The 72089-nt window shown below is 42.6% G+C and overlaps 1 protein-coding gene across 1 annotated transcript; it reads left to right on the forward strand.

The window, feature by feature from the left end:
• Positions 1-7611: 7611 nt before the first annotated feature.
• LOC124795992 lies at positions 7612-25150 on the forward strand. Its single transcript, XM_047260073.1, has 5 exons — positions 7612-7647; positions 9368-9487; positions 16192-16484; positions 20685-20867; positions 24929-25150. The coding sequence occupies exons 1-5, from the start codon at positions 7612-7614 to the stop codon at positions 24951-24953; spliced, it is 657 nt and encodes a 218-aa protein (XP_047116029.1). The 3' UTR covers positions 24954-25150.
• Positions 25151-72089: the final 46939 nt, after the last annotated feature.

Here is a 72089-nt window from a genome sequence, read left to right on the forward strand (position 1 = left end):
TTCTGCAATACATATTTACTTGCTAACAATTTTCTTTCGTGAAGATAGACTTTAATAACGACTAGAAACTTATACACACACATTTTTTTACACTAACACTAACAGAGGAATGAAATACCAAAAAGGAATCCATATACAACATTTTTTATGGCAGTTGTTAAAAAAATACCGTTATAGAGATTTTCTTTGGTACAGTTATCATTCTTTTAAATAGAAACTTTCTTTATTTAGCGTGCAGTTAACTGACACACACACACACACACACACACACACACACACACACACTCATGTAAAATGTGTGAATTTTTCCATACTGCTCTGCCTAAACTTGTGCACACGTACGCTATTTAGAAATAAGTACCCATCCACTGTTTTCATCACCCGAGAATAGTGTGTGTACAGGAGAGTTTTGATTTCGTCCTCACAAATGTACCGTGTGTCAACATAGCATGACTGACTGACTTTCAGATGTGACACAGCGTGTATCACGTGGTCTTGAAACTAGGTGCTTACTTGCTGTACTATCTATGGGGGATGAGACAGAGAACCACCAACATCATCGAGGTGCCGCATCTCATAATCATGAGTGCCACTGAGGACGCACAACACAATTTCACTTGTATCTGTTTGGTATATGTAAATTTTTCATCTAAGATCCACAAATTCCTTAAAATCTTCATATTCGCCTCGCCTATTTGTTTTGAGGCGTTATACACTCAGGATTATCGACTGTCTACCCAGATGGGCCAAATGAGTTGAGATGGTAATATTATTGCTTCTTATGGATCCCAGCCTTTCACCCAATAGAGGAGGCTGTCTGTATCCATATAAGTAACTTAGGCTATGCAAAACTGGTTTTTGCAGTACAGCCAGTTGGTAGACGAATAACGACAACGTTATTTCAACATGCACTCCTGGAAATGGAAAAAAGAACACATTGACACCGGTGTGTCAGACCCACCATACTTGCTCCGGACACTGCGAGAGGGCTGTACAAGCAATGATCACACGCACGGCACAGCGGACACACCAGGAACCGCGGTGTTGGCCGTCGAATGGCGCTAGCTGCGCAGCATTTGTGCACCGCCGCCGTCAGTGTCAGCCAGTTTACCGTGACATACGGAGCTCCATCGCAGTCTTTAACACTCGTAACATGCCGCGACAGCGTGGACGTGAACCGTATGTGCAGTTGACGGACTTTCAGCGAGGGCGTATAGTGGGCATGCGGGAGGCCGGGTGGACGTACCGCCGAATTGCTCGACACGTGGGGCGTGAGGTCTCCACAGTACATCGATGTTGACGCCAGTGGTCGGCGGAAGGTGCACGTGCCCGTCGACCTGGGACCGGACCGCAGCGACGCACGGATGCACGCCAAGACCGTAGGATCCTACGCAGTGCCGTAGGGGACCGCACCGCCACTTCCCAGCAAATTAGGGACACTGTTGCTCCTGGGGTATCGGCGAGGACCATTCGCAACCGTCTCCATGAAGCTGGGCTACGGTCCCGCACACCGTTAGGCCGTCTTCCGCTCACGCCCCAACATCGTGCAGCCCACCTCCAGTGGTGTCGCGACAGGCGTGAATGGAGGGACGAATGGAGACGTGTCGTCTTCAGCGATGAGAGTCGCTTCTGCCTTGGTGCCAATGATGGTCATATGCGTGTTTGGCGCCGTGCAGGTGAGCGCCACAATCAGGACTGCATACGATCGAGGCACACAGGGCCAACACCCGGCGTCATGGTGTGGGGAGCGATCTCCTACACTGGCCGTACACCACTGGTGATCGTCGAGGGGACACTGAATAGTGCACCGTACATCCAAACCGTCATCGAACCCATCGTTCCACCATTCCTAGACCGGCAAGGGAACTTGCTGTTCCAACAGGACAATGCACGTCCGCATGTATCCCGTGCCACCCAACGTGCTCTAGAAGGTGTAAGTCAACTACCCTGGCCAGCAAGATCTCCGAATCTGTCCCCCATTGAGCATGTTTGGGACTGGATGAAGCGTCGTCTCACGCGGTCTGCACGTCCAGCACGAACGCTGGTCCAACTGAGGCGCCAGGTGGAAATGGCATGGCAAGCCGTTCCACAGGACTACATCCAGCATCTCTACGATCGTCTCCATGGGAGAATAGCAGCCTGCATTGCTGCGAAAGGTGGATATACACTGTACTAGTGCCGACATTGTGCATGCTCTGTTGCCTGTGTCTATGTGCCTGTGGTTCTGTCAGTGTGATCATGTGATGTATCTGACCCCAGGAATGTGTCAATAAAGTTTCCCCTTCCTGGGACAATGAATTCACGGTGTTCTTATTTCAACTTCCAGCAGTGTACATTGGAGAAGATACGAGTAGTAATCTTTTACGGACATGGACGGATAAATGAAAAACAAAAACAGCAGCAATAAGTGGGCTTCGAACACGGGGTGCAAAACTGCAAAGCCGCGACGGTGGTCCCTGTGCCACCTCTCCAGTCAAAAGTGTCCCACCCTGAAAGATACATATAGTACCTCGAAAACCTTGACCGTCATTTTCTCAGAAAAGTTCGAGATCTGCAGATAAGCTGAGACACGTGTTCACTTATTTTGTTACCTCTTTCGCAGAGCGAAATTTCTGGCCTTGTATTAAAGGATTACATACTAATCAATACAATACATTTATTAAAATGCAGAGAAAGTAATGGAAAAGATTGTTGGTGGAGAAATTTAACATTGATTTGCGGATACGTTGACCGGCCTATACTTTCACAACTCTCAACTACCATTCCATTGTCGTCAGTGTTTCAAAAACGCAATGAAACTTTGGGCACCAGGAATAAATAATGTGATCTGAACTTTTCTTAACCGCTTTATTAAGCCCCATCGAATAAAAAAATTAGTACGAAACCAAAATCAAACCGTGTGTTCCATCATCAAAATTATTAATATAATGAAAGATACTAGGATGAAGTACCACATGTATAGCTCCAAACTTAGTTGAGCATAATAATTTCGATGTCATCCATCTTAAACCTAAATCCTCATTTCATAACATCCGTTGCAGTCAGAACTAAGGTTACGTGTTCTTCATTTATCGAGTCAATATCTGGCACTTGTGGCCAAAGAAATTTCATTCGTTTCTTTCGGAGATATTTGACATTATATCTTATAAGTTAATCACTGCCTGAACTACAACAGCTTGTACTTTGAGCAATATATCAGTGAGATCTTCTTTTCTTCGTTGTAAGCTCATGAACATTTACAGACGAGCCATCACCTATGTACCGATAGTTAATATTCGTATTCCTTCGTTGCACACTGTCATTGTCATCAATACTGTTTAATGAACTGTGTATCTGTCCTTCTGGGGTAATAACGGAATAACCTCAATATAGAGAAATGGTAATATACTGGGATATATATATATATATCTTCTGTTTTGAGAATTAATAGAGTAACGTACATGATACAGTTGAATACACCAACGGTTTTGTAGTTCAATTATATTGGTGGATTTTGCACAAACAGATTTTAACACACTTTTTATATAGCATTATCACTTGCAGTTGGTTCACCAACTTCTGGGCAAGAAAATCGGCTCTACATAGCGTCATCTGGGGTATACTTATTGAACTTTACCCACCGACTAGTATATATTAATGAAAAAGTCAAGTTTCTAGATCAAAAATCTAAAAAACCGGGACAGAATTTTCAATCTGAAAAGCCTTGTGGTCCACCACTCTATTAAGATCCCGCCGGTCATTACATCAACCGGTGCTGGGAAACTCTGAGAAAATACGCGTTTCACAGAATATCAGTGCGGTCTCTGAAAAAAGCAAAAGAGCATCAAAACGTGTGTGTCAGAGTTGAACACTTCTGTAAATAGCACCCTGATACTAACATTAACAGTTAACAATCTGGTTTGAATTCAGGCAATGGGCACTCATAACAGAGCAACTCGCAGAAACTGCAGAAAACGACTAGGTCACTTGATGAAATATTGTTCATAAAAAGGAAAAAGTACACGGCTGAACAGCTGGATGCACTCCATTAGTGACATTTCGTTTCGTCTTCGATCGGGAACATTCCCGTTAGATGGCTGCTGTCTCTAGCAACTACGGGCTGAGTACGGTTATTCTTCACGAAAATCAATTTGCAGGAGGTATTACAATTTCGCGACCTCCCAAATTTCGTAATAAATTTGTGACACTTTAAAACTATTTTCCAGACTGCGGTTAAAAAAAGCGATATAGGGATCTCCTGGTCTGTACTCTTCAGTTGCTCTACCTGTGCATGCTTCACCCAGGGACGTACCGCAGTTATAATGATTTTTAGTCTTTAGGCGAGGACCCTAGCCTTTCTGTATATTTTTTATCTGAAAAGTTAGCCCATGGCGCATAAATCTTGTAAGATGGTCCTGTCGTTTTGGGTTTCATATGTTACCGATGTGCTTGTCAGAGAGAGATCAAGTTACGTTACTGTGAAGAAACCTTTGGTCTTGTCGTGGCACATCTTTACCTATGCACAGTCTGATACTTTCTTAGTTGAAGTGTGGTAGGTGATGGACGTATTTAATGCTGTGTCGACTTGTGATTGTATCTGTTAGATTATGAAAGACTGATTGTCAGGGACAGCAAGGATGAATAAAATATATATATTAGAAAGTTAAGAGAAGATATGGTTTGAATAATGTCATTATTTTTGAAAAGAAGTTTGAGGTAAGACTGCAGCACTGCGAACCTAGTTAGACAGAATAATTATTGTAAGCTAGTTAATTTGCTCAGAGCTGAGAGAAAGACCACTCCACCTGCCAAAGTCATGCATTAATTAATTAATTAATTAAGCTGTTTGGTTTTTATAGAAATTCTCTGTCAACATTGCATCCTCTGTAAATCATTGTTCACTTTATTAAGCCTTGAATTATTAAGACGTATGTTATGTGCAGACATCACGCGAAGTTTTACAGTATCTTTTTGAATACATATTTCATTCTAAAATCGTTGTCTCGGAATATCATTTCATAGGGATATTTACTCTCCCCATCCCACTGTTTGTCAGTCTGTAATACCACATGCAACAGTTTGAAATGTTTGCTATTGTACTTTCGAGAAATTTGCAACAATATTGTCAATACGCGAGGTAAGCGGAAATTTTGATTAGGGACAGATAATTGTTTTACTTCAGTTGCGCATTTAAGATAAAGACAAGTTGCATTGTGATTAGTTACAGTTCAGTTCAAATTAGGTTCTCTTTGTTCAAAGATCACCACACGAGTTTTAGTTGGTAACAGTTTGTGGGGATGCGGTTTTGATGACACGTAGACTTTTTTACAGTGGCAGGTAAAGTTGAGCTAAATTTTATACAGAAACAAATATATGTGGTTACAATCTCGAGAGTGATTTGTCGTTTAAATAATCCTAGCTTACCGCATGGAATCAGTCAAATCTTCTTCGGTCTGTCACTATTTCCTCAGCAAAAATAAAGTGTACGTAACTAATGGTATCTGTTTCAGAATAACACTCTTGCGCGCCGGCAGGTTCGAATCCTGCCTTGGGCATGGATGTGTGTGATGTCCTTAGGTTAGTTAGGTTTAAGTAGTTCTAAGTTATAGGGGACTGATGGCCTCAGATGTTAAGTCACATAGTGCTCACAGCCATTTTTGAAGACACTTGCGCAGTTATATATCTTCGAAGACATTTTTTCCAGTCTACATAGCAGTGCAGAAAAGGCTACAGAAGCCCAGTTACTAGATTTCTCCCCTTTGGACGTAACCACTGTGTTAAGATGGCTTTTAATCTCGAGGAGCAAGAAAAAAGTAACACATTTTGAATTCCTCCAAGAAAGGCTATGGATAAACACAGAAATGGTTTTTCTTTCTGAAAAAAAAACTGATGGAAAAGGATATGGAACAGGTGGTATTGATGTGTGTACATCGTCCGATTTGAAGAAAATCAGCGTTTGTCTGATGCTTTCGGGTACTTGTTTTAAAAGAAACCTGATCTGAAAAAAAAGTAGGAAATTTTTTCCGCCAGGCTATTATCGTTCACTCTCAAAATGTGGACACAAAACTTCAATTTTTTTTCTCGAACTCGTCCGAGATTTTCTTCAAATTTTCGGGTAACTATTTAGATTTCCGTCTCATCCTGATACCTTCAACACAAATCTGACAAAAAATTTCCCTCAGTATTTTCCTTTCTTCTTTTTCTATGTCTTTAACCAATCTAATATGGTTACAATGATTATGGCTTCTGTTTTGCCTACTGTGATACGTTTCAATTTTGCGTTAGAAGATACTGAATTTTTATTGTACCTGTTCCTTGTAGTTCTATAAGAATTCCATAAGCTTTTTGTAATTTAATGAATCACTGTTTATTTGCCCCACGATTTAATCGCAAGGATTTGGATGATTTCTCCCAGGAACTTGAATTTGATTACTTGAGATGTTTTAGCATATTGTGTAAACATGGACTGTAAATTTCGGTGACGAAGAGAACCTTCCATGTATTGGGTTCTGTCATAGGAAATTTTCAGTCCGCTCTTAGGTGCTGTTTCATGGCGTTTTCAAGAGAATTAATCGCCTCTTTCCTGTTGTTTGAAATATCGCTAGATCGTCTTAGTTTGCTTATATTTATATTTTTTACTTCTTTTTCCCATGATCTAATTACTTTTTCCAGTACAATATTGAACAGTCCTCTCCCAGTCTTCCTGTTTATATTAAACTCTTCTAATATATTAAATACGTCTACGTTTACCTATAGATCGCATATTTTCTGGTATTTACAGATTTGATCGTCATTCGTCTGTCCTTGGACATTTGTAAGAAACAATGAAAAATAAAATTTTTATTTACATGTATGACGGTAAAAATTAGGCACAAAATTTGCGAGGAATAATGTCCTACTCTGAGAAAAACATGTTTTGCTAACAGCGAATTACAGTTCTAAAAGAGCTTTCAAAATTTATTGTAAATGAAACAGGTGTGCTGACGGAGTAAAATTTATGAAGACAAAGTTCGTTTTCGGCCACGTAACAATCATACATCTGAACTTGGAACAAATAGAAAATAAAATATTGCTTTAGCTTTAGTTTCTAGATGCAAAGCAATGCAGTAGTGTTACGCTGATTGCATTTACCGGGTTTCATTTGATCAGCTACCCAAGGAGTTTATTATGAAGTCAAAATTGATACTGCACGCAAAGAAAACAAATTGTCGTTTGGTAAACAAAGTAAAGTAGTCAATGTAATGAATAATTGAAATAATGGTAATAATAATACTCCCACATAGAGGTGGGTAGTGTTCTGGAGCCTTCGATTTTGCTGTTGTGCAGGAAGCCTACTTGAATCCCAAAAAACCTTACATGTAACTTCAGTGTCCTGCGTACTTAACTGTGTATATTACCATTCTAGAAGCACCTATTCCATATAATCAAATTCCATTTACGAAAATAGGAAGACATTCGTAAATCCTTCCTCATTCTGCATCAAGTGCTTCGATAACAGTTGTAAAAACTTCAAAACTGTTGCGCAAAGATTTTTCTGATATCAACACTATCTCGTAGGTCTCTTGAGAACCCAAGGTTAAACAAAAGTATTTAAATAGCTGGTCCAATACAACGCAAACTATTCAGACTAACATGGAGCTTCCAACAGGTCTTAAGTTTGCCTTTCTGGTAAGTGATATTGATCGGACTCGATCAGACAAAATATGGCTGTGTTTATATTTATCGTTATGTCGCAAACTATGTTAACAATAGGTAATTAGAGCGAGAATAGTTCGAGTCACGCTAACGTAAGGGAAAAATAGTTCCAGAATTTATCAGAACAACAGCGATAGCATTAATCTAACCTGTTGTAGAGGAAAATATGATGAGATGGTAGGGTGGTCCTCTGACTGTTACCGTCATATCTGTCTGCAATAATAATTTAGATACTGCATAATTTGCTACACAAAGCACTAAACAAGGCGAAATAAATCAGTTTCTTCATTAGAAAAGTAAACAGTTCTCATATGTCCACCGCCATCATCGTTCAGAAAGTGAAGTAAGTACTCGGTCGTTATCTAATGGATTGCTCCTGTGAAAAAGTTCTTTGGTTCGGTAAAATAATTTCTCTCATATGAAAAGTTAGTTCGAATATAATGAAATTACTATATGATTGCTTAAAATTTCCTGTTGCTTTTCATACCTACAATTATTATACCTAATACAGCTAAAACTCTTGTTGACAGCCAGAACTAATATTTATTTATAGTGGAATAATACATTACATGGGCAGATAGTTCTGATGACCCAGTACCACCAGAAAGTATGAAAATATTGCATCACTTGGTTTTAGATAGTTTTTAGCAACTGTTGAGATAACTCATTTGCAGCAAGAAGACGAATTACCTCAATCAAGATGGTATGTTAATATGAATTAATGTAAACATCAACACGAAAGTATCCATTTCTTTCTGGACACCTTGATTACCCTAACTATTTGTCCAGAGTCGGTATTCCACAGGTCAGATGCTATTGATTGACATGCATGAAAATGATGTTCCCTTTCATTTTAATTTCGGTAATAAGATCATAGCTATTGTTTATTTGTGCATCTAGAACTACCATTCTGATCTCAACCTGGTTCACTCAATAACTTATAAACCTGGTTCACATGCATGTCCCACTGGCACAATATGAAAGCTTCCCTTTTATATTAAAATTCAGTGGACCGTAATGAACATTGTTACACTATAAATTAATAATACATTAACTAATTATTGTGTACCGAGTAACTTCGTAATTATGACGTATAGATCACGACGCATGCCGCAAAAATTACATATGCATCTGACTGCATGCTTAAGTGATATGAATGTTATGCTGGCAAAATATACTGGGGCCACTGAAGCTCCAACAGAGTGTCAGGGCAATAAACAGAGTATCAGAAGTTGTACATACATTTTAGTCGTTGGTGATACCACCAAAAATAACCTGAAAACCTGGAGAGAAGCTCTTCTAGACGAAACACCGACCGGAAACATTATAAAGACAAGTAATTTGTCCACAAAAGATGTCGATCTCAAAATTTACATTCGACCTCGGGAATACAAGCACTAATAAAATGTAACTACTACGTGTTTTCAATGTGTTCAGTGTTTTGTATTTTCACCGACAAGAAATTTCAGTGCGTCAGAAACGAGAACTTAATTAGTCCCTGTACATTGCTTGTCAAATATATCATAAACAGTAGCCCATATATAGGCTAGGTAATATATTTTTCCAAATGAACAGTGGTATTAAGTTATGGGAACAACACATTATCATTGGAGTGACCGAATCATGAGCCACACTGAAAGTGGTGTGGCTGTTATGAAATACATTGTAGAGCTCATGCCATTCTCTTTTGCAGCTGCTGTGTGCCGCCCATGCCAGCGCGGCTCTCGGCAAGCTGCCATGGTGGCTCAGACACGACCAACGGGGAGTCTGCACAGCGGCTAGCGAGATTATCTGCAGTGACGACTGTTCACAGGTGAGTTTGCTGTTTCAGACGGTGTGGTGATGGGTAAGGCTCACTCTCTTCCAAAGGGGCGGCCACCTCAGTTGCCTGTGGCCTGCTGCTCTGTGTGCTCCACCAGCTACGAGTGGCCACCCCGGTTGTTTATGCGACGACTCTATTGCTTCTGAACGTCTGTATTGTTCAAGTTATTAGATGTAACAACGTAACCCGTTAGTATGATCGTGAGTAGACGAACTAACTGTTGCTAAGTTCTGCAAGATAAGCATTTGTGCGATGGTTTCAGCTGTCGAACTGAGACTACCTTGTCGAGCGATGGTAATGCATCACGGCGCATGGGAAAATTGCAGCAATCGGTCACTGACAGCTGGTCGCATGGAAATTCCAGGCAATCTGACGGACTGCATTCGATTCGTGCACGAAACAGAGCCATACTGCGTGCACGAATCGCATGGCTGTTAGGAGCGGTATGTGGTAATATGGTTACGATGTGTTTTTCCGTTTATCAAGCATGGTTCTGCAGTTTTGTTTCGTCTCGTTTTGCCCCCACTGAGAAAGAAATTTACGTTAGAATTTACAGTTATCAAGGGACCACGACTACTCTGTAAAGCGAAGTGGATGGTGGAGGTCCCATTCATATTGAGAAGTAATAGTAAATACACCCCCGATCATGCAGCGATTAGCATTTTGAAGCTTGTGCTATAGAAGTGAATCGACGTGAAGCTCACAGCTAAGTCGCTATAAACTGGGATTTGTCTTATGATTTTGTGCTATTTAAGAAATAATTATATGCATTATTAAAGTTTTTAATTTCTAAACAGAATGACATACTTACCCACTGTAATTTTAAGATGAAATTTTAATTTAAGTGTTCAGGGCAAATATATTATACAGTTATACTCAAGTCCATCATCATTTCATGTAATCTAATTCTCCTTCACGCAATTTATAACAAGAATTTAAAGTAATCGGTAGTGATGCTATTGACAAATGTCTGTAGACACATTGAGTAAAGTGTGTAAGTTGTAAGTAGGCTGTTTCGGTTTTCTTATTGGTAACGCCACGTAGCGCTCTGCATGAAAATCACTGGCTGTTCTGTGTGCAGTCTGTGGCTAGTTTGCGTTGTTGTCTGCCATTGTAGTGTTGGGCAGCTGGATGTTAACAGCGCGTAGCGTTGCGCAGTTGGAGGTGAGCTGCAAGCAGTGGTGGATGTGGGGAAGTGAGATGGCGGATTTTTGAGAGCGGATGATCTGGACGCGTGTCCATCAGAGACAGTACATTTGTAAGACTGGATGTCATGAACTGATATATAATATGACTTTTGAACAATATTAAGGTAAATACATTGTTTGTTCTCTATCAAAATCTTTCTTTTGCTAACTGTGCCTATCAGTAGTTAGTGCCTTCAGTAGTCTGCATGTTTTATTTAGCTGGCAGTAGTGGCGCTCGCTGTATTGCGGTAGTTCGAGTACCCAAGATTTTTGCGAGGTAAGTGATTTGTGAAACGTATAGGTTAATGTTAGTCAGGGCCATTCTTTTGTAGGGATTTTTGAAAGTCAGATTGCGTTGCGCTAAAAATATTGTGTGTCAGTTTAAGCACAGTCATGTATAATTGTTCAAAGGGGACGTTTGAAAATGCTTCCAGCTAAACCAGGAGACTAACGAATAAAAAAGGAATCGAGGGCCTATAAACGTAAAATGAGTTGTATTGCCACACAGGAAGGATAACACAACCCATTTGGTGGCAGTGAAAAATGTAGCATATTCTGTAAAGCAACCTGCAGTTGCCAAGAAAACCGTTTAAAAACTAGATTAACAAATTACATTTCTCCGTTTTTAATTTAGGTTTTGTAGGCATTCCTAGAGATACACAAATCGACTAAACTGCTACTTAACACTGCAGTTCATTTTCCATAGCAGAACTTCTCAACACATTGACGTTTATAACACTGATTGCTTGAGAAACCACTCGTGTGTTGTGTGCAGAGGCGAGCGACCGACTGCGGGAGATATCGCATGCGAAGGATGGTTACGACCTGTTACTTGCATATCATTAAGATATTGATGTAATTCAACATTCATACGGCTATTTCTGATCAAACAGATTTCCAATTTAGAGCACTGCTTTTTTACGACCCTCGGAACCGTTTACATTCAAAGAAACTGTGACTATTCTTGACATTTTTTTGTTTATTCTTATATGAAGTTCACTGACCTTTTGAAAATGTCAAAGCTACCTCATGTTGTAAATGGAGCTGTTATAGTACGTGACTTTTTTTTTCACCAGTCTTCTGATGGGCTTGATGAGGCCTGCCACGAATTTCTCTCCAGCGCTAACCTCTTCATCTCAGAGTAGCACTTGCAACCTACGTGCTCACTTATTTGCTGGAGGTATTCCAGTCTCTGTCTTCCTCTACGGCTTCTAACCTCCACAGCCCTCTCAAGTACCGTGGTGGTTATTCCCTGCTGCCGTAACACATGTCCTACCATCAGTGTTTCCCCTACGGCCCTTTCCTCGCCGATTCTGCAGAGAATCTCTTCATTCCTTGTCTCATCATCCGATCTAATTTTCAACACTATTCTTTAGCACCATATCTCAAACGCCCCAACTCTCTTCTGTGCTCCAAACATACATTCTCAGAAATATCTTCCTCAAATTAAGGACTATGTTTGACAGCAGTAGACTTCTGTTGGCTAAGAATGTTCTCGTTGCTAGTGTTTGTCTGCTTTTTATGTCGTCCTCGGTTCGTCCTTCATGGGTTGCTTCCAAGGATGGTTGGTTGGTTTGGGGAAGGAGACCAGACAGCGAGGTCATCGGTCTCGTCGGATTAGGGAAGGACGGGGAAGGAAGTCGGCCGTGCCCTTTGAAAGGAACCATCCCGGCATTTGCCTGGAGCGATTTAGGGAAATCACGGAAAACCTAAATCAGGATGGCCGGACGCGGGATTGAATGCTTCCAAGGTAGCAGAACTTCCAAGGTAGCAGAGTGCCTTAGCTTCTTCTACTTCTTGAGTACCGTTTATGATGTTTAGTTTCTCGCTATTCTCATTTGTATACCTCCCAGCTCTTTGTCTTTTTGCTGTTTACTTTCAATCCAGATTCTGTACTGATTAGACTGTTCGTTCCGTTAAACAGATCCTGTAATACATGTTCACTTTCACTGAGGAGAGCAATGTCACCAGTTAATCTTATCATTCATATGCTTTCACCCTGAATTTTAATCCCACTCTTGAACCTTTCTTTTGTCTCCCTCAGTGGTTTTTCAGTGTATAGATTTAACAGTAGCGGCGAAAGACTGCATCTGTGTCTTAGACCCTTTTTAATCGGAACATTTCGTTCTTGTTTCAACCTGTCTCATTGTACCCTCTTGGTTCTTGTACACATTGTATAATGCCTATCTTTCACTGAATCTTACGTCTATTTTCTCCAAATTTCGATCATCTTGAAAGATTTTACATTTTCAAACGCTTTTTCGAGATATACAAATCCTTTGAGCGTATTCTGATTTTACTCCTGTTTTCCTTTCATTATCAAGCGCAACGTCACATCTACCTCTCTGGTGCCTTTATCTTTCCTAAGGCCAAATTGATCGTCATGTAACATATCATCTTTTCCATTGTTCTGTACCTAATTCTTGTCAGCAACTTGGATGCATGAGATGTTAAGCTGTTTGCGCGATAGTTTGCGTACCTGACTGCCCTTGCTATCTTTGGAGTTGTGTGCATAATTTTACAGAACGTCTAGTGGTACGTCGCCACTCTCATAGAATCTACACACCAACTTGAATAGTCGTTTTGTTGCTATTTGTCCCAATGATTAGAAAATCAGGTGGAATGTTATCTATCCATCTGCTTTACTTGATCTCAAGTCTTCAAGAGTTCTTTTAAATTCCGATTGGATTCATTATGTTTACCTTATCGATTCCAGTTTATATTTCTATCAAGTCATCAGACACGTCTTCCCTTCTCGGACGCCTTCGATGTACTCTTTCCACTTGTCAGTTCTCTCCTCTGCGTTTAACAGTGGGATTCTAATTACACTTCTAATGTTACCATCCTTGCCTTTAATTAAAAGGGAAGCTAAATTCTTTTGCATCATTCATAATTTGACCAAACTGGCAAAGACTACGTAAAAAAATTTCGTGTTGGCCGTAGGTCTGTAAGGACAGAAGGTAATCTCTGAAACTCAATACATGTGGGAAGGCATCTGGTCTTCATGTAACACCTGATAAGCTAAGCAGAGTTGTGCTGGCTTGAGCTACCCTTAGAGCATAATGCGGATCACCTGTTGAATCACGCTGTACAACTGAATTTCTTTCAGTAATGTACGAACAAAGCCTTAGGGAATTGTCTTTTGATTTTTAAAAAGTATATATTTCTGCCTAAGGCCACTGAAGTGGTACCATTACTGGTTTAGACTTATTAACAGGCCATCATCCAATGATCTGAATAAGTTACACACTAATTCTTCGACGGAAGAGGTCTGGAGAGGATCGCTGAGGCTAAAATGTGTAGTACCCAAAAATTATCCCAAAATCGTGTGCAGAAACCCTACCTCTCCCGATGCCGCACAGAAATGGGCAACAGTATGATTAGCTTTTCTGTTTTAGTCAGTTCTAAGTCTTGTGATAGTTGTAAAGTGTCTTAAAATTCACCTTTTCTATTTTCTTGTGGTTTTGTATCGTGGTGAAAAATACAGTATAAAAGTCTTTGAACAGATAGATGATATCGTTACTGAAAAAGATTGAGACTTAGCCATCGATAATTATCGATTATACGACGCGAATTTTGAACAAACTTAGCAGTGCCTTTTTTTAAGGAAATATCCCAAAATTCACTTCAAGCGATTTAGGGAATCCAAACAGGAACTGACATGAGAAACTGTAATCAGTTCACACGAATGTACCCAAATTGTATCATTTGTTGGAGGAGGGGGGGGGGGGGGGGGGAGCGGAACAAAAATCTCGGATGGGTTCGTCAATAAGCATAACCGGCGTATTTTGGGGACTGAGAATCCGAATTTCGCGATGGAGAACTCGCTTCACCCTCAATGGGTGACCGTGTGGTGTGCAATGTCCAGTCACGGAATAATAGTTGCGATATTCCTTGATGGTACGGTGGGCGACCAGTGAACGGTACGTGAAAGTTTTGGAACATGATATCGTCTCCATTGTCCAAAGTGACCCTGATTTCGGGGAGGTGTGGTTGATGCAAGCTCGATCCTATCGAAGCAGGAGAATGTTTGATGTCCTGGAGGAACACTTTGGGGACCGTATTGTGGCGCTGGGGTACCCAGAGTCTACTGGTATGAGCCTCGATTGACCGCCATATTCTCCGGATCTGGACACATGCGGCTCTTTTGTGGGGCTATGTTAAAGACAAGGTGTACAGCAATAACCCCAAAACCATGCTGAGCTGAAAACGGTGATTCAGGCGGTCATCGACAGCAAAATGGCTCTAAGCACTTTGGGACTTAACATCGGAGGTCATTAGTTCCCTACACCTTAGAACTACTTAAACCTAACTAACCGAAGGACATCACACACATCCAAGCCCGAGGCAGGATTCGAACCTGCGACCGTAGCAGTCGCGCGGTTCCGGACTGAAGCGCCTAGAACCGCTCGGCCACCACGGCCGGCCATCGACAGCATCGGTGTTTCGACACTTCAGCGGGTGAAGCAGAATATCGCTATTCATCTACGCCGTACCATCGCAAATGATGACAGGCATACCGAACATGTCATAACCCAAATCCGAATTCTGTTGAGACGTGTACATGTTGAATAAAGTGAATGCATGCCGTAGTTTGCAACTAATTTTTTTTCATATAGTTCAATAACTGCCACCCTGCAGACAACTTTGTGGGTGGCGCAACCACAGGTATGATTATCCATCTTGGGAATTAATAACCGCTTCAGCTGTATTTTGTTTTCCTTGCCGTCAATATGACAGAGCACGGGGCCACGTCCCCTGTACGCGGTTCCATACAGATCGCAGAAGCGATCACTATGGCACGAGTTGTTTTGGATCCAGCCACTATATTGGAATCTGGCTGTTTCTAATCCATGACATATCGTCGTCTAGCGAAGTTTTGTTTCGACGAACAACGAATGTTGGGAAAAAAGATTACGAGTTTTTCGGCTCTAATGCCTTCATCATGTGTTCACCTGAAGATGTGCCTCGTAGCGCCACAAAACCGGTAGTAGTAGAGTAATAAAGTACCAAATACAGCTGAAGCTTTTATTAATAACCAACATGAATTGTCACCCTGTTTGTGCGTGTGTGTTTGTTTGTAGTATCAGTGTGCATGCAAACCAGACGCGAACTCTTACGCGAATCAGCGAAATGCCGCAGGAAATGAGGATAATTGGCAAAGGGCCCAACATTAGTTGTGCGTGAATAAGTTGAGAATTTGAGTCTGACGAGCAGCGTTCTAGGGTAGTTCGTGCAGCTAAGATGACAGTTTTGTCTGGATTGCGTAGTGGTCAGCGCATCTACGTACTGAGCAGGAGACCTGTGTTTGAATACCAGCCAACCACAAACTTCTCCCATTGATTTAAATCAACGTCCAGTAGCAGCCAACATCTATAATTCCTTCGTGTCCTGAAGGCAGTTTCGTTGCACAGGTGTTGGAATTTGTGCTTGTATAAAATAAAAAAAATATCTGTTACTTTCTTATCTTTCTACATGTCTTCAAAGTAAGTTTCTCTGTTCGTGCAGGTGCTGGTATGTTTGGGCGATGGTTCAGGCGGGTTCTACGCCACGGTGGTGGCAGTGTGCGACTCCAGCGCGGATCAGAAGTGCAGCGCAGAGCAGGCTGCCTGCGTCGCGTCAGCGGACTCTGAGTGCCACTCTTCCCTGCCCGGCGAGGAGTTCACGTGCCACGGCATCGGATCCTTCCCTGACCCGTACGACTGCCAGACGTACCACATCTGCACTGAGGTCAACGCAGGTTCTCAACCACAAACATGCTCCGGCACTTCAGCGTACAATCCTCTGAAAGCAGACTGCAGGTGAGCATATATTTTACTGTTCCAAGAACACCTCTCCATCCCAGAATAGTTTCCAGGACTCTTTTCATTGTGAGGAAGACATTTTGTATTCTTTGTTGGGGTCTTTAGTCCGAGTATGGGTTTGATGCAACTTTTCCTGCTACTCTCCTTTTCTCTGCAAGTTTCCTCGTCTCTGCATGACTACTGTAGCCTACATCCATTCGAATGTTCTTACTGTAGCTGGTCTCTACTAAAATTTTTATTCCCAGACTTCCGTCCATTATCAATCTGTCGGTTACCTAGCGTTTCAGAGTGTGTTCTATCATCTGTTCCCTTCTTTTAATCAGGTTCAGTACATCCTTTATAATTATGTGATGTACCTATCGAATCTGTGGCACTCTTCTCTAACTTCACATTTCGAAACCTACTATCCTCTTCTTGTTTGAATTGTTTATCGTTGATGCACTCCAGACTAATTCCTTCAGATAGGCTTCCGAAGTCGGGGAAGTGCAGTTGCAAGATGTCTTAGTAAATAAAAGAGATAGGATTATGTGACTGTGCAGCTGTTTGCTTTACTTCTGGGTTATTTCTTTTTGTATGTATAGCCTCTTTATGAACGTAAGCTGTCGCATACCAAAAAATTCCATTCATAGAAAAGAAATATGTGCATAAGCTAACCTCATGTTTACAGTTAAAAACTAAATCTGTGAGACAGAATGGGAAGCAAATCTGACTGCAAGACTGTAAATGAAATATGTCCTGCCAAACTAACTCTGTCCTTTGTCTTTTAAGACACTCTGTACTTTAAAGAGAACAATTAAATTCGACGCTGTTAACTGACCTGTGAGATTGAAAAGTAACATTTCCTTTATCTGGCTGACGCAACTGAAAAAGCCGTACAACTGCTCTTGAAGAGCAAGAAGAAAAGGTGTGCCTCAAATTCTGAGTTAGTACCAACTACAGAGAATCGTGGTAGAGCAATACGATATATGAAACATATGCAGCGCACATTTGTATCTCGTAAAATTTGTCTCACATAAAAAGTAATGTCCATCAGGTAATTGGAACTTCATAATGACATAGGATAATCTGAGTGACTCTCTTGATAAAAATTCTTTTCAAGAAACTGTATTAAAAAAGAAAACAATCTCATCAAAATTTCTTGAAACTATTCCACTCACAAAAGTTCGCCACTGAAGGCTTAGCAAGCTATAAGAAAATATTTCATTACAAGTTACAAAAACGTAATATCAACACTGAAAAAAAAATGCATCTCAACATAAAAATTTATTCTAACACAAGGATCGTCATACTAATGGTTATATTCTTGTTGTCTTTTCAAATCCATTAACACTGTCTGTGAATTAACTTTATAAAATAGAAAGAAATACCTGATGTGTAAGTCTCTGTCGAACCAAGAATGCCTAGCTAAATACTGCCATAATAAAGTAAAATATGTTCATTTGTTACCTTAAATCCCAATCTTCTCAAAATAGTATCTATCTTAGTAAATCCATCTCATTCAATGCGCAGAGGAAAGATTTTCTAACCAGTCTCCAGGCGGCGCAACTTTTCTAGCGAGGCTGCTAGCTCATAACTAAACGACACATATATTACATGCGCATCCTAAGAAATCTACAAATAAGAAAATTGCCTATACAATTATATAAACACACCTGTAACAGTCACTTCAGGTGTTGTATAGCCATCGTACAACCGTCTCACGAAACGGAACCGAGAATGTCATGCCAGCAGTTGTCAAATGTGTGATATTTTACGACGTTATCGCCCTATCAAGTACCGTAAAATAAACTGTTATGCTGCTAGTCGGTAACCATTATCTTCCGAGAAGCCAAGTGTTACATCCGCACTGGTAATGAGGAGTGGGTAGAAAGTGACCAAAGGATCTGTTGCCATAGTAATCTGGACAGGCAAGGAAAAGATTAGTTGACACAAGTTTACTTTTATTACGTATATAGTACTGAACTTGTGGTTGAAGAAATGCTACACTTTTGACAACTTGGGTAGCCGTGGCTAGCTATATCCAGAGGCCCCAATGTGCCGTGTGCCTACCTATGTACACAGAATGTTTGCCGGTAGGGCTAGCTATCAACAACTCGATGTAACGTTCGGCACCAACCAGCGACATGAAAGTAAACTCGACTAGAAATAATCGTGAAGTAGAACATTGGTGCCCAGGTGCCCTCCACACCGTCCTGGATGCCTTCACTGGTCGGTGGCCTGGAGTCTTTTCATTGGTGGTGATGTCCAAATCGCCACACGCGCCGCCCGCAGGAATCAGTATCGATAAATTACGATACTACAAAAACCAACCGATGAACCGCGATACTACACGTACTCACAACCATATGAAAATATTTATATCGTCCTGCACTCTAACATACTTTAAAGCTTCTACGCCATTAGGCTCCATCAAAAGTAGAAACTCAGCAGCAAACATGCTTTGTCAAATATAAAACTCTTCCAAGAACATGTGATATTGGCATCTTATACACTCAAAACAGAGTTGTAAAGTAAAGGCAGCTTGTTTCACCTACCAAAGCACTTAATAACAACGTAACATAGTCCCGAAACAAGTTGTGGTAAAAATGTCGCACATTTGATAACCGGTGGCGTAACATTCTCAGTACCGAAGTACACGCAAGTTTTAGAAAGACGTGTACTGCTGTTCGTTTGAGCTCTTTATTCTGCAGTTCTCGAACTTAGTCTTCCCATTGCAAGATTCTTCTTCTTTGCATAATTATTGCAAACAATACCCATTGGACCGATCAGACATGTCCCCGAAATGTGTCCGCCAGGATCTATGACCGGCAGTACACTCGCGAACTATTCAATCAACTATAATATTGCTTCAGTTATGGGCAGATATTTTCTGTTGCATACATCCTATAAATGAGTCTGCAATTTACTTTTGCATTTCCAGGCGCTATTCTTCTTTTCATTGCACGAAAAGTTTTATAAATCTAATGTGACATTACTAAGAAACATATGAGGTTAAATGCTTATACCAGCACCGAGGTCGTTGAAGTCGATTTACAGCAAAGCGGTGCTGCAAAAGAACCGACAAGGATACGGCTATATACCTCGAATAGCACGGAAACAGTTAAAAAAACACATTATTTAGCTTTGTCAGATCGAAAGACAGGTGATCTGTTGTGTTAAAATGTATGGATAAAAATCCTACGTGAAAATAGCTAAAATTCCTTTATTGGTTATTGTTTTCAGCTCGTTGACGAGGCATCCTTGTTCCAACAAAAATTATTACTTAGTTCATTGTGTTTCAGCCATCAGGCATTACACATCGTCATGATGTATTGAGCTGAATCGCTCTTGTTGTCATTTACACAGCAAAGTAGGTCGACATGCTTATGTAATTTAAAATCTTAGCCATATCCACACATTTTAAAATAAACAAGAGAAATAAAGTTTACAATAATGAAAATAATGGCATGCTAGGTGATGAAAGCAAGACCAATCGATATGAAGAAAGGCGAGAAAAAGGAAAATTATGGTTTAACGTTTCGTGGACGACGATGTTAAAGACGGTGCAGAACGTCGATGTGTGGTAAGATGGAGAAGAAACTCAGCTGTATTCTTTTCAGAGGAAGTTTCCTACCATTGCCTAAAGCGATTTAGAGACACCATGGAAAATCTATAACTGGATGGCTGACGTGGCATTCAAACCCGGTTCTTCCGAATGCGGGTCCACTGTCGTTAATACTGTGCGGCCTCGATTGATATGAAAAAAGGAATACTGCCAGCGGATGATAGTATATCAGTGAAAATTATTAAAAGTGGAAGAATAATAAAACAACACGAGCTTACAAAATTACGGTATGTGTACTGAGCAAGACAATTCACCAAAAATCTCGAACGGCGGCACAAGGAAGAAACGTAGGCTTTTAATCAAAAGAACAGGTTCCATTTAGATGTTGATACAGTTGAGCGATTTTAATAACTTTTGGGACCCTTCAATAAAATTTATGATAAGTGCTATGATTAGATAATGACGTAGCGATTCCTAAACGAATAGCATCAAAATCCCTTCCAGGATGTAAAACTTTTTTTGGTGTTATGGTGTCTTTGTAGCAGCATTCGCCATACCTACAGGAAACTACAGTTTCACAGTCTCTGAATTAATGCTTCTGATGTGATATGGTCCGTCACTCTTTTAAATCAAATCTTTCTTTATGTTGACAGCCTGACGACATCCGACCGAGTCTGCACGGAAGGCCCCATCACGCCTTGTACGCAGCTGGGACAGGTGGGCATTGTCCCAGAGAACCCAGCCATCTACTACATCTGCATACAGAAGGGAGATGGCATGTCTCCGGAAATGTACAGGTGTCCTGGAAGTCAGATCTTCGACGTTGCCACTGCTGCGTAAGTATCCATAGCCTGCAGTGTAACCTCCCCCTCACTTATCGACCTTAATGACAGTGAAAAATTAAACTGCGTGTACCTAATGGAAATTTGGGAAAAGCAATCGTCACCGAAGTTAATCTGTCGGTAAAGAGGGAGGAAAGGGTTACATCTAAATGAAAGGAAAAATACAAATGAAATTGGTAGAAATTAATTTTGAGAAAAGGGTGAAATTAATAAAGAAAGTAAATGTGCGGTCGTCACGTTAACAATTAATTACGCTCATTTATTGGCAAACATCGCGCCATTGTTACAATCAACCTTTTTTCACTTGTTGGCAGAGAGGATTTTAAAGGAGAGTATAAACATGTTTTTGCCTAACCATTTACTGAGGAACCATTCCATAACCATTCAGTAAAGTCACGCGTCAGCTACGCACGGAATTAAAATTGTCCGGAAAGTTTAGTTCGTAATACTGGTTTTGGCCGTTACTGCTCGATATACAATGAGGTGACAAGTCATGGGGTACCTCCTAATATTGGCGTAGCGCAGCAGCTCGACGAGGTATGGACTCAACAAGTAGTTGGAAGTCGCTTTCATAAATATTGAACCTTGCAGTGTCTACAGTATAGCCGTCCATAATTGCGAAAGTAGATTTGGAGCACAAACTGACCACTCGATAATGTCATATAAATGATCGACGGGTGGCCGAACCATTCGCTTGAATTGCCCAGAGTTCTTCAAACCAATCACAGAAAAACTGTGACCTGGTGACATAGCATATTGTCATCCACAAATTCCATCGTTATTTGGGAACATGAAGACCATGAATGGCTGCGGATTGTCTCCAAGTAGCCGTTTCCAATTAATGATCCGTTCAGTTGGACCAGAAGACCCAGTCTATTCTATGTCAACACAGCCCACACCATTATGGAGCCACCACCAGCTTGCACAATGCCATGGCTTCGTGGGGTCTGCGGGACACGCGGACCCTACCATCAGATCTTACCAATTGAAATTGGGACCCATCTGACCAGACCACCGGTTTCCAGTCCTGTGGTGTCCGACAGATATAATCACGAGCCCAAGAAAGGAGTTGCAGGTGATGTGCTGTTAACGAAGGCACTCGCTTTTATCATCTACTGGCGTAGGCCGTTAACGGAAAATTTCGCTGCTTAAATAAGTTCGTCCCACGTCCTACGTTGATTTCTGCGGTTATTTCACTCATTGTTGCTTGTCTGTCAGCACTGTCAACTCCACGCAAACGCTCCTATTCTCGGTCGTTAAGTGAAGGCTCTTGGCCAATGCGTGGTCCGCGGTTAGAGATAAATGTCTGAAATCTGGTATTCTCTCCTCACTCCTGACGCTGTGGATCTCGGAATATTGAATTCCCTGACGATTTCCGAAATGGAATGTCCCATTCGAAGACTCTTACTTGACGCCGCGCGGCTATAATTACATCATAGACCTAATCATATGAACCAATTGAGTACAAATGATGGCCCTTCCAGTGCACTGCCCTTTTATACCTTGTATAAGCGATACTACCGCCATCTGTATACGTGCATATCGCTATGCCATTACTTTTGTTATATCAACGTACACCGTGCGGAAAAAAAACGAAGCACCCAGAATGGAGCGAGATGAAATTAAACTTGACAAGTTCATAGAGTATGTGATATTCTTTCGGTGATTACAAAGTCAGAACTTTACAGTATGACCCCAACTGACCCCAACTTCCCTTCTGGCTTGGATTCATTCAGTGATTCGTTGGGGCACGATGCCGTAAAGCGGCTGTATCCTCTTCTGAGGCAAGCTGACCAACGATCTTGAGATCCTGGGTACTGCCACTGGGACGGACATCGAATTCTTCCCTCAAATATTGTTTGGTGTACAAACCTGGGAATCGTGATGACCAAGAGAATACCTCAACATCACGGAGACAATTGATATAGACATGTACCGAGTATGAACATCTATTGTTCTGTTGACAAATGGCACCCAGATATTGCCGCTTGACAGGTAACACTATAGGTTGCAGGTTGTCCGTGTTGTACTACTGTGTCGTCAGCATTCCCTCAATTACCACCAGTCGTGTTCTCAAGTCATACCCAATGGCCCCCCACAGAACGATGCCAGATGTCCCTCTGCAGTGCCTCTGCAATACTTTGGAAGAGTGAGATCTCTCCTGAGAGTTGGACAGGCTGAAGCACAGTGTAGCAGGAGTCCAGTACCTGTTCACTGATGGCAGGCGCTGATATGAAATGGTTGCGATGTAGTCTGTGCACAATACGGCGATCCTCCCTTCTGGTGATCATATGTGGTCGACCAGATCTTGAAGGCGAGTATCACTGCTCTCGCATATCCATGAAGGTCAAAGTTGGGCCCCTGTCACATATGAATACTTCACAAATCTGGAAGTAACATAATGCAACAAGCCGGCCAACCGGAGATCCTCAATGAGGCCTCTTTGAAACTCTCTCAGGTTATGATAACGCTGTGATAAGATCTCTACAGCATGTACGAGCGATCAAATTAGGCCTTCGTGCTAGGCAATCTCGCCTAGCACCATGTGTGATCGTCGTACAAGTTCAAAGCTGTATGAGGTGATAGAGATTTACAATTCCGACGGTTTCCTGTCATCAGTTAATGTGAGCACCGGGTCGATTGCACTGACAAACCACAATCGATACTGTCTTCCGTTTCTTTTCAGCTGAGGTCGCAGTCCACCTTTAATGATCTCGAACAGCTTAAAGCCAAGATTAGGCGCCCGTCTTCCTTTACCGCTAACGGAATGATTACGTTATCCGACTTCCCACATACATTAGTTTGTAGAATCGAGATGGAGTATAAAACTGTTTAGGTAAAATAATGTTTTATTGTAACTTCTACTAACAAAAAGTTTCTTCATAATTACATTGGAAACTTAATTAGTATTTCAACTGTGTTTATGCTACTGCCTACGTACCGTTTCCATTGATGCAAACTTACACTTCAACACGGCATGGGCCACCTAAGTCAGAAAAGGCATAAACTTTTATTATTAATTCAAGGTGCCGTGCGAGGTTCTAGGCTGGCTGGCTCTGAGCACTATGGGACTTAACTTCTGTGGTCATCAGTCCCCTAGAACTTAGAAGTACTTAAACCTAACTAACCTAAGGACATCACACACATCCATGCCCGAGGCAGGATTCGAACCTGCGACCGTAGCAGTCCCGCGGTTCCGGACTGCGCGCCTAGAGACGTTCTAGGAAAATTATAGCAAGCGATTAGGTGAATGTGTTACTGTGTCGTTAACTCTCAACATTTCTGTACAGAGACATAGAAGCAGCTGTAGTTTCATCATGAGATAAAAATTAGTTAATTACCTACTCATATATTGTAACAATTTTATTTTTATTTCTTGAGAAAGAATGTTTCACCTAATTATTTTAGGCATTTTCAGTAGTGTACAATGGAAATCATTAGTACAATTTTGAGTCGTTAAGTTTATTTATGAAGTCATGCTTTGTAGAAATTCCTTAGAAGCGTTATTTATAACTGTACAATGTAACTTACTTATATTCCTCCTGTCATCTATGTTCGTTCATTGTTATCACTTCTGGACTCAAACCTTCTTTTCTAAGGTTTTCTTTTGTACTCGGTTACACTACTCTTTTAACAGCGAACTTGACAATACTGTATCCACAAAACAGCTCTGGATTAACATTCAGGGAAAGTATATCATGATCTTTCTTTTTTGCGAATCTGTTTATGATATATACCTAGATGTACTTTATAACTAAACTCCTTTCTTGAGCTACTGAATGCTGCAAAAAATACATTTTTGCAGTTAATACAGAATCGTTGCCCCTATTTCAGAAAGCGTCACTTTCATATACTGAATCGCATTTGAAACGTTAGGTGTGTTATAACTCTAGCGTCGATGTAGATAGTACAGAGTTGGCCTTTATGCTGTGTGAAGAGGCAGCAGTTAGTTGAAGCTCGCACTTGTGCAGCGATATGGATGAGCGACGATCAGCATGCCCTGTCATACAGATCTCCAAGTTATCTGTGTAGTCATTAAAGTTTTTCTTTTGCAGCTGTATTGACTCCACCCTCAAGTAGAAGCGACCGTAAACGGTAGTAGAGCCATCAGTAAGCAACCGATAACAGGATTCCAAGCACTCACCATGCTGACGTGATGAAGTACGTCGATCAAGTGGATTTGCACTGCCTGCATTATTGATTTATCTCACATATCATACCCACTGAGAGTATGATTCACTCGTATGAAGCACTTTTGTCTGAACAAGTGCCCTATTTATTTAATTTTTTTTATCTTTCAGTATCTATATTTACTAATTTCAGAAGAGTGTATATTTGAAATCCAGATAATAAAATGTGTCACTATTTTCATATTTTCTTTGGCTGTGTTTATCAAAGTTGCCATAAAATTTAAGAAATCAACACTATTGTGTCACTCTTTATTTTATCCTACCAGAAACTGATTGCGCTTGTGGAAACCGACGCTATCACAAAAAATAGTTAACCAATTTTGGAAATTTAATTTAGGAAGCAGGGATGATTAATCAGAAATTATTCACTGTTGAATGCAAGGAAATGCAACAGACACTTACAAAGTTACACTGCTGTACTTTAAAATTGCATTACCATTGCATACAATACACATCGAAATAGCATAAACTGTTCTACGTCCTTGGATACGAACATGATTAGAGTTTCAGCACGAGCGCGCGAGGTACGTGAGATTTACGTCACATATGTTCTACATACAAAGAAACAGATACAGTGCCTTTATCGTACGCGTTTTAATGTTGGTTGGTTGAGAGGAAATCGTGTTTAACCTCGCATAAGAAGGCGGAACATTTATCAGCGCCATTGGATAGCGCATGGCCTAGCGAGACTATCGTTCCATGATATTGCTATTCAAATAATACAGCCGCTAGCACTGGTGTCACGGCACAAGTGCCACTCGAATAAGGAATCGATGGGTTCAGCAGAACCGTATACAGCTTCATGCAAGACCACAGTAGTAGGGGAGCATGGAGATAACGTGAACTCCTATTTATAACCCTTGTGTAAAGAAACACCACCTGTCTCTTTCGAGGTCACCTGCACCCCTTCCTAGGAGAAAAAGGCCATTGCTCTCCTTATGTGAACAAAATCTACAGCCTCTTGTCCTTATCTCATAATGAAATCACATTACATTTAAGACTGAAATGTAAACAAACTTCTCACTTAGCTGTGGTTCTCTCTAAACAACGACTTCATTTGTCCTTGAATAAGCAAATCACGCATGTATGCCCTTAAGTTACACTTATACAAGTGTAATTTATGACCCTAATGTAAATGAACTCTGCACCAATGCTCTTAGCGTTTACTTATTGACATACCGGAGGATCATCTCACTCCTTTCAAGTTTCCACCTTCTCCCCATCCCGCCCTCCTTCCCCCTGCCCTCACTTCTCAAGGCGATTTGGGTGGTGCACAAATGTTTTTTTTTTTAAACAAAAAAAAATTTCAGACAAGTTGATAGTATACAGTATATGTAAACACGGTGGTGCATCATCCTGTTAGCTGAATTACTATAACTGAATGTTGTCAAGGCTTTCCAACGATATTTCCTGGAATATATGACCACCTTCAGTTCATACTTATAGTTTTGGAGCACTTTTACAATTTTGGGGCTATTTGCTTCCACTATTTTAAATACCCACTTTTCCGTAAAGTCACCCAAAGACATGTATAAATACCACGCTTTAAGAAATTACTGAAACTGGTATTATAAGAAATATATGCTATGCAATATCATTCCTTAGTAGATGTTTGGGGACGTAGAGTTAATACAATGCACAGCAAAGAAAAACGTATGTTGTCTGTCTTATCGATATTACTAAATGTCCAGATATACCTTTTCCTGTCTAAATAGTATGGCATTAAGCTGCTGTTTATAACTCCTTAGTAGTGCTAGATACTTTCGTACTAATAAATGGTACTTTTATTAAGGTGTACCCCAAGTGAGATGAATATCTACACTTTAATATGTATACAATGCTAGATATTTTTATTAAAATCGATATTTATGGCAGAATTTCTTAGCATTTTCGATAATATTCTCAGTTACAGGTAAGTAGAAGGTACTGCTACAATTTTCTCCATACATCTCAGTTAGAATAAAATTGTGGCCATCTACTCTTCTGGCAGTAAAATCTCGGTTTGAAAATCTTAGGAGTATGTATCAGAACATACTGTAAGTTACAATTGTGTGACTGTATGTTGTATGGAGAGTTAATGGCAGTGCTAAACGCATTATCCTTTAAAAATTACCATAGCCCTCTTTCCTTAAAAAATAGGGACATTACTTGTTTTTTAAGCAAAGGAATCAGTGGCAGACTGGCGATGCTCTGAGTAATAAAGCAGGGAATGGAGTACTTCGCTTCTTGGGAAATACCTTCTGCAGTACATGTTTTAAATGAATGCTACATTGTCCTGAACACTGAACTGTGATCCCAAAACTCTAGACAGCATCTCTGCACCCATAACTCATGAATAACTGCACATCAGACACACTTCAGAATTGTGTGGGGGACGCTATGTAAGGTGGAAGCTGGAACAGATGGCTCATTAATCTCTTAGGTGCTAAAGAAAATATTTTAGGTGAATCACCACCGAGTTCATCATCGAGTGTGTTGTCCCCTGTTCATTTTCCCAGCACCACGTAATACCAGGGCGAGGTCATCCTGATGTTGACAGATGCTTGGGTGAGACATGTTTACTTCAGAGTGACATCTCACACTAAAAAGACACCAAATCTGAGACTTTAAGAAATATACAATGCTATTTCCCCCATAAGTGGGTAAAGTTTAATAGTGTGTGGATAGTTCAGACGCTGAATGATTGTCATAATACACATGTATGTATGGTTAAAGATCTCTAATCACAGATCGCAATCACCAAGACGTCTCAAATAGGTTTGGGGTTTATGGTAAGTATTGCTTTATGACATTTTACCTGCAGTACTATCAAAAGCTGACATTACCAAATTATGAGTGGTTCAGACAAACAATGTTATTCCGCAGGTCTTAGAAAAAAGAACCAATGTGTCAAATGGACTTAAATCATTACCTATTAAATATTTCTACTTCAAATGTAGTTAACACGTTAGGTGTACACAAAAGTAAACAGGAGATTGAAGGGAAAATTGAAACTGGACTATACATCGAATAGTACTACCACAATTTAAGACTTTAAACTGCTACTGGAAAAAGAATAGGCAAGTTTATAATTAACGGTAACCCAAAAAGATATTTTGATCATTGCTCTGAAGAACTATTAATTCATCTTTTCCTATGTTTTTGCCATTAACATATGTACTAATATTTACTGGTATTTTGTGAATTTATTTATTGTTTCTTGTCATGAGATATTTTGGGCTATCTCACCATCTGATGACCTGATGAATGAACAGAATTTCCTTTTATTTATGGCAGATTTTTTCTCCTTTATTGTGATTTTATTCCCTACATATGGGCAGGGGAGGGCTGGCAGTGGCACAATCCGCCATTCTTCAGCCAAGGGACATTTAAGCCTTAAAAAAGATCAAATGATACATATATAATATGTGATAAAAAGTGTAACACATGTAATAGGGGGGAAGACAATGGGGGTTGAAGTACACGCTTACACAGATATTTTCATTGGGAGTCACAGTTAGCAAAAGTCAACATAAAGATGAGTGGAGCACAAAGGGGGAGGTGATGAGTGGGATGGGAGCAGGACAGGGAAAGCAAGCCAGGAGAGAGTGCAGAGACGTGGAAGGAGTGGACTGGAAAGGGATGGGGCGTGGGAGCGGGGAAACCGCTCAGGGAAGGGTAAAGAAGGGGAGAGGGAGCCGTGAGGAAGGGGAATGGTGACGTTACAGTTGGTAGGAAGGGTATCAGGGTGAAGCTCATCATCTGGGAGGGATAGGTGCTGGAAGGTACGTTGATAAAGGAGGTGGAGGGTGTGGAGATGGACAGAGGGTGGGACACAATGGTAAAGGCACGGCAATGGGTAGGGGCTAGAGAGGATAGGAGACCCCAGGAGGTAGGGGGGACTGAGTCTGCAGATGATGTACAGGTTTCAGATATGTTTGAGGAAAAGGAGAAGATGTGGGAAGGGGATGAGGTCATGTAGGATCCATGTGGAGGATGGGAGACAGATATGGAAAGTGAGGCAGATGGATGGACTTGGAGGATTTTAAGAGCTTTATAGAATCTGGATGGGGCAGAAATCCAGGCAATGCTGGCATAACAAACGATGGATGGATCACGGATTTGTAGGTGTGAAGGATGCTCTAAGGATGCAGTCCCCATACCTAGCCAGAGAGGAGTTTCAGGAGGTGGAGCCTACTGTGGGCTTTATGTTGGACTGTAAGGACATGGGGAGCCCAGGTGTAGGCCAAAGTGTTTCAGTGTAGGAGTGAGGTGAACAGGATGACCATAAATGGTAAGGTAAATTTGGTGGAGCCATAAGAAAGCGGTGGTACAACCTATGATGATTGCCTGGGTCTTGGAAGGGTTGATGTGAAGGAGCCACTGGTTGCACCAGGCATTGACTGGTTGATGTGGGTTTGAAGGGTAGGTTGGGACTGTTGAAGGGTAGGATAGAGGGTCAGGAAGGCGGTGTCATCAAAATGGAGGAGGTGAACAGGCGAGGGAGGTTTGGGCATACATACATACATACATACAAACAAATATACATACATCAATCCTTGTTCCATAGATCATGAATACAACATTTTGTAATGATGTGGAACGTGTCACTTTGTCACTTTAACATAACATATCTGCAGTATGTAGGAGATAGAGAAGAGGGGAAAGGATGGAGCCTTGGGGCATGCCAATGGTAGGATACGATGTATGGGATTTGGTATTGTGGATAGTTATATAAGAGGGATAACAGGAGTGAAAGGAAGCAATGAGATTTTATTCCCTACATATGGGCAGGGGAGGGCTGGCAGTGGCACAATCCGCCATTCTTCAGCCAAGGGACATTTAAGGCTTAAAAAAGATCAAACGATACATATATAATATGTGATAAAAAGGGGAACACATGTAATAGGGGGGAAGAGAACTTCAAGATTATCTCTTTATTCCTTAGTTCTTCCGTATCCCCCTTATTTGCACATTGATTCTTCCTGACTAGTCTCTCAGACAGGAAGGCTATAGGTCTGGAGTTTTAAGAGGAGCCCAGGATGCCATACATGGTCATAGGAACGAAAGGAGGAGGGAAAGAAGATAGGTGAGGTTAAGGAGCTGGTCATGAGCTGAGAAGGAGCGCCAGAAGCCATGCTGGATAAGAGGAAGGAGGTGGTGCTGGTTAAGGTGGTAATGAATACGTCAAGAAAGGATGAACTTGAAAACTTTACTGAACATAGTTGTGACGCAGATGGGACAATAGGAAGAGGTGTCAGAGGGGAGTTTGTTGGGCTTAGGGAAATGCAGGACATGGAATGTCTTCCACAGCTCAGAGTAGAAGCCACTGGAGAGAATGGTGTTACACAAGGTAGCAAGGATGGTGAGGAAGGAGGGGAGAATCCTTGAGGTGGCAGGAGGTGACACTTTCGTCACCAGAGGTGGTGTTACTTTTGGAGTGGAGTATGAGTTTGATGTTGTGTGCTGTAATGGGAGTGTTTAATTTAAGGGGGAGCGGCAGGACAGAGGTATCAGTGCATTCAGGAACTGTGTGGAAGGGGGAGTAACCAAAGTTAAATGGTTCAAAAGGCTCTGAGCACTATGGAACTTAACATCTGAACTCATCAGTCCCCTTGAACTTAGACCTACTTAAACCTAACTAACCTAAGGACATCACGCACATCCATGTCCGAGGCAGGATTCGAACCTGCGACAGTAGCGGTCGCGCGGTTCCAGACTGAAGCGCCTAGAACCGCTCAGTCACACTGGCCAGCTAACCAAAGTTAATGAAAGTAAATTCACTCTTAATTTTAACATCCTTGCCTTTAATTTCACCAAAGGTTGTTTTGACTTTTCTGTATGCTGAGTCACTCCTTCCTCCAATTACTTCTTTTTCGATCTCTTCACATTTTTCATGAAGCCATTTCGTCTTAGCTTCCTTCCTACTTATTTCGTTCCTCAGCGACTTGTATTTCTAAATTTTCCTGAACATTTTTGTACTTCCTCTTTCATCGATTAACTGAAGTACACTCCTGGAAATGGAAAAAAGAACACATTGACACCGGTGTGTCAGACCCACCATACTTGCTCCGGACACTGCGAGAGGGCTGTACAAGCAATGATCACACGCACGGCACAGCGGACACACCAGGAACTGCGGTGTTGGCCGTCGAATGGCGCTAGCTGCGCAGCATTTGTGCACCGCCGCCGTCAGTGTCAGCCAGTTTGCCGTGGCATACGGAGCTCCATCGCAGTCTTTAACACTGGTAGCATGCCGCGACAGCGTGGACGTGAACCGTATGTGCAGTTGACGGACTTTGAGCGAGGGCGTATAGTGGGCATGCGGGAGGCCGGGTGGACGTACCGCCGAATTGCTCAACACGTGGGGCGTGAGGTCTCCACAGTACATCGATGTTGACGCCAGTGGTCGGCGGAAGGTGCACGTGCCCGTCGACCTGGGACCGGACCGCAGCGACGCACGGATGCACGCCAAGACCGTAGGATCCTACGCAGTGCCGTAGGGGACCGCACCGCCACTTCCCAGCAAATTAGGGACACTGTTGCTCCTGGGGTATCGGCGAGGACCATTCGCAACCGTCTCCATGAAGCTGGGCTACGGTCCCGCACATCGTTAGGCCGTCTTCTGCTCACGCCCCAACATCGTGCAGCCCACCTCCAGTGGTGTCGCGACAGGCGTGAATGGAGGGACGAATGGAGACGTGTCGTCTTCAGCGATGAGAGTCGCTTCTGCCTTGGTGCCAATGATGGTCGTATGCGTGTTTGGCGCCGTGCAGGTGAGCGCCACAATCAGGACTGCATACGACCGAGGCACACAGGGCCAACACCCGGCGTCATGGTGTGGGAGCGATCTCCTACACTGGCCGTACACCACTGGTGATCGTCGAGGGGACACTGAATAGTGCACGGTACATCCAAACTGTCATCGAACCCATCGTTCTACCATTCCTAGACCGGCAAGGGAACTTGCTGTTCCAACAGGACAATGCACGTCCGCATGTATCCCGTGCCACCCAACGTGCTCTAGAAGGTGTAAGTCAACTACCCTGGCCAGCAAGATCTCCGGATCTGTCCCCCATTGAGCATGTTTGGGACTGGATGAAGCGTCGTCTCACGCGGTCTGCACGTCCAGCACGAACGCTGGTGGAAATGGCATGGTAAGCCGTTCCACAGGACTACATCCAGCATCTCTACGATCGTCTCCATGGGGGAACAGCAGCCTGCATTGCTGCGAAAGGTGGATATACACTGTACTAGTGCCGACATTGTGCATGCTCTGTTGCCTGTGTCTATGTGCCTGTGGTTCTGTCAGTGTGATCATGTGATGTATCTGACCCCAGGAATGTGTCAATAAAGTTTCCCCTTCCTGGGACAATGAATTCACGGTGTTCTTATTTCAATTTCCAGGAGTGTATTTCTTCTGTTACTCATGGTTTCTTCGCAGTTACCTTCTTTGTACCTGTGTTTTCCTTTCCAACTTCTGTGATTGCCCTTTTTAGAGATGTCCTTTCCTCTTCAACCAAACTGCCTACTGTGCTATATGTATAGCCTCAGAGAACTTCAAGATTATCTCTTTATTCCTTAGTTCTTCCGTATCCCCCTTATTTGCTCATTGATTCTTCCTGACTAGTCTCTCAGACATCAGTCTATTCTTCATCCCTACTTAACTGTGATCTGAGTTTGTATCTGCCCCTGGGTACTCCTTATATTCCAGTATCTGCTTTCGGAATCTCTGTTTGTCCATGATGTAATCTAACTGAAATATTCCCGTATCTGGCACCCTATTCCAAATATACTTTCTCCTCTTGTGATTCTTGAACAGAGTATTCGCTATTGCTAGCTAAATTTATTACAGAACTCAATTAATCTTTCTCCTCTCTCATTCCTAGTACCAAGCCCATATTCTTCCGTAACTATTTCTTCTATTCATTCCTCTACAACTGCATTCCAGTCCCCCATAACTATTAGATTTTCATCTCTCTTCAGTATCCTCATATACTTTCTCTATCTCTTCATCTTCAGCTTGCAACTTTGGCATGTAAAACTGAACTGTCGATTCTGATGAGAAGAACCCTATCACTCCACTTTTCACAGTAACACACTCTTTGACCTTCCTTCCTATTAATAACGAATTCTACTCCAATTATAAATTTTTCTGTTGCTTACCCTATACTCATCTTACCAGAAATCCTTGTCTTCTTTCTATTTCAATTCCCTGACCCCGTAGACTGAGCCTTTGAATTTCCCTTTTCAGATTTTCTAGCTTCCCTACCATGTTCAGACTTCTGACATTCCACTCTGCGACTCGTAGAACGTTATTCTTTCGTTGGTTATTCAGCCTTTTCCTCTTGTCACCTCCACCTTGCCAAGTAAATTAAGTAAATAGGTCGCTGTAGAAGAACGAATCCAGAACCAGACAACAACACTTTCCGCACTTTTTACCAATAGTACAGAATGGGGTATGACTTGTAGTTGTTGGGGTCTTCAGCCCGAAGGCTATTTTGACACAGTTCTTCATATTGTGCTATCCTGCACAAGCCTCTTCATTTCTACATACGTACTGCAATTGACGTCCATTTGTGTCCGCTCAGTGTAGTGAATCCTTATTCTACCTTCACACTTCCATCAAATACCAGAATTACCACTCATTGATGTGTCGGGATGTGGTGTATCACCCGATCTCTTTTTATAGTTGTCTCCCTTTTAGAAACCCTTTTATTGAATATGCCAGTTTGTATTTTATATCCTCTGGTTATAAAATACAAACTGGCATATTCAATATTCAAAGGATATTTTATATCCTCTGGTTGTTGTATACATGGAAGAACCCTGGAGATACTAAAAGGTATCAGATAGATTATATAATGGTAAGACAGAGATTTAGGAACCAGGTTTTAAATTGTAAGACATTTCCAGGGGCAGATGTGGACTCTGACCACAATCTATTGGTTATGACCTGTAGATTAAAACTGAAGAAACTGCAAAAAGGTGGGAATTTAAGGAGATGGGACCTGGATAAACTAAAAGAACCAGAGGTTGTACAGAGATTCAGGGAGAGCGTAAGGGAGCAATTGACAGGAATGGGGGAAATAAATACAGTAGAAGAAGAATGGGTAGCTTTGAGGGATGAAGTAGTGAAGGCAGCAGAGGATCAAGTAGGTAAAAAGACGAGGGCTAGTAGAAATCCTTGGGTAACAGAAGAAATATTGAATTTAATTGATGAAAGGAGAAAATATAAAAATGCGGTAAGTGAAACAGGCAAAAAGGAATACAAACGTCTCAAAAATGAGATCGACAGGAAGTGCAAAATGGCTAAGCAGGGATGGCTAGAGGACAAATGTAAGGATGTAGAGGCCTATCTCACTAGGGGTAAGATAGATACCGCCTACAGGAAAATTAAAGAGACCTTTGGAGATAAGAGAACGACTTGTATGAATATAAAGAGCACAGATGGAAACCCAGTTCTAAGCAAAGAAGGGAAAGCAGAAAGGTGGAAGGAGTATATAGAGGGTCTATACAAGGGCGATGTACTTGAGGACAATATTATGGAAATGGAAGAGGATGTAGACGAAGATGAAATGGGAGATATGATACTGCGTGAAGAGTTTGACAGAGCACTGAAAGACCTGAGTCGAAACAAGGCCCCCGGAGTAGACAATATTCCATTGGAACTACTGACGGCCGTGGGAGAGCCAGTCCTGACAAAACTCTACCATCTGGTGAGCAAGATGTATGAAACAGGCGAAATACCCTCAGACTTCAAGAAGAATATAATAATTCCAATCCCAAAGAAAGCAGGTGTTGACAGATGTGAAAATTATCGAACTATCAGCTTAATAAGTCACAGCTGCAAAATACTAACACGAATTCTTTACAGACGAATGGAAAAACTAGTAGAAGCCAACCTCGGGGAAGATCAGTTTGGATTCCGTAGAAACACTGGAACACGTGAGGCAATACTGACCTTACGACTTATCTTAGAAGAAAGATTAAGGAAAGGCAAACCTACGTTTCTAGCATTTGTAGACTTAGAGAAAGCTTTTGACAATGTTGACTGGAATACTCTCTTTCAAATTCTAAAGGTGGCAGGGGTAAAATACAGGGAGCGAAAGGCTATTTACAATTTGTACAGAAACCAGATGGCAGTTATAAGAGTCGAGGGACATGAAAGGGAAGCAGTGGTTGGGAAGGGAGTAAGACAGGGTTGTAGCCTCTCCCCAATGTTGTTCAATCTGTATATTGAGCAAGCGGTAAAGGAAACAAAAGAAAAATTCGGAGTAGGTATTAAAATTCATGGAGAAGAAATAAAAACTTTGAGGTTCGCCGATGACATTGTAATTCTGTCAGAGACAGCCAAGGACTTGGAAGAGCAGTTGAATGGAATGGACAGTGTCTTGAAAGGAGGATATAAGATGAACATCAACAAAAGCAAAACAAGGATAATGGAATGTAGTCTAATTAAGTCGGGTGATGCTGAGGGAATTAGATTAGGAAATGAGGCACTTAAAGTAGTAAAGGAGTTTTGCTATTTGGGGAGCAAAATAACTGATGATGGTCGAAGTAGAGAGGATATAAAATGTAGGCTGGCAATGGCAAGGAAAGCGTTTCTGAAGAAGAGAAATTTGTTAACATCCAGTATTGATTTAAGTGTCAGGAAGTCATTTCTGAAAGTATTCGTATGGAGTGTAGCCATGTATGGAAGTGAAACATGGACGATAAATAGTTTGGACAAGAAGAGAATAGAAGCTTTCGAAATGTGGTGCTACAGAAGAATGCTAAAGATTAGATGGGTAGATCACATAACTAATGAGGAAGTATTGAATAGGATTGGGGAGAAGAGAAGTTTGTGGCACAACTTGACCAGAAGAAGGGATCGGTTGGTAGGACATGTTCTGAGGCATCAAGGGATCACCAATTTAGTATTGGAGGGCAGCGTGGAGGGTAAAAATCGTAGAGGGAGACCAAGAGATGAATACACTAAGCAGATTCAGAAGGATGTAGGTTGCAGTAGGTACTGGGAGATGAAAAAGCTTGCACAGGATAGAGTAGCATGGAGAGCTGCATCAAACCAGTCTCAGGACTGAAGACCACAACAACAAAACATCCTCTGGTTTTAAACGTTGTCATTTGTTTTGCCAAGTATATCGCAAAATTTTATTTACTATTTGTAACGTCTCATTACCGAATGTAGTAGTAGCCTCAGCATCTTACAATCTACTTTTAAGACACTGTCTATTTCGTTCAATATATCTAAATCCTTTGCCATCTCTAACAGAGTTATAAATCGTCAGTTAACCTAAAAAAATTTATTTGTTCCCTTGAACATTAATTTCTTTTCGAAATTTGTCAATCACTGTCTCCCTTTCATGCTCCTGAACTCTTGTGACTACATTATGGATTCAGTAGAACATGTAGACAACATTTCACTACATTTTATCCATTTTATCTTCAGAATCTGAAAGCGTGTACTCCAGTTAAACTTGTCAAGAGATTTTTCTAAATCTACATATGCTGTAAATTTAGGTTTGTCATTTTTCAATGTGTATTCCAAGACCAGCGGAAAAGTTCTCCTGTCGGAGCACAAGAAAAGCAAAAATGTTCCAATTCATTTAAAAGATTGTGACTGAAAGGTAGGGTGCTAGTTGCTCCATTCTACCTTCCTCAGCATCTTCAAAAATTTTCCTACAAATTTTGGGCATGCGAACATATTCGCGCATTTTTTAACATGCAACTCCCCTCGAACTCCCTCAATTTCCCCTAACTGTAACTAACACCCATTAGTCCACGGCTGTAAGTCGCTCATACCCATCCACTCCCAGCTCCCCTTTCTCACTGACTCATTCAGCTCATCTCACTGTCATTATCTCCTTGTATCTCTCTGTCATTGTCCCCTTGGTTCTGTCCTGCTACTACAGTCTCCTCTCACTGTCGCTCTCTCCCTCTTCGTCTTTCTTACTTCAAATATTTCACTCCTTCCTTCCTACAGCTGCTGTCTCTACTCACTGTCACTATCTCTCTCTTCCTCCTTATCATTGTCATATTCTCTGTCTCTCAGTATCACTGGCTTTCACACACTTCCACTTCCTCTTTCTCTTTATTCCACGCCCTTCCACCGTCCCTCAGCAGTATTTCCTTCACTGTTTTCCTAGCACTGATCTGTCACTGTTACAACTATGTTCTAGTACCACTGTGTCCCTCTCCTTCTCTCACACTGCCTTTATCTCGTACGCCCCTTCTACAACACAACCAGTCTACTGTCTTCCAGTATTCATTACTTTTCCGTCTCTTTGCCACTGATATTCTCTTCTTCCTTCTCAGCATAAAGAATCTTGAAAGTATTCGCAGGCCAAACTTCTTAGGAAGTTTGTAGAGGTGCTGAGGACGACAGAATGAGGTGGCTTGCACCCACATTTCAGTCAGAATTTTTTAAATAAACATAAACACATTCGCAACATTCGCATTTTTTGCGCTCCGATAGGAGCATTTTTCCGTTGGTTCTCTTCTATTCACTGCTGCAGGTGGCTATGTAGCTCATATGAAAAGAAACGTTCTAATCAGTAAAATTTAGACGCTTTCCTTATGTCAAATTGAAATAATGCAGAACTAATTTTATACCTCAGAGATGATTTTTTGCGGCAAAAATTTTTTGATTGTGATTGAGTACTACATTATGGAGTTCCCAGAGAATAATGGAGACACTTTACTGCATATTTCTCCGTGATACATTATTTCATGTACTACTCCTTTGCCTCACACCGGATTTTAGATGTACAAGTAGGGTAACTTTGAACCTCTGCATCTCGAAAATGGATAAAGATACGAAGAAAACTGTCAAGGTTTCTCGTTCTTGGTATCTTAGCAATACATAGTAAAAATTACAGCCACTTGCTGTGTTTATCCGTCTCGGAACCCGCGGCAGGGGTTTTGGTGCCCGAAACACAAGCTTTAGTTGTCCCATAACGGAAAGAAGGCTCTTCTAGAGAAACGTCTGTAGTGGATACCGTTAAAATTTGAGCAATTTGCTGCTATTATTTATTATTTAGATTTTGCTTCATACCGGATTTTACGTGTAAAAGTAGGGTAACTTTGAAGCTCTTTAAATTGTAGATGAATAACGATATCCAGAAAACTTTCAAGTTCGTCTGAGATCGGGATTATAGGAATATATCGTTAGAATTTCAGATATTTGCCGCGTACAGCCATCTTGCAAGCCTCGGCTGAGTTTTAGTCCACTGATGACTGAAAAAATATAGTAAAAGAAACGTTCTGTGGTGTTCTGCCCATATTCCTGTTCTGGGATTTTTCTTGACACCCGTCTCCCTATTTTACTGAACGGGCGCTGAAGACCTTGCTGTCGTGCGCCCACAAACCCCTCTACTACTACTACTACATGAACTGATGGTGCCCCCATAAGAACCATCGAATCCTCCTTACACTACATCAAATGCCAAAAGAACCAACCTATTTGCTCCATTTACCTAAACAGGGAAAAGAGTGCAATATACTTTGACCCTATACTGTAGGATAGTGACACTTGGGCCCAAGGGCTATCCAAAAGCACTTGATCATACCTTTTTATCAGCAACAGAACCCGAGGTAAGAGTACCGAAGAATCCCATTTTCATGAACGGCGCTTTGGAGCATATTAGGTACGCAAGCTGTCCCAAGCATACCGATAAGAGTCAGTATTTTCTCCTGTATTCTTATGTTCCTGAGAAACTAAATCTGATCTTCCAAGAGGTTGGTTTCTACCAGTCTTTCTATTCTTCTGTAAATGATTTAGTATTTTTCATCCATGTCTTATTAAAGTACTTGCTCGATAATATTCACAACGGTCAGGACCTGCTGCCTCTGGAATTTTACTTGCATTTGTGAAACGTTTCTTCAGTCTGAGAGTATTTCGTCCCGCTTATGTGTCTTGCAAACCGGGTGGATTAGATTTACGGTGGAAAATTCCGGTAAAGGTCTGAATAGCTCTGTGAAAACGTCATCTCCTCCAGTTGCCTTATTTCGACTTCAGTTCGTAAGCTTTTCAGTGACCCGTCATATTTTTTCCGCAGTACTGTAGCCATCAACTCATCTTTATCTGCTTCCTATGCCCGTTCTCTAACACTGTGTTCCACTTTTTCCTTTGTATAGCGTTTCTATGCATTCCACCCATGTTTCAAAATTCATTGGTTTGCTTAATATTGGCTGCGCATCTGTGCCTGGATCAGAAAGACGAAGTCATCGACAGACTTTGTACACTTTCACGGCCGATATTAACTTCACTTAAAACTTCCAGGCTGACATATCCAGCATGGCCTGTCATCCTGGAAGATTTAAGTGAACATGCGATCGAAATTTGAGCATTGAAGGTTATAATGTTGATGGTTCACTTTTTCGCACAATGGCAATATGGCTCCTGCAACATCAGCTGTGAGATTCTACACTGAGTACTGAAACGTTCCCCGTCAAAGGGCGGTATTGTGTTTGCTTCACAGGATAGTAAAGGTTTTATCACAATATCGTGAAATTTCACAGCTGCCTTCAAACATTACGAAAAATAAACATACCGCATATCCAAACAAAGCATATAAGAACAAGTCACCACCATCATGTTAAAGACATCAGTTGCTGTCCGTTGCTGACCAGTAACCATCAGGTATGGAGCCACAGCTATATGACAACTGTGCACAAGAGAGAAGTTGCGACAGAACTGGTATCCTGATTGATTGTTTCGTTGTGTAAACAACTAGCTATCAGTCACTTTGCTACAGTGCTACGGTGATATGACAACTGTGGAGAACGGGGTGGACATGTGAAACTAGTGATGGACACACTCAAACTCTACCCTACATGTACAAGGTGGCGAGAAAAAGGCTGGTGTGTAAGGTACTGTCTTTATTTCTTTTGGTGGGAAATACGTTCAAAAGACAGGATGCTGGTATTGGACAGAGGAGTTTAAGAAGCGAGCATACAGTATCTATCACTGCTTGACATCAGAGTTCGCTACAGATGCCTTTTCAAAAGCCATCCTCCAGCCCAGGTAATCGAAGCCATATACACTTCCACAACTGATGGAAAAAATGCGTCACAAGTCTACTTAAACTTCGAAATTGTCATGAAAAAACCAGCACTCGTAATGAACGGGTCATAATGCAGCACATATACTGGGGGATAATCGTCGTCCTAAAAGACGCAGAGTGCAGAGAGGGTTGTAGTTGAATATGCGTTCTCCTTGACAGGCGTCCACAAACTGCCGAAAATCGAGGACCCCTTCCTCTCTCTCTCCATCCACCTACGGGGGGAGGGAGGAGGCACATGCTCCTTCAAACGGCCAGCTGCTCCGCCGACCACCTTGCAGCGTGGGCAGGCTGCTGTCTGCCCTTTGCTGCCACCCTCCGCAGTCGCTCGCCACACTCAGCTTTCCACCATCCGGCTGCCGCCTTAAGGCGGCGGTCCTAGACAACACAAAAGGGAAATTAAGTAGCATAACCCCACCCATTCGGAGAACAGTCAAGTTGGCCCACAAAACTCGGCTTTCCACCATCTGCCCGCTGCCTTAAAGCGACGCTCCTGTGCCAGTAGCGTGTTTAGTCAACTAAACAATAAGAGATAAAAGAACGACCGTGTCAAGTGCAACTTGTTTGTCTAAAATACAGTGACAGAGCAACCACACGCCGCACCCCCCCCCCCCACCCCCCCCCCACCCCTCCACCACCGGACAGAGAGCGATTTTGTTCAGCAACCACCACAGCAGACACGCCCCTCTCCCCATCACCTGCAGCAGCCCGCCGTTCTGCGATAGAGTACAATTGTATTTGATATCAATGCATCTATAATCAAGCATCTATTACAAAAACCAAAACAAATTTGGGACCATAATAAATGTCCTCTTTCTACGAAAATAGGTAAAGTACATTTTCTTTTAGTTTTATCACCAAAATTGATATAGTTTTTACGTTCGATTGCAGTGGCATATCATTATTTTGTGACGTCCAGCGAAGTGTACCGCCACCGATCACAAATGACCAGCAGAGACATCGCTCCATATCAATGGAGTCTTTCCAATCACGACCTTCCACTGGGTACGATGTTGATTACCGCGTAATGATTGATTGACACCACTTCGTTGAAATTGAGGGAACCTTGACGAAACACTGGATATCTGTTACTTGTCACTGTGGAACACGGTATTAAATGTATAGATCATCACCTAAATACAAATCTTTGAAAGTGTTCCTCGTTGCTACAGACTCGTCCTATTTCCATATTCTGCGATACCTTACACATGTTTTTTTGTTTATTTCCTCAATAAGATAACAGTACCTCTCTTTATTTGCGCTACCTGACGTGTGTTGTGAACAGCAGCTTCCAGCGATGGTCAACACCAGAACAGTAAACATGTACATTATTGCAAAATGAAGGAACAATGCTTTTCGAAACGGAGCACAGAGACACCCACTACCCTTTCGATGGGAAGATGAGATTAACTGTAGAGGTAAACAGCTTTCGATGGGAAGATGAGATTAACTGTAGAGGTAAACAGCTTCTAATAGTTGTTGTTGGAAGCGCTCTACAATACCACGATGTCTTCCACATTTTTGCGAATGAGAAACATTGCTTCTGTGTTTTATTTCTACGAGCCTGTGGTGTGGTAGCTGTATAGTTTATGCCATGCGATGTTCAGCTTTCTGTTATAGCCAGAAGATCGAAACGTGTTGATGTTGGTTTAGCAGCAGCTGACACGAGTCTCTAAGTCATGGTAGAAAAAACAAAGAGTATGGCAGTGTACACTGATTGACTGTGTTACAACAGAAAGAATAATATATCAAACTGCTTGTGAAGGAGCAATAATGGAATCCTCTCATGCGATTGATAGCCTGTTGGATACGGTCTTTCTACAGTACAGGTGATAAAACTTTACACCGGTCTGTGGAAGCGACTTCGATCACAAACCAACTGCTCCAATGAAACAATACCTGTATATTTAATGGGATCGTCACATATGTTTGGGCGATAGAGAGACACATATGTCCTTCGGACTACCTGTATGTAGTTTGGAGAAGTGTTGCAAAATCTGTGTCCATCCTCCATGTATGATGTGTAGTCTTCCTAATTTTCCCTTCAAGAAACACCACCGTACCTGCTCGTACTATCTCTTCTACTACCTCGTGTGGGAAAGCTTAATTTGGCCCTGGCCTTACACACTGTACACGATTGAATGGGCTATGATACCATGTTTCCATTTCCACGCCCTCCTGTCGCATTGATTCAGTTCGTCCTGTTTCCCAACAAGATGCAGAAGGTCTTAGACAAGGCACTCTCCGAATTTCGTACAGGTCAGACTTAAATTGGGACGATCACATGAACTAAGCTGCAGGGAGGGCGGGGCAGAGATGGCTCAAATGGCTCTGAGCACTATGCGACTTAACTTCTGTCATCAGTCGCCTAGAACTTAGAACTACTTAAACCTAACTAACCTAAGGACATCACACACATCCATGCCCGAGGCAGGATTCGAACCTGCGACCGTAGCGGTCACTCGGCTCCAGACTGTAGCGCCTAGAACCGCACGGCCACTCCGGCCGGCGGCGGGGCAGAGACTTAGGAGCAGTTACAAGAGGTAGACGGAACTGCGGTCAGAAAACAGTGGAAGTAGGTTACAGTACACTTGTTCGCCCACTGCTTGAATATTGCTCACCAGTGTGGGATCTGCACCAGATAGGGTTGATAGAAGAGATAGAGAAGATCCAACGGAGAGCAGCGCGCTTCGTTGCAGGATCATTTAGCAATCGCAAAAGCGTTACAGAGGTGATAGATAAACTCCAGTGGAAGACTCTGCAGGAGAGACGCTCAGTAGCTCGTTACGGGCTTTTGTTAAAGTTTCAAGAACATAGCTTTACCGAGGAGTCAAGCAGTATATTGCTCCCTCCTATGTATATCTCGCAAAGCGGCCGTGAGGATAAAATCAGAGGGATTAGAGCCCACACTGATCCATACCGACAATCTTTCTTTCCACGAGCAATATGAGACTGGAATAGATGGGAGAACCGATAGAGATACTCAAGGTACCCTCCGCCACACACAGTCAAATGGCTTGGGGAGTATGGATGTTGATGTAGATGTAGACTGTCTAAAAACGGCGCTGGAGTTCTTGGTGTATGGGATAGGTTCGAAAAAAGAAAGGTTACTCGTGGCACGAATATGATCCACCAGTGGCAGTAATCATTAAAAAACGTCTCTACAGGATCGAACGCAAATGTGCGGTTGAATGGATAGACTTGATTCCAAATTGCGGACAGCATTTCGGATAGCATTTCTGCCTGACAGCGTAACACTATCAGCGACCGTGTGTGCCTGCAGACTCAAGACCGTTTTTTATGCAGGATAATGGTAACATAGGCGTTATGATCGTGTTTTTTAATAGCGCGTTCCTTACGCAAAATGTATGTTGTGCATTGTAGAATCCATCTGTAGTCAGTTTCAGCTGTCATTTCTCAATAGTGTTCCCCGAAAAGAACATTGTGTCCCCTCCATGGAGTCCCAGTTGTCGTACTTATCGAGTGTAATCCGACTGCTGAAAAAATAAAGTTACTCGCCATATAACGGGACTCTCATGATCAATTTTATCAACTAGCCCATCAATTTGATATACATGACGTGCCGCCTGGCGGGTGGAAGAGATGGCTAGGCCACCACGGAATGATTCTTGGCAAGCATTACCTATTTTTTCGTTGGGGCGATATCTTTTAACGAAATTTCAATCTCCCACATACACAGGGCGAGATAGGATCTCACAATATGTTTCGTAAACGCTAATATTGTATAGCATCACATTGGTAAAAGGTTACCTGTCTTATTGTACAAAACAGCTACGTATTCTTGAATTATAGATTCTTGTTGTCAAACGTTAAATGAATGTGTTTTTTTCCAACATGTGTGCCAGTGGCGTGAAAGATTATCTGAAATGTTTGTAATACAGACGTGGATGAGAGTTTATTTGCAAACACTGAATGTGAGAGACTCTCTCAGATTTAGCAATCTGGAAGAAATTGCTTAATATGGATTTTTTTCTTTGGAGTTTTAAATTATCGCTTTTTCTTTACTCTGATGACGGTTTGGAAATAACGAGGACATTTTGTGGTGATCGGTAGTTCTCGCATCAAAATAGTCGAAGTTTTTTCCTAATTTTACGCAGGGTGGGCATGTCTCTGCTGATCATTTGTAATCGGTGGTGGTACACTTAGCTTGAAGTCGCAAAATAATGAGATGCGACTGCAGTCGAACGTAAAAACTATACCGATTTTGCTCATAAAACTAAAGGAAAATGAGCTTTACCTATTTTCCCGAAAATAGGAAAAAAGTGCTTGAAATGGCTCTGAGCACAATGGGACTTAATATCTGAGGTCATTAGTCGCCTAGAACTGAGAACTACTTAAACCTAACTAACCTAAGGACATCACACACATCCATGCCCGAGGCAGGATTCGAACCTGCGACCGTAGCAGTCGCGCGATAGAGGATATTTATTATGGTCACAAAAGTGTTTTGCTTTTTTTTAATAGATGCTTGACTATAGATGCGTTGATATCAAATACAATTGTTCTCTATCGCCGAAAGGTGGACTGCTGCGGGCGAGGGGTAGAGGTGCGTATCTGCTGTGGTGGACGGCGAAGGCAGCCGCTCTCTGCCCTGGTGCCGGCGCGTGGAGGCTCCGTCACTATATTTTAGATAAAGAAGTTGCACTTGAGGCGGTCATCCTTTTGTCTCCTATTGCTTAGTTGACTAAAAACGCTACTGGCGTAGGAGCGTCGCCTTAAGGTGGCGGATAGATGGTGGAAAGACGGGTTTTGCGGACTAATTGGACCGTTCTCAGGATGGGCGGGGTTATGCTACTTAATTTCCCTTTTGTGTTGTCTAGGACCGCCGCCTTAAGGCGGCAGCCAGATGGTGGAAAGCTGAGTGTGGCGAGGGACCGTGGAGGGTGGCAGCAAAGGGCAGACAGCAGCCTACCCACGCTGCAAGGTGGTCGGCGGAGCAACTGGCCGTCTGAAGGAGCATGGGTCCCCCCCCCCCCCCCCCCGTAGGAGGATGGAGTGAGGGAGGAAGGGGTCCTCGATTTTCGGCAGTTTGTGGACGCCTGTCAAGGAGAACGCACGTTCTACTACCACCCGCTCCGCACTCTGCAGTCTTTTAGGACGACGATTTTCCCCCAGTAAATGTGCTGCATTATGACCCGTTTATTACGAGTGCTGGTTTTTCATGACAATTTCGAAGTGTAATTAGAACTGTGACGCATTTTTTCGAACTCTGACATCAAATCGCAATAGATACCGTATGCTTAGAGGTAATACATTTTTTAAACTCCTCTCTGTCCAACACCAGCATCTCGTCAGAGCGTAATGGGTCACAGTGCCGAATTCGTATAATCTATCGTTGCATGATCAGCCTGTGTGACTGTCACCTTATACAAATCAAATCACAGACACAGAAATTCACATATAAAAAAAAAAAAACCTCTTGCATCATCACAGTTCCCAGAACTCCTGAAGACAGATGTTGACTGTGGGTATTGTATCACAGACACAGTCACTTTGGCTGTTCAGAGATGCACTAAACCCGCCCAAACATGTAAACAACGATGCATGAGCAGCATCTATTAGACGGAGAGGGTTCGACTGCCGATCGGTTCCAGTCATTCCGCTATGAAGGAGGTACACGGCTAGTATTGTCTGTAGTTCAACCATGCCTAAATGGTAAATACCAAGGTTCGATCGCGTCCGCATTGTTACTTTGTGCCAGGAAGGGCTCTCAACAAGAGAACTGTCCAGGCGTCTCGGAATGAACCAAAGTGATATCGTTCGGACATGGAGGAGATACAGAGAGACAGGAACTGTCGATGACATGCCTCGCTCAGGCCGCACAACGGCTACTACTACAGTGGATGACCGCTACCTACGTATTATGGGTCGGAGGAACCCTAACAGCAACTCCATCATGTTGAATAATGCTTTTCGTGCAGCCACAGGACGTCGTGTTACGACTCAAACTGTGCGCAATAGGCTGCATGATGCGCAACTTCAGTCCTGACGTCCATGATGAGGTCCATCTTTGCAACCACGACACCATGTAGCGCTGTACAGATGAGCCCAACAACATGCAGAATGGACCCCTCAGGAGTGGCATCACGTTCTCTTCACCAATGAGTGTCGCATATGCCTTCAACCAAACAATCGTCGGAGTTGTGTTTGGAGGCAACCCGGTCAGGCTGAACGCATTAGACACACTGTCTAGCGAGTGCAGCAAGTTGGAGGTTCCCTGCTGTTTTGGGTTGGTATTATGTGGGGCCGATGTACGCCGCTGGTGGGCATAGAAGGCGCCATAACGGCTGTAGATACGTGTCAGCCTCTGACCAATACTGCTATCATATTGGCAGTATATTGGCGAGGCATTCGTCTTCATGGACGACAATTCGCACCCCCATTGTGCACATCTTGTGAATGGCTTCCTTCAGGATAACGACATCGCTCGACTAGAGTGGCCAGCATATTCTCCAGACATGAACCCTATCGACATATCTGGGATAGATTGAAAAGGGCTGTTTATGGACGATGTGACCCACCAACCACTCTAAGGGATCCACGCCGAATCACTGTTGAGGAGTGGGACAATCTGGACCAACAGTGTCTTGATGAACTTGTGATTAATATGTCACGACGAATACAGGCATGCATCAATGCAAGAGGATGTGCTACTGGCTATTAGAGGTACCGGTGTGTACAGCAATCTTTACCACCACCTCTGAAGGTGTCGCTGTATGGTGGTACAACATGGTTCAAATGTCTCTGAGCACTATGGGATTTAACATCTGAGGTCATCAGTCCCCTAGAACTTAGAACTACTTAAACCTGACTAACACAAGGACATCACACACATCCATGCCCGAGGCAGGATTCGAACCTGCGACCATAGCAGTCGCGCTGTTCCGGACTGAAACGCCTAGAACCGCTCGGCCACCGCGGCCGGCGGTACAATATGCAATGTATGGTTTTCATGAGCAATAAAAAGGGTGGAAATGATTTTTCTGTTTACCTCTATTCCAGTTTTCTGTACAGGTTCCGGAACTCTCGGAACTGAGATAATCAAAAACTTTTTTGGTGTGTGTACATTCTCGGTGTTCTCGTAGCACAGTCCCATTCTTCGTGATCATACTGGAGGGGGGGGGGAGTAAGGAAACCCCAAAAACACAACACATTACGACACCTTAAACGGTGTAGGAAATCCATTGGCTCTCAAAGTAGCTTCTAGTCGTTCCAGAATTGATAATTACAGGTTCTGAAGGAGGCTTGTATCACTATTTCTGCAAAACAGTGGCAAGTTCAGGTAACGTAATGGAGAGGGATAGCGGTCACGAGGAATTTTGTCCAGTGTTGATCACATAGGTTCAATAACACCAAGGTCTGGTGACTGTGGAGGTCAGCGGAGATGTAAAAACCCATACTTGTACTCGCAAATCCAGTCCTGGACGACTGGAGATGGATGAACAGGAACCGAGTCGCCTTGGAACTCAGCATTATCAGTGAGGAACAACCATTGTAGCAACGAATAGACCTGATCAGTGAAAATGGTCATATAATCGTTGGCAGTGAGGAGGCATTGCAGAGTAACCATGGGGCTCACGAATACAACGATATGGCTGCCCAAACTATCACCGAACCTTCGTATGCTTCACACTTGAGATGTAAACTCAGACAGAAGTTGGAAACAGTGTGAAAGACGACTCATCCGGTCAAATTACTTTCTTCCATTGCTCCATATTCTAGGTTTCATGGCTTCGGCACCGCGTTTTCTTGTTAAGGACATTTGCCTAACTGATGAGTGGTTTTGGAATTGCATCTCGCCCTGAAGTTACCTGTTTATGGAACATCCTTCGTGTTGTTTCGACGGTGACAGGGTTCGTGTGTGTGACAATCCGTTCTGCAGTTACGTTTGCAGTTGTCGTCCTCTATTTTTCGTTACAACCTTCTTCAACGACAGTCCGTCACGATCACTTGACACCTTCTATCGCCCACGTTGTGATTTAGCGAATACTGTTTTTCCGCTTTCCGTGTATGCTGTTTAAGTCTCCGACATGAAGCCACCTGACACACAAAACACTTCGGTTAATTTGGTTACGGAATCACTCACTATACAAACACCAAAAATTTGTCCACGTTCGAGTCCGCATATTTCCGACATAATGCACTCACACCTACACAGAACACTATTCTTACCACGATTGACACTTGCAGCGAACTAAGAACATTGTATAGGTGCTGTTTCTGGTTAAATACAATAGCACCGCTGCAGGCTTCGCTAGCATCTGCATTGCTGTACAAAAATGCGTTTCTCGCAGTGATTTCGCAATTTTTGTACAACCTTTGGATCTTCTCTACCAGATGACTTCCCTCAAACTTATTCACTCTAATGTTGTATAACAATTTCAACGAAACCGTGTACATCGCACATATAAAACCAAAAACTATCTTGTAAATACAAAATCAATCGAGCAGAAAAATTAATCGGTTTTTACTGGGGACGGTCGGTTATAAAGGCATCTTACATGCATCAAATTTTGGTATGGAATTGTATTTTGGCGTTGATTAGTAGTGTCGCCGTTAGATACTATAGCCTGCATCACTTTCAAATACAGCACTCGGCATATGAAAAAAAAAGAAATCTACATATTGATATATCTGTTACTGTTTTTCGATTACACTCCGTTGCCCGCACCTACGAAAAACAAATTTTACCATCATGAGCAGTTTTCACTTTTACATGAGTAGTTTTTGGACACTGATGTGGTGTCAAGAAGTGAGGCATGAGTGCAATGAGGCAGTTGCAAACTGGTTGTTAGTACACTCGAATACTAATAGCTATCTAAATGTAAGTGAAATAATGTGTTTCATCTTAATATCATCATGACACATTATATTGTACATAAATACTACACTACTGGCCATTAAAATTGCTACACCAAGAAGAAATGCAGATGATAAACGGGTATTCATTGGATAAATATATTATACTAGAACGGACATGTGATTACATTTTCACGCAATTTGGGTGAGTAGATCCTGAGAAATCAGTACCCAGAACAACCACCTCTGGTCTTAATAACGGCCTTGATACGCCTGGGCATTGAGTCAAACAGAGTTTGGATGGCGTGTACAGGTACAGCTGCCCATGCTGCTTCAACACGATACCACAGTTCATCAAGAGTAGTGACTGGCGTATTGTGACGAGCCAGTTGCTCAGCCACCATTGCCCAGACGTTTTCAATTGGTGAGAGATCTGGAGAATGTGCTGGCCAGGGTACTAGTCGAACATTTTCTGTATTCAGAAAGGCCCGTACAGGACCTGTAACTTGCGATACTGCATTATGCTGCTGAAATGTACGGTTTCACAGGGATAGAATGAAGGATAGAGCCACGGGTCGTAACACATCTGAAATGTAACGTCCACTGTTCAAAGTGCCGTCATTGCGAACAAGAGGTTTTGGTCTTACGTTAAATCAGTAAGTGGCTCGAAACAGCATATCCAGACACTACGGGATGATGATGGCATTGAAACAGAGGATGACACGCGTAAAGCTGAAATACTAAACACCTTTTTCAAAAGCTGTTTCACAGAGGAAGACCGCACTGCAGTTCCTTTTCTAAATCCTCGCACAAACGAAAAAATGACTGACATCGAAATAAGTGTCCAAGGAATAGAAAAGCAACTGGAATCACTCAATAGAGGAAAGTCCACTGGACCTGACGGGATACCAATTCGATTCTACACAGAGTACGCGAAAGAACTTGCCCCCCTTCTAACAGCCGTGTACCGCAAGTCTCTAGAGGAACGGAGGGTTCCAAATGATTGGAAAAGAGCACAGGTAGTAGCAGTCTTCAAGAAGGGTCGTCGAGCAGATGCGCAAAACTATAGACCAATATCTCTGACGTCGATCTGTTGTAGAATTTTAGAACATGTTTTTTGCTCGAGTATCATGTCGTTTTCGGAAACCCAGAATCTACTATGTAGGAATCAACATGGATTCCGGTAACAGCGATCGTGTGAGACCAAACTCGCTTTATTTGTTCATGAGACCCAGAAAATATTAGATACAGGCTCCCAGGTAGATGCTATTTTTCTTGACTTCCGGAAGGCGTTCGATACAGTTCCGCACTGTCGCTTGATAAACAAAGTAAGAGCCTACGGAATATCAGACCAGCTGTGTGGCTGGGTTGAAGAGTTTTTAGCAAACAGAACACAGCATGTTGTTATCAACGGAGAGACGTCTACAGACGTTAAAGTAACCTCTGGCGTGCCACAGGGGAGTGTTATGGGACCATTGCCTTTCACAATATATATAAATGACCTAGTAGATAGTGTCGAATGTTCCATGCGGCTTTTCGCGGATGATGCTGTAGTATACAGAGAAGTTGCAGCATTAGAAAATTGTAGCGAAATGCTGGAAGATCTGCAGCGGATAGGCACTTGGTGCAGGGAGTGGCAACTGACCCTTAACATAGACAAATGTAATGTATTGCGAATACATAGAAAGAAGTATCCTTTATTGTATGATTATATGATAGCGGAACAAACACTGGTAGCAGTTACTTCTGTAAAATATCTGGGAGTATGCGTGCGGAACGATTTGAAGTGGAATGATCATATAAAATTAATTGTTGGTAAGGCGGGTACCAGGTTGAGATTCATTGGGAGAGTGCTTAGAAAATGTAGTCCATCAACAAAGGAGGTGGCTTACAAAACACTCGTTCGACCAATACTTGAGTATTGCTCATCAGTGTGGGATCCGTACCCGATCGGTTTGACGGAGGAGATAGAGAAGATCCAAAGAAGAGCGGCGCGTTTCGTCACAGGGTTATTTGGTAACCGTGATAGCGTTACGGAGATGTTTAATAAACTCAAGTGGCAGACTCTGCAAGAGAGGTGCTCTGCATCGCGGTGTAGCATGCTGTCCAGATTTCGAGAGGGTGCGTTTCTGGATGAGGTATCGAATATATTGCTTCCCCCTACTTATACCTCCCGAGGGGATCACGAATGTAAAATTAGAGAGATTAGAGCGCGCACGGAGGCTTTCAGACAGTCGTTCTTCCCGCGAACCATACGCGACTGGAACAGGAAAGGGAGGTAGTGACAGTGGCACGTAAAGTGCCCTCCGCCACACACCGTTGGGTGGCTTGCGGAGTATAAATGTAGATGTAGATGTAGACGTGTAACCAATGGCACCCCATACCAGCACGCCGGATGATACGCCAGTATGGCGATGACGAATACACGCTTCCAATGTGCGTTCGCCGCGATGTCACCAAACACGGATGCGACCATCATGATGCTGTAAACAGAACCTGGATTCATCCGAAAAAATGGCGTTTTGCCATTCGTGCACCCAGGTTCGTCGTTGAGTACACCATCGCAGGCGCTCCTGTCTGTGATGCAGCGTCAAGGGTAACCGCAGCCATGCTCTCCGAGCTGATAGTCCATGCTGCTGCAAACGTCGTCGAACTGTTCGTGCAGATGGTTGTTGTCTTGCAAACGTCCCCATCTGTTGACTGAGGGAACGAGACGTGGCGCACGATCCGTTACGGCCATGTGGATAAGATGCCTGCCATCTCGACTGCTAGTGATACGAGGCCGTTGGGATCTAGCACGGCGACCCGTATTACCCTCCTGAACCCTACCTATTCCATGTTCTGCTAACAGTCATTGGATCTCGACCAACGCGAGCAGCAATGTCGCGATACGATAAACCGCAATCGCGGTAGGCTACAATCCGACCTTCATCAAAGGCGGAAACGTGATGGTAGGCATTTCTCCTCCTTACACGAGGCATCACAACAACGTTTCACCAGGCAACGCAGGTCAACTGCTGTTTGTATATGAGAAATCGGTTGGAAACTTTCCTCATGTCAGCACGTTGTAGGTGTCGCCACCGGCGCCAACCTTGTGTGAATGCTCTGCAAAGCTAATCATTTGCATATCACAGCATCTTATTCCTGTCGGTTAAATTTCGCGCCTGTAACACTTCATATTCGTGGTGTAGCAATTTTAATGGCCAGTAGTGGACTTCACAGCGTCGAACCTTCAACATACGGCTTTATATGTCCAGTTCCGTAAATACTTATCATATATGTAAAGACTAAAAGAGAGTTAGGTGTGAAATTATCGTCTCTAGGGATCTGAAACTATGAGACACTGATTCAGAATCGGTGAAATGTCGTTTTTAGGACACGAACCCCTGCTGGTATAGTAACTGCGAATTTTACAATAAGTGAGGAGACATAAAAGCAAAATGTGGAAATCACAGCCATCACCAAGAAATATTATCACGCAGTGGATCAGACACAACGCACGATATCAGGAGCTCAGCTATTAAGCAGCCAGATGCAACTCCGCGATGAAGAACCTCACCTTCGAAACCCAGTGTGTATGTACTGGGCTTTACCGTCGTTTGTTAGGCATGTTGCCAGGGGCTTCTCTGGGGGGCACATGTGTCGTCATGCTTGGGGACTTGAATGAACCCATTGTTTTCAAGCGTATTTGCATTACTGTAGTACTGTTTTCAGCAGTGCAGACGTTTATCGCCTAGTTATGTAGATTGTAGTATAGCAGTGAACCGTTAGCCTATCATTTAACAAAGAATGAATAACATCGTGGTTTTTTTAGTAGAAAAATCTCATGTGATATCTTAATACGAAGCACTTTTGGTAATAGAGCGAAATTTTCAAAGATGCCACATGAAACGCGACCGAAAAGATGATTTAGCTGAAAAAGCCACAACATATTTCTACCAAATGGAGAATAAACGATCACGTGACAAAAATTGTTAGTTTTGATGTGAGATATAACATTTTAGACGAAAATAGGATATTTTCATATATACCACAATCACTGTGCGTGGTAGAAGGTATTTGGTGCTGGTTTATGACTCTTTTCTACCCTGTATGCATACATGCAGTGTTACAGTGGTTGTATGCAGAACTGTTACTCTAGGAAATTTAATAATGATAGCGTTGCGGCGTGATAAGCTATTACACTACAATACCTCAAAACGAAACATTCAAAATGGATCACGAATCACTCGTGCATCTCTGAACCTTGCTAGTCACAATTTTCTTTGTTTGTTTCAGTTTTACCATTAGACATATGTCATGTTAGTGTGCGTTAGTGGGTGTACAGATAATTTTAATCAGGTAGTTTACGCAAATTACATTTTATTGAGAGTGTAGAAAATTGGCACTACACTGCTGGGATTTGGTTTGTAACTGGATGCTGTTTTCTTAAGAGTTATTTACATTGCTGTCAGAGTACCAGTACACATTTTAGTCGCTCTCACAGTTTGCTGCAAGAGCGGGGGGAAGGAATGGGCTAGCAAGATATAAGTAGAAGGCGTTACTTAGCTCTTGTAATCTCATGACAACAAGATCTTGTAGCAATAGACGACAGATGGTGGCAGCTGTCAGCTGGGAGGCGCTGTGGCCACTGTGAATAAGTTTTTCCACTTCATCTCTGGCTGAGTCTGAAGGCAGCAGCCTGCCACAGCTGTTGGCTGCTGCTCTGGCATTGGTTGGGCCCTGGTGGTGTGAGTGGTGGCGTCCCACATGAGTAATGCAAAGGTCGTGCACACTTATGGTGTGGATCACGGAAGATTTGTTTTCCTCGTTTTAGTATGGTGCATAACTCTCTATTCGTATCTTAGTGATGTACTGTGTTTGTGACCAGCAGTGTGTGACACGGCTGAAGAAAAGTTTCTAATTCCCACTGTTATTTACAAGTCTACAGTAATGTGATGGAACAAGACTTCTCTTAGGTGACATGAATGTGATGGAACAAGACTTCTCTTAGGTGACATGAATGTGACGTCAGTGTGTGCTGGCCACCATTTTAACATACCTAAGTACCAGGTTAGTAGATACCTGATATATGTTTGTTATCAGTTTCTGGAACCACAGTAGGCTGCACAGTTTTGGGGTTATAACGTTGTTTAAAAGATTTATCAGTCGCCAATTGTGTGTGCAAAGGTTAGGATTGCAGATACCATGAGAGACAGAACATACGCGAGGAATCTGACTGATGGTTGGTAAGACCAAGGAGAGTGGTGAGTTCTTTTGGAGTGGTGGTCACGGAAAATCCTTATTGATAGATAATAAATTGTTGAAATTGGGTAATAAATAATAATGTAAATTAGGCACCATAAATTAGAACAGTTTAAACGTGGGATATCAGTATAATTTGATTAAATAATGCATTGTGGTAATTGTTAAACCTGTGAAGTATCCATTTACTATCTCGAAATGTGAGTACTTTTAAGTACTGGGAGAGAATCATCAGAATTTTAACAAATAATCACAAAACTGGAAACACCAAGGGAAGAAGGTGGCCATACATTGGAATTCTTGCAGAAATTCCATTCAGCACAATAGTTTGCTACAACTTTAAAAAACCAGATTGCATGCTGATAGACAAATGTACAGAACACAGAGAAGTGAGACAGGGGAAGCGGCCATTTTTGGGTTAATTTGTTGATTGATTCAGGGGAGGGGACCAACCGACAAGGTCATCTGTCTCATCGCATTAGGGAAGGATTGGGAAGGAAGCCAGCCGTGCCCTGGCAAACGAAGCATCCCAGCATTTGCCTCAAGCGATTTAGGGGAATCACGGAAAACCTAAACCAGGATGGCCAGATGAGGTTTTGAACCGTCGTCCTGCCGAATGTGAGTCCAATGTGCTAATCACTGCACCACCCCGCTCGATCAGTTTTGGAGTTATAACATAGTTTACAATATTTCTCACACGCCAGTTGCGTGTGCGAAGGTTAGAATTGCAGGTAGCATGAGAGACAGAACATACGTGAGGAGTCTGACTGATGGCTGGTAAGAGCAAGGAGAGTGGTGAGTTCTTTTGGAGTGGTGATCACCGAAAATTCTTGTTGATAGATAACAAATCGTTGTAATTCTGTAATAAATAATAATGTAAATTCGGCAGCCATAAGATATAACAATTATAACAGTAACATGACAGGTAATTAATAAGCTTGATTAATAAGCAATTACAATAAATAATTGCATAATAAATTATAGAGGGGATTGTGACAGTTTGTTGAAAAAGGAGGCTAAGTGAAGTGGCTCGCTTATGGGTGAGGGAGAGTGGGAGGTTATTGACCCCTGACCTTGGAAATAAGGAGGACATCGACTTTGGGTCTCAGACATAACGAGAAGAATCGGCCTTTGTTGCAGAATGTACCCTGTACCACTTCTACCACCAAGACACTCACACCTTCAACAACAGAACATGTGTGGCACCAACCTGAACATCAAATCTATTTGAGTGCCTATGACCAGTGCATCAAAGACCAGTTACAACAGTTGTGACCAACTCTCCCCAGGAGAGGATTCAGTGACTTTATGGCACCATTCATAACAAAATCATTGCATGAATTCAGAACAGAACGGATGAAACGTCATACTGAGTAGTGTGGGCTCATACTGTCAAGTTCTTTGTCAACCTGACTCGATTTTGTAATCAGTGAAGTACTCATAACATCACATGTCCTCCAAGCCCACCAAGTTTCGTTTTGTTCCATCTTCCCTTTCTGCGTGCTTCCTTTTTCTTGACAGACGGATTATTTATGGACCCTTCTTTCAGAGAAATCTGTCAAAAACTAGTTCTTCCTGTGTTGTAAACAGAATGAGTGAAGAGTGTGCTTGACATTTACATAGTACCTATGTTTTTAATTGTTTACTTCGTGGCTGAAGATGTAGGTAAGGTGTTCTTGTAACATTGGATTATGGCTATTGACTGTAATCCTGTTTGTTAGTTTTCATGTATCTCTGAATGTTTTCCATACACGCAACAAAGGAGGACACGTAGTTCTGTGCTTACCTGTGTATACACTCCTCGAAATGGAAGAAAGAACACATTGACACCGGTGTGTCAGACCCACCATACTTGCTCCGGACACTGCGAGAGGGCTGTACAAGCAATGATCACACGCACGGCACAGCGGACACACCAGGAACCGCGGTGTTGGCCGTCGAATGGCGCTAGCTGCGCAGCATTTGTGCACCGCCGCCGTCAGTGTCAGCCAGTTTGCCGTGGCATACGGAGCTCCATCGCAGTCTTTAACACTGGTAGCATGCCGCGACAGCGTGGACGTGAACCGTATGTGCAGTTGACGGACTTTGAGCGAGGGCGTATAGTGGGCATGCGGGAGGCCGGTTGGACGTACCGCCGAATTGCTCAACACGTGGGGCGTGAGGTCTCCACAGTACATCGATGTTGTCGCCAGTGGTCGGCGGAAGGTGCACGTGCCCGTCGACCTGGGACCGGACCGCAGCGACGCACGGATGCACGCCAAGACCGTAGGATCCTACGCAGTGCCGTAGGGGACCGCACCGCCACTTCCCAGCAAATTAGGGACACTGTTGCTCCTGGGGTATCGGCGAGGACCATTCGCAACCGTCTCCACGAAGCTGGGCTACGGTCCCGCACACCGTTAGGCCGTCTTCTGCTCACGCCCCAACATCGTGCAGCCCGCCTCCAGTGGTGTCGCGACAGGCGTGAATGGAGGGACGAATGGAGACGTGTCGTCTTCAGCGATGAGAGTCGCTTCTGCCTTGGTGCCAATGATGGTCGTATGCGTGTTTGGCGCCGTGCAGGTGAGCGCCACAATCAGGACTGCATACGACCGAGGCACACAGGGCCAACACCCGGCATCATGGTGTGGGGAGCGATCTCCTACACTGGCCGTACACCACTGGTGACCGTCGAGGGGACACTGAATAGTGCACGGTACATCCAAACCGTCATCGAACCCATCGTTCTACCATTCCTAGACCGGCAAGGGAACTTGCTGTTCCAACAGGACAATGCACGTCCGCATGTATCCCGTGCCACCCAACGTGCTCTAGAAGGTGTAAGTCAACTACCCTGGCCAGCAAGATCTCCGAATCTGTCCCCCATTGAGCACGTTTGGGACTGGATGAAGCGTCGTCTCACGCGGTCTGCACGTCCAGCACGAACGATGGTCCAACTGAGGCGCCAGGTGGAAATGGCATGGCAAGCCGTTCCACAGGACTACATCCCGCATCTCTACGATCGTCTCCATGGGAGAATAGCAGCCTGCATTGCTGCGAAAGGTGGATGTACACTGTACTAGTGCCGACATTGTGCATGCTCTGTTGCCTGTGTCTATGTGCCTGTGATTCTGTCAGTGTGATCATGTGATGCATCTGACCCCAGGAATGTGTCAATAAAGTTTCCCCTTCCTAGGACAATGAATTCACGGTGTTCTTATTTCAATTTCCAGGAGTGTATTTCTTCATAAATGTCAAGCAGGTTAATTGGATTAGGTCGGATTCTGCATTTATTTATACAGCACTCATATCAGCTAGTAGTGTGTTTACATTTTGTGGCGTACAGTTGCAGCTGTAGCGGTCGTAAGTACTGACAAAGTTATTTGTGCACTATTAGACAGTTATTAAATTTAATAGTTTTCAGCGGTGTTTCGTGCTTTTTGTGGTGGAATAGCGATGTAATAAACTTTAGGAAACGTTCGTTCGCCGTGTTTTTTCGAACTTTCTATGCGTTGAAGTTGTTTAGTAAATTTCGTGCTTTAGTTTTCAGCTGATGTTTCTAATTGTTTCTAGTGAAATATTTCGGTAAAATTTTCATTGAGTGCTTTAACTACGTTGAGTGTTGCAGCGGCCGCTTGAATTTTTGGTTTTAGGTAACAATTTTGTGAAGTTTTGTTGGTATTGGTATTAATTGTTGTGTACTAGTATTAATATAAGAAGTTGCTTTCTTAGTAGACAGAGACTTTCGAGACCGGTATTGTTAGTTCTATAACTAGTTCTACTGGTGTAACTGAACTAAGGTAAAATAGACGTACAGTTTTTCAGGAACTGTAAAATTTTACCATGAGTGAGAAGCGCGCTCTTTCGTATATTTGTGAGTAGTGGGTTACGGTGTGGGACTTATTCAAAATATTTTCACTGGGGGCATTCTAGCGAGAGCCTCTCTTGGGAATGCAGAATCTGTAGAAGAAATACACTCCTGGAAATGGAAAAAAGAACACATTGACACCGGTGTGTCAGACCCACCATACTTGCTCCGGACACTGCGAGAGGGCTGTACAAGCAATGATCACACGCACGGCACAGCGGACACACCAGGAACCGCGGTGTTGGCCGTCGAATGGCGCTAGCTGCGCAGCATTTGTGCACCGCCGCCGTCAGTGTCAGCCAGTTTGCCGTGGCATACGGAGCTCCATCGCAGTCTTTAACACTGGTAGCATGCCGCGACAGCGTGGACGTGAACCGTATGTGCAGTTGACGGACTTTGAGCGAGGGCGTATAGTGGGCATGCGGGAGGCCGGGTGGACGTACCGCCGAATTGCTCAACACGTGGGGCGTGAGGTCTCCACAGTACATCGATGTTGTCGCCAGTGGTCGGCGGAAGGTGCGCGTGCCCGTCGACCTGGGACCGGACCGCAGCGACGCACGGATGCACGCCAAGACCGTAGGATCCTACGCAGTGCCGTAGGGAACCGCATCGCCACTTCCCAGCAAATTAGGGACACTGTTGCTCCTGGGGTATCGGCGAGGACCATTCGCAACCGTCTCCATAAAGCTAGGCTACGGTCCCGCACACCGTTAGGCCGTCTTCCGCTCACGCCCCAACATCGTGCAGCCCACCTCCAGTGGTGTCGCGACAGGCGTGAATGGAGGTACGAATGGAGACGTGTCGTCTTCAGCGATGAGAGTCGCTTCTGCCTTGGTGCCAATGATGGACGTATGCGTGTTTGGCGCCGTGCAGGTGAGCGCCACAATCAGGACTGCATACGACCGAGGCACACAGGGCCAACACCCGGCATCATGGTGTGGGGAGCGATCTCCTACACTGGCCGTACACCACTGGTGATCGTCGAGGGGACACTGAATAGTGCACGGTACATCCAAACCGTCATCGAACCCATCGTTCTACCATTCCTAGACCGGCAAGGGAACTTGCTGTTCCAACAGGACAATGCACGTCCGCATGTATCCCGTGCCACCCAACGTGCTCTAGAAGGTGTAAGTCAACTACCCTGGCCAGCAAGATCTCCGGATCTGTCCCCCATTGAGCATGTTCGGGACTGGATGAAGCGGCGTCTCACGCGGTCTGCACGTCCAGCACGAACGCTGGTCCAACTGAGGCGCCAGGTGGAAATGGCATGGCAAGCCGTTCCACAGGACTACATCCAGCATCTCTACGATCGTCTCCATGGGAGAATAGCAGCCTGCATTGCTGCGAAAGGTGGATATACACTGTACTAGTGCCGACATTGTGCATGCTCTGTAGCCTGTGTCTATGTGCCTGTGGTTCTGTCAGTGTGATCATGTGATGTATCTGACCCCAGGAATGTGTCAATAAAGTTTCCCCTTCCTGGGACAATGAATTCACGGTGTTCTTATTTCAATTTCCAGGAGTGTAAGTTGATGGAGGAGCAGGAGCAGGAGCGTAAGATTTGTGCCCTTCAGGTGCAGTTACAACGCGAAAAGGAGAAACTAGATAGGTTGAGGAGGGTGAAGGGGGTGGGGAATGGGAACTGACCGTTGGCAAGGAGACAGCTTGGAGGAGGAGGTACTCAGACAGTTATATTTTGCGTGTATGTAATACATTTCGCCAAATGTGGAGAGGAGCCTCTTTTAGCTGTATATGTAGAGAACATGCAGCAGTCCTGTGCAGTTAGGAGGCCTAGATCAGTTGCAAAGTCTAATAGAAAGAAGAAGGTTCTGCTGCTATGTAGTTCGCAGGGTAGAGGTGTGGGCCAGCAGTTGCAGGACATGTTGGGCAGTGAGTACCAGGTCACCAGCATTGTGAAGCCTAGTGCAGGGTTGGCTCAGGTGACTGACAGCATAGGGGAGTTATGTAGGAATTTTACGAAGGAGGGTCACGCAGCGATTGTGGATGGAGCAGGGAACAGACTTGACAGGGACGGGGAATATGATGTAGGTGATGACCTGGTAAAGCTAGCTACCCAAACTGGTGGCACTAATGTGTATTTCTTGCAGCTGTTTCAGCATCATGATCGGCCTCATTTTAATGCAGCTGTTAGGTGCGTTAACAGGGGGCTGGAGAGGGTGCTGATGGCAGAGGACATGGATCACATTTCAGTGGTGACAGATGGGCCTATCAGTAGATGGGTTTCACTAGGCATGGCCTGCACCTCAATAGTTATGGGAAGGTGAGGCTGGCAAAGCTTATAGATAACAGTATAGTGGGTGGTGGTGGGATCACTCATGGAAAAATTCCTGTAGTAGATGGTGTTAGAGCTGATATGTATACCTGCTTAAAGGAAGTCCCTCTAAGGGCTCACCTTCAGAGGACGTAACGTTTCCAAGTAGAGAAGGAATTAGAATATTTAAACATATTGCACGTCAGCCTCAGTTGTAACTGAAGCTGATGTGCTATATGTTTAATTATCACAGTTGCTGATGGGGCCGCACAGTGTTAAAAATTCTTTTATTTGGATGTTTCATCAAAATATAAGAGGTATCAGAGATAATGTTAGTGAACTGCTTATAGATGTTGACTCTGAAATTATTGATATATCGGAATACCACTTAAGTAACAAGACAATTCAGAGGCTTCCTTTACCAGGATACAGATTAGCTGGCTGTTTTCGAACTAGCTCTTTCCATCGTGGGGGAGTGGCTTTGTACGTAAAGAACAGTATTCCATTTGAGTCCACGGTACTGCACTGGACGGATATTTGACTGTTGTGCAGGGGCAGTTGAATTTAGTGAAACTAGAATTCCGATTGTTGTTGTTTGTAGTTCCCCTGATTCTGACTTCAGAGTATTTCTGCTCGAGCTGGAGAGGATTCTTGATTCACTTTGTGGGAGGTGCCAGAGATTGGTTATGTGTGGTGACTTTGATATTAGTTCTGTATATGATGAACCATGGACCTTGCCGTTGGTGGGGAGGCTTGCGTGCCTCAGCGATACAGATAGCCGTACCGTAGGTGCAACCACAACGGAGGGGTATCTGTTGAGAGGCCAGACAAACGTGTGGTTCCTGAAGAGGGGCAGCAGCCTTTTCAGTAGTTGCAAGGGCAACAGTCTGGATGATTGACTGATCTGGCCTTGTAACAATAACCAAAACGGCCTTGCTGTGCTGGTACTGCGAACGGCTGAAAGCAAGGGGAAACTACAGCCGTAATTTTTCCCGAGGGCATGCAGCTTTACTGTATGATTACATGATGATGGCGTCCTCTTGGGTAAAATATTCCGGAGGTAAAATAGTCCCCCATTCGGATCTCCGGGCGGGGACTACTCAAGAGGATGTCGTTATCAGGAGAAAGAAAACTGGCGTTCTACGGATCGGAGCGTGGAATGTCAGATCCCTTAATCGGGCAGGTAGGTTAGAAAATTTAAAAAGGGAAATGGATAGGTTGAAGTTAGATATAGTGGGAATTAGTGAAGTTCGGTGGCAGGAGGAACAAGACTTCTGGTCAGGTGACTACAGGGTTATAAACACAAAATCAAATAGGGGTAATGCAGGAGTAGGTTTAATAATGAATAGGAAAGTAGGAATGCGGGTAAGCTACTACAAACAGCATAGTGAACGCATTATTGTGGCCAAGATAGATACAAAGCCCACACCTACTACAGTAGTACAAGTTTATATGCCAACTAGCTCTGCAGCTGACGAAAAAATTGAAGAAATGTATGATGAAATAAAAGAAATTATTCAGATTGTGAAGTGAGACGAAAATTTAATAGTCATGGGTGACTGGAATTCGAGTGTAGGAAAAGGGAGAGAAGGAAACATAGTAGGTGAATATGGATTGGGGGACAGAAATGAAAGAGGAAGCCGCCTGGTAGAATTTTGCTCAGAGCACAACATAATCATAACTAACACTTGGTTTAAGAATCATGAAAGAAGGTTGTATACATGGAAGAACCCTGGAGATACTAAAAGGTATCAGATAGATTATATAATGGTAAGACAGAGATTTAGGAACCAGGTTTTAAACTGTAAGACATTTCCAGGGGCAGATGTGGACTCTGACCACAATCTATTGGTTATGACCTGTTGATTAAAACTGAAGAAACCGCAAAAAGGTGGGAATTTAAGGAGATGGGACCTGGATAAACTAAAAGAACCAGGGGTTGTACAGAGATTCAGGGAGAGCATAAGGGAGCAATTGACAGGAATGGGGGAAATAAATACAGTAGAAGAAGAATGGGTAGCTTTGAGGGATGAAGTAGTAAAGGCAGCAGAGGATCAAGTAGGTAAAAAGACGAGGGCTAGTAGAAATCCTTGGGTAACCGAAGAAATATTGAATTTAATTGATGAAAGGAGAAAATATAAAAATGCAGTAAGTGAAACAGGCAAAAAGGAATACAAACGTCTCAAAAATGAGATCGACAGGAAGTGCAAAATGGCTAAGCAGGGATGGCTAGAGGACAAATGTAAGGATGTAGAGGCCTATCTCACTAGGGGTAAGATAGATACCGCCTACAGGAAAATTAAAGAGACCTTTGGAGATAAGAGAACGACTTGTATGAATATCAAGAGCTCAGATGGAAACCCAGTGCTAAGCAAAGAAGGGAAAGCAGAAAGGTGGAAGGAGTATATAGAGGGTCTATACAAGGGCGATGTACTTGAGGACAATATTATGGAAATGGAAGAGGATGTAGATGAAGATGAAATGGGAGATACGATACTGCGTGAAGAGTTTGACAGAGCACCGAAAGACCTGAGTCGAAACAAGGCCCCCGGAGTAGACAATATTCCATTGGAACTACTGACGGCCATGGGAGAGCCAGTCCTGACAAAACTCTACCATCTGGTGAGCAAGATGTATGAAACAGGCGAAATACCCTCAGACTTCAAGAAGAATATAATAATTCCAATCCCAAAGAAAGCAGGTGTTGACAGATGTGAAAATTACCGAACTATCAGCTTAATAAGTCACAGCTGCAAAATACTAACACGAATTCTTTACAGACGAATGGAAAAACTAGTAGAAGCCAACCTCGGGGAAGATCAGTTTGGATTCCGTAGAAACACTGGAACACGTGAGGCAATACTGACCTTACGACTTATCTTAGAAGAAAGATTAAGGAAAGGCAAACCTACGTTTCTAGCATTTGTACACTTAGAGAAAGCTTTTGAAAATGTTGACTGGAATACTCTCTTTCAAATTCTAAAGGTGGCAGGGGTAAAATACAGGAAGCGAAAGGCTATTTACAATTTGTACAGAAACCAGAAGGCAGTTATAAGAGTCGAGGGACATGAAAGTCAAGCAGTGATTGGGAAGGGAGTAAGGCAGGGTTGTAGCCTCTCCCCGATGTTGTTCAATCTGTATATTGAGCAAGCAGTAAAGGAAACAAAAGAAAAATTCGGAGTAGGTATTAAAATTCATGGAGAAGAAATAAAAACTTTGAGGTTCGCCGATGACATTGTAATTATGTCAGAGACAGCAAAGGACTTGGAAGAGCAGTTGAATGGAATGGACAGTGTCTTGAAAGGAGGATATAAGATGAACATCAAAAAAAGCAAAACAAGGATAATGGAATGTAGTCTAATTAAGTCGGGTGATGCTGAAGGAATTATATTAGGAAATGAGGCACTTAAAGTAGTAAAGGAGTTTTGCTATTTGGGGAGCAAAATAACTGATGATGGTCGAAGTAGAGAGGATATAAAATGTAGGCTGGCAATGGCAAGGAAAGCGTTTCTGAAGAAGAGAAATTTGTTAACATCCAGTATTGATTTAAGTGTCAGCAAGTCATTTCTGAAAGTATTCGTATGGAGTGTAGCCATGTATGGAAGTGAAACATGGACAATAAATAGTTTGGACAAGAAGAGAATAGAAGCTTTCGAAATGTGGTGCTACAGAAGAATGCTGAAGATTAGATTGGTAGATCATGTAACTAATGAGGAAGTATTGAATAGGATTGGAGAGAAGAGAAGTTTGTGGCACAACTTGACCAGAAGAAGGGATCGGTTGGTAGGACATGTTCTGAGGCATCAAGGGATCACCAATTTAGTATTGGAGGGCAGCGTGGAGGGTAAAAATCGTAGAGGGAGACCAAGAGATGAATACACTAAGCAGATTCAGAAGGATATAGGTTGCAGTAGGTACTGGAAGATGAAAAAGCTTGCACAGGATAGAGTAGCATGGAGAGCTGCATCAAACCAGTCTCAGGACTGAAGACCACAACAACAACATGATGGTGCAAGAAGGGGTTGTTGGTGGATCTCCTGAATTGATATGGCCTGGTGCAGACGACGTTTTCTCCTGCTGGGATGCAGGGGAGCAGCAGCGCAGCCATAGGCAATGTTTTTATTCATTCTTTATTACTGGATGGGAATTCTGTTGGTAAAAGGGTGAATGGCCTTTAGGAATATGATGCACAAATTTTAACACTGAAAGGCTGTTGCAGGCGAATGAATGTCACATGTAAGTACAGCAGCAGTACAGTCTTTTTAAGCATTCTCAGGGGACAAGAGTGACACGGCGCTTATTGTGCCAAAGGCATGGTTGATGGATGTAATGCTTTTCATAACACATTTCTCATATTCTGTGAGAGTTGCTTTCCATTAGAAGGCTCTAAACGGCGTACTAGCTGTAATAGGCAGCCTGGGTGGTTGACTAGTGGGTTAAGAATATCATGTAGAACAAATCGAGAATCAAAATGTTAGAAGTAGTCACAATCAAGCTACAGTAGCCCATTACAAACAGTATTGTCAGGTGCTTAAAAATGTTATTAGGAAGGTAAAGAGTATGTGGTATGCAAATAGAATAGCTAATTCACCGGATAAAATTAAAACCATATGGTCAGTTGTGAAGGAAGTGTCTTTCCAACAGCACAAGGTCGACGATATAAACTCAGTTCGTAGTAAAAATATTTATGTTACTGATAAGTCAGATATGTGTATAGTATTTAACAATCATTTTCTTAGCATTGCTGGTGAGTTAAATAAAAACTTAGTTTCTACAGGGAATCACATAACTTCCTTGGCAAATGCATTTCCGAGACTGACGTGTGAAATACTCCTCTGTGATACAGACAAGGGGGAGATTGAGTCAATAATTAGGTCACTGATGGCTAAGGACTCTCATTGATACGATGGAGTGCCTAGCAGGATATTAAAGTACCGTGATGCACATGTTAGCCCTGTATCTAGCCATATTTGTAATTTTTCCTTTAGGAATGGTCAGTTTCCTGAACGATTAAAGTACTCAGTAAAGGGAGAAACTGATAATGTAAACAATTTTAGACCTGTTTCTTTGACATCAGTGTTTGCTTAAGTTATTGAAAAGGCTGTATATGTAAGGCTAATTGATCATTTTATATTGCACGATTTGCTATCAAATGTACATTTCGGCTTTAGAAGTAGTTTAACAACTGAAAATGTTATATTTCCTTTTCTCTGTAAGCTACTGGATGGGTTAAACAAAAGTTTTCGAGTGCTAGGCATATTTTTTTTATTTAACTAAGGCGTTTGATCGCGTTGATCACAAAATATTGCTCCAGATGTTGGACCATTACAGAATATGGGGAGTAGCTCACAGTTAGTTCACCTCTTACTTTAGCAACAGGCAGCAAAAGGTCATTATTCGCAGTGTTCAAAATGGCTGTGATGTGGGGTCTGAGTGGAGTACAATCAAGTGGGAGGTGGCCCACGGATCAGTGCTGGGCCATACCTATTCGTTATAGTATTACGGGTAACTCTAAAATATGTCTGTTTGCTGATGACACTAGCTTGGTAGTAAAGGATGTTGGTGCAACATTGGCTCAGTTTGAAATAGTGCAGTTCATTACCTAAATTCATGGCTCGTAGAAAATAAACTAATGCTAATTCACAGTAACACTCAGTTTTTACAGTTTCTAACACAGAATTCAACAAAATCTGACGTTTAATTTCACAGAATGGGCATATGATTAGTGGAACTGAACAGTTCAAATGTGTAGGTGTTTAGATATATAATAAACTGTGGTGGAAAGCCCACATTCAGAATCTTGTTCAAAGTCTTAATGCTGCCATTTTTACTATTCGAAAGGTATCTGAAGTGAGAGATCGTTCGACACGAAAATTAGTTTACCTTACTTATTTTCATTCACTTATGTCGTATGGTATTATAATTTGGGGTAACTCTTCCCGTTCTAAAAGGATATTTTTGGCTCAGAAATGGGTGGTTTGGGCAATCTGTGGAGTAAGTTCACGAACCTCTTGTAGACCCCTGTTCACGAGTCTGGGTATTTTGACAATGGCCTCTCAATATATATATTCCCTACTGGCATTTCTTGTTAACAGTACTAGCTTATTTCCAAGAATAAGCAACTTTCACTCATATCAGCACACACTCCACTGCAGAGTGAAAATCTCATTCTGGAAACTTTCACTCAGTTAATACTCGGCAGAAAACAAACCTGCATTTTGATCGGACTTCCTTAACTCTTGTGCAGAAAGGTGTGCAGTATACTGCCGCATTCATTTTCAATAAGCTACCACTCGAATTAAAAAATCTTAGCAGTAATCCACGCGCTTTCAAAGTGCAACTTAAGAGTTTCCTTCTATTCTGTCGAGGAGTTCCTTGAAAAATTAAGCTGATTCTTGTTGTATTGTTGATTGCGTTTACTTAATCTTATGGAATAATTTTTTCCAGATTCATAAACATTTTATTTTTATCTGTTATTACTTTTATGTTGTAGTTTCATGTACTGACACTTTCCATGACCTTGGAGGCTTACTCCTCAATTTTGGTCCTACGGAATTTGAAATGTAAATGAATAAATAAATAAATTTCATGAGTATGTTGTCCCATGGACCTTGCATTAATATTGCGAAAGTTCTGAATCCAACTTTTTCCAAAAGCCGTCCTCTCGTAGTACCATACCTCTTCTTCGCAGCTCTGTAACTGGAATTTAGTTGCTTTGCTGTAAGGCGATCTTCCTGCATGAAGTACTGGAGTACAAATGAAAGTTAAGACGGAATAATTTTCTGACGAATCGCGGTCATTTGTGTTTGGTGCTGTTTTTGTTGTAGGACCATGCCAACACTGCTCATTGTCAAGACGTATAGTGAACAAGGGATGAAAATCATTTGTGTTCAGACGTGACTCATTTTACTTTAGAGTATAAGTTCAGTAGGAGATTTCAGAAGGAGTAAACAGATTAAGCAACTGCTATTCCAGTTTCGTAGAAGGTAGCTGAAAATATTCGTCGTAGATAGCATTGTATCAGTTACATCTTTTACACTAGTGCTACTTCCTGCCAGTTTCCTAATGAAATTCAGAAGACTCTTGCATTGGTGTGACAGATCTAGATGGTGCAGTGCTTAAGGCAATTGACTCACATCCGAGAAGACAGCACTTGAAATCCCCATCCTGAGATACGTTTCTGTATTTTCCCTGAATCGGTCAAGGTAAATTGTTTTCGATGAAATTCATTTTTCCTCACATCTGCAGTTAACAAATCTCTTACTTAAAAAGATATTTTGATACCTTATTCACAAAATAATCTAAAGTAAACACTTAGTACTTAAGTGAAATGACTTGGATGAGATAAGTAGGTTCTCACGGAATACAAGGAATATAATCACATGGTCTTTGGTGACCTAGATCGTTTCCTCAGAACTGAATTACGTGACACGTCTAGTACGAGCTAATTTCCCGAAGCCATTACTTGTGACCAGAGCTGTGATTTTCTTATCTGACCAGGAAATTTCGGTAGTAAAAACAAGCGATAGAAAAAAAAGCAGTAAGTGTGGATTAAGGAAACTTACGAGCTCTTACACTGAGATAGGAAATACGTCGAGATGAGTCTTCATAGAATACAGGATCAAAGTACAGTAGAAACCCAGCAAGCGATCCCTGCCCAGGCTGGCCTATGTGGTCGTGAATATGCCGTCTAATATGGTTATCTGGCTCTTGGTTTGACGCTGTTGCCCAAGCAAAATGGGAGAACACTCTGTGATGTGAAGTCATGTCCAATATTTATATGAATATTTACATTTCCCGACCTCAAAATGTTTTTAGTAAAACTACAAATGAACTTTATTTCAGTCGAATGGAGAACGTTTTAGTAGATGAGAAAGTACAAATAGATTTGAAAATATATATTGTTAAAGCTACTAATTGTAAAGCGTCGAAGTTGCAATGAGAAATATCCTTTACTAACTGTTACTAGTTTAAGACGTAACAACCATTATCAAACCATCGTCTCCACTGGAAGTTTTGAAATACAATATATCCTGTCCATTTGTAAGTAGCCATTTGTTCTGATGCTGTTGGTTAGAAAAATTGGTCATAGGTTGTCGATGTGCTGTACAAGTTACTTAAGATTGCTAGAAAATTACAAATGCACTAGATGTACCGCATGCAGTTACAAATGTACATTTCAGTACTTACGATGAAGCCGATGGTTTGGTAATGGATGTTACGCCCAAGACTAGTCACTGCTAAAAAAGGTTACATCTCGCTGTAACTTCGACAGTTTCATATGCAGCAACATTAATAAAAAAAAGTATTTGCTGATCAATTGAACCTCCAGCATCGTGCTGGAGGTTCAAAGACAAACATTTATTATTTTCTGATCGACACTTACGACTGCCGAAAGTCTGCTATACATAAGAAACCTTTGGGATGGGGGGTTGCAAGGGGAGGGACAGAGAGAGAGAGAGAGAGAGAGAGAGAGAGAGAGAGAGAGAGAGAGGAGAGAGGGAGATAGGAGGGAGGTAGGGAAGGGGCATGGATGTTGATGGATGTTGGGGTGTCGAACGAGAGTATGAAAGAAAAATTATAGCAGGAGGCTGTGATTAAGTGTGTGTTATAGAGTGGGAAAAATGGTCACACAGCATATCAATTACTTGTGGTGATGTTGTTTATTTTTTCTCATTGCAAAGAGAGGAACACTGATTTTCCTTCTAAGGAGGATCATTTGCCCGCAGCTCGTGGTCGTGCGGTAGCGTTCTCGTTTCCCACGCCCGGGTTCCCGGGTTCGATTCCCGGCGGGGTCAGGGACTTTCTCTGCCTCGTGATGACTGGGTGTTGTGTGCTGTCCTTAGGTTAGTTAGGTTCAAGTAGTTCTAAGTTCAGGGGACTGATGACCATAGCTGTTAAGTCCCATAGTGCTCAGAGCCACTTGACCCATTTTTTTGAGGATCATTGCTTCATTTGCGTAAAAGCCAACAATTCGTGTTTTATGACTGTGCCCGTCCCCTACCCCTACTAACAGCTTTGCCAGTCCGGAATCTTGATCATTTGTATTGGCCATTGATGCAGTGTATATAAGGATCGTGGTAATCCCTTCAGCATGGTGTACTGAAGCGCCGAAACTGGTAGCTACACAAGAAATAAGGTCATAAGGACTGTGTGGGCGTTTCATTTTCTTACAATAGTGAACAGCTGTCATCACCAAGACCTCCAGTCAAAAGGATGAGCATACAAAAACTTGATAGTCAGATGAGGTTTACATTCTCAGACAACTCAGTCTGTGAGCTGTGTCGTTTAGGCTCAAGAGTTCAAATCCCCTGTCCCCCTTCCTCTTATATTCCCCCTTCTCTTACTAGTCAATTTATATCTATCTCGTCATTCAAGCTCTGTACATTTCAGTGAAAGAGTCATCACGAATCGCCAGCAGCAGAGATCAGAACCAGCTGAACTGCCAATGTGATCTGATTTGGTGGGTTCAGGATGTAAGATCTTTTGTAAATATTAATATCTATACACATCAAAGCAAATTATTTTCTGGTTTATTCACAACATGTCACATTTTATTACCTAACAATGTCTTCTGTGCAATAGACCTACATATTTAGTTGGTAACAATCTTCTTTATGTAAGGAACTACTTTAATAAAGACTGGAAACTTACTTAGAGATATTTTTTACACTAATACTAGCAAAAGAGTGAAAGACTAAAAACAGAGTCTGTATACCACATTTCTGATCGCAACCATTAAAAAATAGGTGATACAGACTTTTTTGATACAGTCATCACTCTTTTAAACCACTGTTTCAATATAGAAGCTTTCATTATTTACTGTGAAATCAACTCAGACATACAAACACACACTCACCCACCGAACTACCCACCCACCAACCCGAACACATACACACACAGACACACATACACACACACACACACATACATACAAACACAAACACTTACGTGTACTATGGGAAACAGGCCATTCTGTTCTCAATAAACTTACGCACACATACACTATTTCGAAATAAAAACCTACTCACCCGAAAATAGTGTATGTACAGAAGGGTTTTAATCCTGTCCTCACAAATGTACTGTTTTTCAGTGTCGCATGACAGACTGACTGCCAAGAGTGACACAGCGTGTACCACATGGTCTTGGAACTGAATACTTACTTGGTGTACAGTCTGTGGAGCATGAGACGGATAGGCACCAGCATCATCGAAGTGGCACATCTCATAATCTTCGTTCATTAGTGCCATTCAGAATGCACAACAGACCTCCAGACCTGACCCAGGTGGGATTGACGGAGGACATCTAAAGGGTGCAAAAAAGGGCAGATATGATACGCGAATTGGGATGGAAGTCATTACAGCAAAGACGTTTTTCGTCGCGGCGAGATCTATTTACGAAATTTCAGTCACCAACTTTCTCTTCCGAATGCGAAAATATTTTGTTGAGCCCAACCTACATAGGTAGGAATGATCACCAAAATAAAATAAGAGAAATCAGAGCTCGAACAGAAAGGTTTAGGTGTCCGTTTTCCCCGCGCGCTGTTCGGGAGTGGAATGGTAGAGAGATAGTATGATTGTCGTTTGATGAACCCTCTGCCAAGCACTTAAATGTGAATTGCAGAGTAATCGTGTAGATGATGATGTAGATGTAGACACCCTTAGCACGCACTTGGGTTTCATTTATACCTGTACGGTATGTTTAAAGTTTTCATGTAAGATCCACAAACACAATAAGTCAACATTCACCTTGGCATCATTGGGACCGATAACTTTTTATTTTGAGGCGTTATGCACAGAGGATTATCAGTTGCCTATGCAGATGAGCCACATGGGTCGAGGTGTTACCCTTATTAAATCCTATGGATTGCAGCCTTTCAATCAATAGAGGAGGTTGTCTGTGTCCATGTAAAGTGACTTAGGATACGCAAAATGAGTTTTCACAATAAGATAATGAAACTGGTACGTGCAGAGTTTGGATGGATCGAAGATGCACATATTTAAATGAACAGGTTTCGTGAACTGTATCGAAACCTTAGCAATCTTAAGAATGACAAAATCTTAACTGGCAATAGTGGCCCATTTAAAATTTTGCCTTGTGATATAAACACTTGTCCCATAGCACACATTTCAGTGCATAGCTGTACAAATGTCACTGTGGTTTCACAGATTCTTCATGGTTTTGCCGAATCTTGCGTTGTTCATTAAGTCCTCCTCAAAATCATGTATGGCAGAAGTCCTCTTTTCAGTGTTAACTTCAATTTATCCCCAAACTAGCATGACTGATTGAAGGAGGTAGAATGGATGACTTTCATAAGTTCTTTTCTCAAATTCATATATTGCAAGAGGTTTCTGCAGCGAATTTAGTATCTTTGTTTATCCGCAGAGTCTGAATCAGCTTAGGGAAGAACCAATGCTTGGAAACAGTCTCTGTGGACATAGCAGCAAATCATTGTGTGTGCCACACATATTATTAAGATACGTCAGGTCTGTCTCCACAACATACCAAACACCACAGAATTTGCAGTCATATCTTTGAATTTACCCAGTCCAGTGATTTCGTTAGAGCCTCCTAATCGGCAGTGATGGTTGAATGCCTGTATGAGTTGTGACATACAGGTACAGAACATAACTTGATCATCAGTTGCTGTGCGCCCCTATCCTCTCATTATTGGAATATTTGGTATTGCATACCTATGGACGCATTGGTAAAGTGCCCAAGTGCCCACATTCGAATAACAACAGTATGTCGTCGATAATCAGTAGTTTGATGTTGAAGTGCCGTTTTTAGCATGGT

This window comes from Schistocerca piceifrons, chromosome 4, assembly GCF_021461385.2.
Source record: "Schistocerca piceifrons isolate TAMUIC-IGC-003096 chromosome 4, iqSchPice1.1, whole genome shotgun sequence".
NCBI classification, from domain to species: domain Eukaryota; kingdom Metazoa; phylum Arthropoda; class Insecta; order Orthoptera; family Acrididae; genus Schistocerca; species Schistocerca piceifrons.

Bases quoted from the DNA above. Each gene is read 5' to 3' on its own strand.
- LOC124795992 (XM_047260073.1), top strand. From the start codon at position 7,612: ATGGAGCTTCCAACAGGTCTTAAGTTTGCCTTTCTG. The intron at 9,488-16,191 runs GTGAGTTTGCTG...CTGTTCGTGCAG, and splicing joins GCAGTGACGACTGTTCACAG to GTGCTGGTATGTTTGGGCGA. The intron at 20,868-24,928 runs GTAAGTATCCAT...TTTCTTTTGCAG, and splicing joins TTCGACGTTGCCACTGCTGC to CTGTATTGACTCCACCCTCA.